The 72089-nt window shown below is 37.7% G+C and overlaps 1 protein-coding gene across 1 annotated transcript; it reads left to right on the top strand.

Moving 5' to 3' along the window:
• The first annotated feature begins 26153 nt into the window (after positions 1 to 26153).
• On the top strand, positions 26154 to 64643 carry LOC124460909. The gene is made up of 6 exons (XM_047012509.1): positions 26154 to 26937; positions 27750 to 29072; positions 29153 to 30277; positions 30329 to 31428; positions 57386 to 57520; positions 64515 to 64643. Exons 1-6 carry the CDS (start codon positions 26154 to 26156, stop codon positions 64641 to 64643), a joined length of 4596 nt encoding a protein of 1531 aa, XP_046868465.1.
• The last annotated feature ends 7446 nt before the right edge of the window (positions 64644 to 72089 follow it).

Genomic DNA, 72089 nt, shown 5'->3' with positions numbered 1-72089 from the left:
TTGCAACTCCTGTAGTGGTTTCGACGTGTTCGATCTTATGGTTCGTACAAAATTCCTTAAAATGCTTAGACGTAAATGCTGCACCTCTATCGCTGACGATACAACGTGGATTTCCAAAAATTGTGACCCAATCAGTCAAGTGTTTAACAACTTCTGAACTTGTAATTCTTCGAAGTTGGATCCAATGACCCTAAACGATCAACGTGTAGCGTTTTCAGTGAAACTTCTCCTTTATCAATGCAATGTAAAAAATCCTCTTGCTTGCCCAACTTTCTGTTGTGTGTTATGCACTGAACGCAGTTTGCGATGAACTGACCAACTTTTTTGTCCAAATGTGGAATATAATAATCTTGTTGAATGGCATGCTTTGTTTTTTGAACACCCATATGTCCAAAGTTGTGAGTATTCCTTATTATCTCCATTTCCATGCTTTTCGGGACTGTTAACAAATCTAATCCATCGACCTGCTTATATAAAAATTTTTTTTTAATTTTAAAATCGGCATACGGCTTGTGTTGTAAAATCTCGAATACTGCTGCGAACTTTTCATCATTACTTTGTGCTCTTAGCATCTGCGCGTGTACTTCTGTTGTAACAATCATTACTGGAAAGCGACTTAAGCTATCGACATGCTTCGTCCTATCGCCGGCACGATGTTCTATTTTACAGGAAAAATCTTCTAAGTGCATCAACCATTGTACGACTTGTCGGGGCATATCCTTCTTCGCCGCTGTCATTTTGAAAGCTGCATAGTCTGTAACCAGAACAAACACAATCCCCATCAAATAATGGCGCAACTTCTTCGTAGCTAGGTATGCTGCCTTGACCTCTAGAAAATAACTGTGTAACTTTTCCTCCTGATCGCTTGTTTTCTTGCTCCAGTAAAATACAGGGTGCCACTTATCATCGTGTTGCTGCAAGAGCGTAGCACCAAATCCGTCTTTTGATGCATCTACATGTAATTGCGTTTCAGCTGAGTGTTTGAAAATTTTCAAAACAGGTTCATTCATCAGACATTCTTTTAATTTTTCAATCGCTTTTACTTGAGGACTGTCCATTCTAAACTCTGCATCTTTTTTAAGCAACGTGGTTAGCGGTTTTGCTATTATTGCATAATCACGAATGAATTTTCTATAGTAGCCTGTTAGTCCTAAAATGCCTGAACACCTCTGATATTTTTCGGCAATTGGAAATTTTTGACTGCCTTGACTTTCTCTTTACCCGGACATACTACGCCATCTTCTATTTCGTGGCCCAGAAAATTGATTCTTCTTTTTAGAAACTGGCATTTCGACCATTTAATCTGTAAACCATATTTTCGTGCTTCTTCTAAAACAGTCTTAACATTATCCAAACATTCTTCTGCTGTAGATTCGAATACCACAATATCGTCAACATAAATTTCCATAATTCCTGCATTTATTAACTTCTGGAAAATGTACAAAACCCAAAAGGCGCTTTATTAAATGTATGCTGTATATTTACGACTTTCTTCTTCTATGTCAACGTGGAAAAATCCGTTCTTAAGATCCATGACTGTAAAGTATTTCGCTTGTTGCATTTTCTCTAACACATCTTTAACGATTGGAACTGGAAATCTATCTTTCAATACGAGCGTGTTTAATTTTCGATTATCTATGCACAGTCTGTGCGATCCATCTTGCTTTTTTGCTAGCACTACTCTACTTGCCACGTCTGAGTTGGACTGACGAACGATTCCTTGCTTTAGCCACTCTTCTACTTGGTCTTTTACAACTGTCTGTTCATTGGCCGATAGACGACTGGGGCTTTCTCTAAATACGATATTATTACAGTTTGGCAATATACTTAACATAATCGGGCAACTTAACGGGTTATCTTTCGGCTTATAGTCCTTAATTAATGCAGCGACTGTATCAGCATATTTTGGTTCTACATCAATTTCATTTACAGAGCTTACCACATTTAAAACGTTCAATTGGTTTTTCTCATCAGCGTGAAGGCTAAATGTACATCCGTTGGGATCCATCATCACCGTAAACTTTTTGACAAAGTCAAATTTTTGACAAATAAGTACATCAGCTTCTAATTTGGAGTTAGGGACGATCAGTATTTTGTGTTCTGTACTCAATCCATCCACCTTGACTGTAGTAGTAACCTCGCCTATAACCTCTGTAACAACATTTCCAAGACCAAACAATTTTTCGACGTGATTTTGCATCTGACGATCCAGAAAAAGTTCCTCGTATTTGTCTCGTCTCATGATAGTAACGTCTGCGCCGGTATCCACCAAACAAATAACTTTTTTGCCATCAATCGAAAATTCCTTTAATCGGCTGTCTTCATCGGACTTTCGTACTATATTTACTTGATGCTTCCTTTCAGGACAATCCTTTGATATATGGCCTATGCCGTTACACTTAAAGAATTTAGTACCCACATTGCAATCAGCTTTTTTATGATCTGTAGCTCCACAGTTGAAGCAATGAAACTGTTTACCTTTATAGTTTGAATCCGCTTGAACAACTGGCTTCGTATGGACAATCTGGCGACGTTTGTTTTGGGCGTTTCTGGTCATCGTTTCTACTAGATCGTAGCACTTTCTTAGCTGCTTAAAAGAAGTTGAACTGTATAATGGGTATTTCAAATCCTCCCGCACCTCCAGCCCGTCAACGATGTATGTAATAATCGATTCGTCCTCGATTTCACCAAGAGCAGCAATTTTACGCATCTGTAATACATAATCATGAAAATTTTCTGACTGTAACTTTTTGTGACTTCTCAACTGTTTATGAATCTCTGCGCTGCCTAATTTTTGGTCAAACTCGTCCATCAGAGCTATACACAATTCTTTATAATTCCCAATTACAATCGTTTCCAAAAATAACTTTGGAGTGCCCATCATTTTATTACGTGCGTTAGCATATTTTTGTTTCTCGTTCAGCTGATATGCCTCCGCATTTTCTTCAAAATTCTTGAGCCACTATCCAATTTGAATTGATGTCCCATCGAAGTCTGGCACCACCTTCGCAAAACTATCGACTGTTACGTTTGAAAATTTATCGTTACGTTACGAACCGCTGTCTTCAAATTTAACTGCCAACATTCTGATCAGCGTCTCCAACTCGCTGCTACGCACACTCGTGCATATGTTGTCTGCGTTTCCATCTTCACTCTTCGTTTCTTCGGCGCCAGTCTGCCGCCGCGATTCGTCTCCGTCGTTTCTGGAAGCACATGGGTATATATCTGTCTCTCTTGCGCTTACCACTTTTAAATCGGGTTGCTCCGTTATTTCAACATTCGATGTAAATGTGCTGTTTAAACTATCCATCTGAACTTGGTATTTATTGTTAGACTCTTTTTGATTTTTGGCACCTTTTTTCTTTCCAGAACGCAACATTTTTATCAACTTTATTCTGTCTCTTCTTTTCACTTTTTTCACCTTTTTCATCTTGTATTACAGTTCTGTTCTTTTCTTTCTTTTTCACCGGTTGAGCCCCTATGTAAGAATTATTGCGTGTATACAATAATTGTTGTTTATTAATAGTTAGATATATAGCAAAATAGTCAGTTGAAATTAGGATAAAAAGAACTTAGACTTAACAACTTTAGGTGACAACTTTTAGCAACTTTACGACTTTAACAACTTGAAATACAACTTAAGCAACTTTTGTACACTTTCGGCCTATACATCTGTTCTCTATCGTTCCTTCTCTCGTTCTCTCTTCTTAACGACTGATGATGCCACATTGTCGCACCGCATCCAGGGCTGCCATCTCTCAGCGCATATGTACCCATATGACACTACATCTATGTGTCCTCCATTTCACAAATTTAACAAAGACAATCAATATTGTGAGTCTTATCTAGAACAGTTATCGCAACATTTTAATGCATATTCGGTCAGTGCAGACGAAGAACAAAATGCATATTATCTTTCTTGGTGTGGCGTCAGATTGTTTGAGCTTCTTAAAAATCTCTTCGGGAGTAACAACTTAAACACTCATACAAATAAAGAGCTCACAGTCAAACTTACTGTACATTTCACAACTAAGCGTCATATTGTAGCAGCGCGCTACGAATTTTTTAACAAAAGAGATGGCACATGGTCAAACACACAAAGAGTGGGTAGCCGATTTGCGCGGGATCGCTCGTGAATGTCTGTTGAAAAAGTGCATACATATGCAAAAGTCACATGTAGACGTATGTATATATTTAAGTTCGATATTGAAAACGGGACTTTACCGAAAATGCTCTCTTTCCTATTTTATCGCTTGTGTGAGCATCAGTATACGTTTGAGTTTTTAGTTCAGTTCTGACTGCGAGTGCGTGTGGTTCCTCAAAATAAATTGATTGTGAAAACTAAATTCAAAGTGTCTTATTATTTTGAGACACTCTTTTGGGGTGGCGTGTGTGTGTTCATGTGTGCATGTATGTATTGGTGTACAAGTATATGCGTGCGGGCTTGCAGAGAAACCGCGTGGTTTGTCCATATTACTTAGAAATATCATATGTATGTATGTGTGTACGTACATACATCCATAAGTGATAAAACTATTTGTTTATGCTTAACGACTTGTTGGACAAAATGAATCTCATTGTTCATATATGAATTGATAATGTTATAAACAATCATAATTAAAATTTTATTTTTTCAGCATTGTGAAATTTTATTGATGTATGTACATTATGTATGTATGTACATCAAGTGTTTATGTAAGTTAAGCACTTCTATCACAACTCATACCATAACATAGAAGCCATAGACCCAAGTCCGTCAACACATGCCCATTAACCGCATGCCCATTGGCCGACCCTATTTCATCATCACATGCAATACCCATTGGTCAACCCCACTCAATCGTCACATGCCCATTTGTCGCATGATCGCCAATCTCAAGTAACAGTCCGATCGCTAGGATAAACAATAAGCCTGCACCCCATTTTCCCAGGCCCTAGAAGAATGGTGTCGGGTTCGGTGCATACGCAGAATCACGCCACAAATTTCGGCAATAAACAAAGAATGGTCCTGAACACTTGTGTAAACAAAGAATGGTCCCACGCACTTAAAGTGGACTATTGGACTCAGCCAACGCCGCCGCCTGCGACGACGTCGATTACCCAAGCCTTCATCCAACATAATCGAACCATAGCAAATCAGTCTTGAGCCTAAGTACAAACCAACCGGTAACTTCGCTTAAACTCTGCCGAATTCGCTCACCAAAGTCAGCATCTTTCAGTTATAATTAAAACATACTGTATTGTAATAAAAGTGACTTTATAAATAAAAATTCATTTTTTTAACCCGTGAGTGAAGGAAGTGTTTAATTGGCGCCCGAGTAGGGACCCTGCTAAATACAACGTGATCGTGAGTTAGTGAAAGATACCAGTGATTCGTGACCAAAAAACGCGTTAAGGCCTTTAGAGTCAGTGAAACAAAAACACTATATCGAACTATACCACGAATCAGACTGGGTCATTTTAATCGCTGCGAGTTCCTCTAAGACCAGTTCGGAGGAAAACTGAAAACCCAAAAGTGTTTGCCCAGGAGCGTTAGTACCTTCAACGTTGGAAAAGCGAGACCTCCTACAAACCGATCAGTAAAAAGCACCGAGGATGATAGCATTAACGTAAGTTAAGTGAAATAAATTTAAGCAAAAGTAAATCAAAATAAAAATTTTTATTGTGAAAACACAGTGGGTGAAAAAAATTGTGAATCAAGATCAAGAATCAACTCTTGTTAAAAAAGAAAAGTAGAAACTAAAAATTTTGTATTTTTATGTAAAATCCTTAATTAAATTTTTTCCCCACTCGAAAAGAAAAAGAAAATAATGAAAAGTTAAGAAAGAAAATAATAATAAGTAATATTGGAAAAAAAAGAGAAAATAATTTTGAAATTTTGAAAAAAATATTTTTATAAAAAATAACCACATAATATTGAAATTTTTGTATAATACCACAAGCCATTTCCATCCAAGATTAGCAGACATACCGCTATATTTTTATCAATACAAGATGAGCGGACATACCGCTATATTTTTATCAATATAAGCAAAAAATTTAATTTTCGCGGATTATATTTTTCGTATTCGCGATACCGTAACACCTTGAATTAATCCTAATTAAAAAAAAAAATCCATTTCCAAAATGACTAAAGACAACTGGGTTAAAGCCGCAGTCCTTCAGCAGGGTGGTATTCATGCAGCAGGTTCTGATGCTCCGACAGCATCCACCTCAAGTGCATCAACCGCAAATAGAATCGAGGCACTGTCAATTCAGGACTAGATGTAGCTATCCAGACAATTTTGTTGTCTCAGTTACAGGAAATAGTGAAACAATTAAATCATTCTCAGTCAGGACATATTCCCTTTAGGGACCAGACAGCTGGCGTTCAGGATGATTGGCATGAACTAGATAAAGTGCCAGACATCGTAAAGAATCTTGACAAATTCTCAGGTAGCCGTGAAGATTTCTCATCATGGTTTACTACCGCCACACAATTGATGGAATTGTATGCCCCCATTCAGGGAACACCCAAATACTATGCAATTCTTATGACCATTCGAGGAAAAATTACAGGCCATGCCAATACATTGTTGAAAGTCTATCGCACCGCATTACATTGGGGTGCAATCTCGCAGTGTTTGTTATCTGAGTACACGGACAAACGAGATTTAAGCACTTTAGACTATCAGCTGTTTACCATGACCCAGAAGGGCACCTCCATTCATGACTTCTACTTCGCAGTTCACCAACAGATGTCGCTAATACTAGACCAAATCGAAACGATGGGTTATACTCCCGAGACTATGGAAGCCATGGCTAAACAGGTCAGAGATAGGGCTCTAGATACCTTCATCAGAGGTCTGAACGGAGATCTCTCAGACAGAATGAGCTTAGCTCAACCCAAAGATCTGAGGCATGCATTGCAATTGTGCGATATGTTGGATAATAAGAGGGCTAGAAACATTATCGGCCATCGTGACACTCGTCTACCTGTAGGACCAAAACCCCCGCAGTATGCTAAAATTAACGTGCAACCTCAACGATCGTTCATACCAGCAATTCCACCCAAACCTTACAATAACAACCACTATTATAATCAGAGACCCATGCAAAACGTGTTCATTCCCCAAAATAGAGTCCCTCAATCTAATAACCCCGTATTTTTCAACGCACCACCGAGACCATTTGCCCCGAAACCTCAGCCGGCACCAACTCCAATGGATGTCGACGGCTCTATTTTAACCAAAAAAGTTAACTACATGAACAAACCGAATGTTAATTTACCACAACAATTTGCTCTCAAGAGAGTCAACCAGTCCACCGCAAATTTTCCCAATAAAGTGCAGAGGCAATTCCATATCGAAACCGGTTCGGTTGTCACAAGGTGACAACTCAGAGTTAGTCCCACAGAACAAAGAGGAAACCAGACCACAATCACAGGAGCCTCAACAACCACAAATCGAGGACACCGTTAATTTTTTAGGTTAAAGTGTTCCTCTTTGCCGTACTTTGTTGTCCGGGACAAAGACGGAACCTCATACAATTTTTTAATAGATACCGGCTCGAACAAGAACTATGTCCAATTAGAAATAGCAAAAAATATCAAAATGAATGAACACAAGTTTTACGCGAACACCGTAAGTGGTCGCATTTTAATAACCAGCCATATCCATTTGGGTTTATTTAACGAACCCAATAAACCAATAATGTTCTTCCTATTACCTAATCTGAATCCGTTCCATGGAATTCTAGGTAATGACTCACTAAGAGAGTTAAACGCTATCATTGATGTAGGGAAAGATCTACTATACGTCAACAACTCTCATGTTGTTAAAGTGAAGCAGATGCGAGCCCATCAGGTCCATACCCTCAAATCAGATGAGCTCACTAATCAGCAGAAATTAGGATTAAAGGCGCTCCAAGAGGAGTACAAATCGCTATTCGCGGACCCAAATAAAAAATTGACTTATGCTACTAATGTCCAAAGAGAAATCCGAACGACAACAGACACTCCAGTCTACACCAAGCATTACCCATATCCAGCCTCTCTAAGAGAAGTAGTAGAAGACCAGCTACAAGAATTATTACGAGATGGTATAATACGACCCTCACGGTCGCCCTATAATTCCCCTGTGTGGATAGTCCCTAAAAAGAGTGACAGCCTTGGGAATAAGCAATATAGGATGGTCATAGATTATAGAAAGCTCAATGCAGTTACAGTTTCGGATAGGTATCCTATCCTCGAAATCGGAGAAATGGTTGCGCAGTTGGGCAACACTAAGTATTTCTCTGTTCTTGATCTAAAGAGCGGATTTCATCAGATTTCCCTTAAGGAATCTGATATTGAAAAAACGGCATTCGCCGTGAATGGAGGGAAATACGAGTTCACGAGACTCCCCTTCGGCCTAAAGAATTCCCCATCAATATTCCAAAAAGCTCTCGATGATATTTTGAGAGATCTCATTGGAAAGATCTGTTACGTCTACATCGACGACATAATAATATTCAGTAAATCGGAGGAAGAGCATTTCCGACATCTAGCTTTGGTATTTTCTACCTTGTCCAAGGCAAATATGAAGGTCCAAGTAGATAAATGCAAATTCCTAAGACATAGCGTTGACTTCCTAGGCGTAGTAATTTCAAGGGAAGGAGTTAAAACCAATCCAGAGAAAATCCAAGCCATTAAAAAGTTCCCCATACCAAAAAACCTAAAACAACTAAGGTCCTTCCTGGGACTAGCTAGTTATTACAGAAGATTTATCAAAGATTTTGCTAAATTAGCTAGACCCTTGACTGCGTTATTGAGAGGAGAACATGGCAGAGCCAAGAAAAATGTCTCAAGCAAGATCGAAATCCGATTCGGTGAAGCCGAAACCGATGCCTTTGAGAAAGTGAAAAATGCATTAGTGTCACAAGACGTTATGCTAGCATACCCTGACTTTAAACAAGAGTTACATCTAACCACCGATGCCTCAAACATCGCACTAGGAGCTTCTCTAGAACAGAATGGGAGGCCCATTACATTTCTTTCCCGTGCGTTATCCAAAGCTGAGGAAAACTATGCCACAAATAAAAGAGAAATGCTAGCAATAGTATGGGCATTCGATAAGCTAAGAATGTATGTATACGGCAAATCCAAGGTGATCATTTACACCGACCACCAGACTCTCACTTATGCTCTCAGCCCAAAAAATAACAACATAAAGCTGAAGAAATGGAAAAGTTACCTGGAGGAATATAACTACGAGCTAAAATATAAACCGGGTAGCTCAAATGTCGTAGCAGACGCACTCTCTAGGAACCCTACTAACATAAATGCTAGTAGTACGTCAGCTACAGTCCACAGTGATGAAAGCTCAGGGCATGAACTCATCCCAGCAATGGAAGTCCCCATCAATGTCTTTAAAAACCAATTGTTTATCCTCACTGGTGATAACGAATCCACCACCTTCGAATTACCATTCCCCACATACCGCAGACACACAGTAGTGAGAAGTAATTATTCCGAAGACGATCTTGTAACTATTCTAAAAGAAAAAATGGATCCGAGAATAGTAAATGGTATTTTCACTTCCGAAAGTATCATAGGGAAAATTCAACAAATTTTTCCAGAGCATTTTAGGAATTACAAGGCAAGATTCACACAAACCCAAACTGTAGATGTCCACGATCAGACCCAAGAACAAGAAATCATAATTAAAGAACACCTTAGAGCACATAGAAATTCCATCGAAAATAAAAAGCAAATTTTATCTGAGTATTTTTTCCCAGGTATGAAGAAAAAAGTAGAAGCAATAGTAAACTCTTGCCAAACATGCAAACTCTCGAAGTATCAAAGACACCCTCCGAATCAAGAAATACAACCAACCCCTATTCCGACATATCCAGGCGAAATAATCCATATAGATTTATATTCCACCCAAAATAAGATAATTTTAACAGCCATAGACAAATTTTCTAAGTATGCGCAAGTTAAACTCGTAAACTCAAAAGCAGCAGAACATCTTAAAGTGCCCTTACGTGAGTTATTGATAGCCTTCGGTATGACGAAAACCGTGGTAATGGATAACGAAAAGGCTTTAAATTCTGCATCAATAAAATTTCTTTTAAATAATCAGTTAGGGATACAAGTCCACACTACCCCAACTTATACTTCATCCAGCAACGGCCAAATAGAAAGATTTCATTCCACATATACGGAAATAATGAGATGCTTGAAGTTAGAGCACCCCGAAATGGAATTTGAGGATTTAATATTCAAGGCTGTAGATGAATACAATAAAACAATCCACAGTACAACCAATAAAAAGCCAATAGAAGCATTTTTCGCAACAAATTTAATCCATACACCAGGAAAATTAGCACTCGAAAGGGAAAAGTTTTCAGAAAACATCTTAAAGAAACAAAACAAAGACCTAGGGTACCATAACAAAACAAAACCAGAGGGCCGGGGCTTCCACTTCCACCGCGTCAAAGTTTGTATACCCTTGCAACTTTTTTGGTAACTCTTTCCTTACCTATAGCCATCAAAATGGAAAAACGTTTTTTCTAAAAAGGCTTAAGTTTGCGAAAGAACGGCCTACAATCTTAGCATAGGATCAAAGTCACTGTTTTCCACCGATCGTTCCTATGGGAGCTATATGATATAGTCACCCGATCTTTATCAAATTCGGCACAGTCATTAACAGATATATTAAACTAACAAATGTTTAATTTGAAAGCAATCGCGTCAAAAGTAACGAAGTTATTGACAAAAGTCACTGTCGTGATCGAAAGATCGTTCCTATGGGAGCTATATGATATAGTCACCCGATCTTGATCAAATTTAGTATAGTAGTTAATATGTGTAATTAACTCACCAATATTAAATTTCACGACAATAGCTCAGAAAATAATGAAGTTATTGAGAAAAGTCACTGTTCGTGACTTTGCCATTTGTATGGGAGCTATATGATATAGTGGTCCGATCCGGCTGAATCCGAGATATACAACGCCTGCAGTATATACAAGCCTACATGCAAAATTCACATGCAAAAATCAGCTCTGTAGCTTCAACGGTCTAGGAGGAGTTTGCGTGGATCCAGACGGACGGACGGACGGACATGGCTATTTAAACTCGTCTCGTCATGCTGATCAAGAATATATATACTTTATATGGTCGGAGATGCTTCCTTCTATGCGTTGCACACTTCTGACCAAAATTAATATACCCTTTTTGCAAGGGTATAAAAACCCATAAAAATTTACGATCCAGGTGAAATCATCTACGTTAGGATTAATAAACGATTAGGTTCGAAACTAACGTCTAGATATAAAAAAGAAATAGTAGCCGAAGATCTTAATACCATACTTAAAACCAGGTCAGGCAGGATAGTTCATAAAAACCACTTGAGATATTGATAAACATCCTTTTCCGACAGATTGCCTATGTTACCACTTTGCTGGGGTCACACAACCATATTAGACTACACTAAGTCAAGAGTGGTCATGTTGGAAACTGGGTTAGCCGCGCGCCAGAATGGAACCTTTAAAATCGTCCATGTCATCGAACTAGAAAAATATCAAATGTCCATATCCGTTTTAAAAGAAGTCGTCAAAAATTCGACAAACCTAAGTCCGTATCAGCCTTTTTTGGCCTATGAGATAACGCGGATACAGAATGAACTGAGGAGGCTTCAGCCGATGCAGTTTAGAAACAAAAGATCGCTTGATATACTTGGCACGGCGTGGAAATGGTTAGCGGGCACACCTGATCACGAAGATCATATGATTGTGGTAAATAAGATCAATGAACAATTGGTAAACAAAAATCGGCAGGTCGTAATTAATAATCTAATAGAGAATAAGATAAACGATTTAATTAAAATAACTAATACCATATTAATTAGAGGTAAACCCGAATCTAACAATAAGTCAAGAGAAATTGAAATAACCAAATTTAAATTGAGTCTCCTAAGAGAAGAAATAACAAATATTATCTACGCAATCGATTGGGCCAAGGCCAATACAGTAAATTCACTAATATTATCTTCCACCGAAATAGATTTCATCGAAACAATTAAAGAAGAGAGTTTAACATTTATAAACATTGAAGAATTAATAGAGTTTGCTGAGGTCAGTGTAGCCTCAGATGGTAAATCACTCCTTTATATTGTTAGCCTTCCCAGAGTAATCAATGAAATTTGTAAACAAATCCTAGCAATACCAATTAAATATCAGAAATTTATAGAAGAAATAGACTATGAAAACATTATGAAATGTAACAAGAAATACTTCGGGTTAACCAATAAGAGTAATTGTAAAATTCATAATGGTAAGACAATTTGTAAACTGGAAGATCTGACTAATTTAGAAAACAGTAAATGTATAGGAGGCAACTTGCAAAGAAGGAATCCCCAATGTAAGGTCATCAAAAAAATCTCATTCGGAAATAATGCCCGGTACCTTGCTGCTGAACCAATTCCAAGGGGACATCAGCATCAATGGAGAAAACATCACCCTAGAAGGCACCTTCATAATCCCAGCGGAAAACGCGACAGTCATTATAGAAGACTCCTGGTATATTGTGAAGACACGCTTTGAAGCCGAGGTTCAACCACCGCTGTTACAATTACTATCAAATAAGCAGCAGAGAGGTGAAAAGCTATCGTTGGAAATGATCAAGGAGTTACACATCAATAATACTAATAATCTGGAGCGTATCCAAAGAAACAACTTGATTATGTCTTCATCAAACTGGATTATTCTAACTCTTCTAGCATCTGCGATGATAACATATTGCATCATAAAAAAATACTGCAGCCACGAAACAGGCAACCATGGTCCACCAATGGAAGTCTCAATCGGGCCTGTCCAATATGTTGTTGCGACCGAGGACGTCCGCACTTAAAGGGGGAGGAGTTAAGCACTTCTATCACAACTCATACCATAACATAGAAGCCATAGACCCAAGTCCGTCAACACATGCCCATTAACCGCATGCCCATTGGCCGACCCTATTTCATCATCACATGCAATACCCATTGGTCAACCCCACTCAATCGTCACATGCCCATTTGTCGCATGATCGCCAATCTCAAGTAACAGTCCGATCGCTAGGATAAACAATAAGCCTGCACCCCATTTTCCCAGGCCCTAGAAGAATGGTGTCGGGTTCGGTGCATACGCAGAATCACGCCACAAATTTCGGCAATAAACAAAGAATGGTCCTGAACACTTGTGTAAACAAAGAATGGTCCCACGCACTTAAAGTGGACTATTGGACTCAGCCAACGCCGCCGCCTGCGACGACGTCGATTACCCAAGCCTTCATCCAACATAATCGAACCATAGCAAATCAGTCTTGAGCCTAAGTACAAACCAACCGGTAACTTCGCTTAAACTCTGCCGAATTCGCTCACCAAAGTCAGCATCTTTCAGTTATAATTAAAACATACTGTATTGTAATAAAAGTGACTTTATAAATAAAAATTCATTTTTTTAACCCGTGAGTGAAGGAAGTGTTTAATTGGCGCCCGAGTAGGGACCCTGCTAAATACAACGTGATCGTGAGTTAGTGAAAGATACCAGTGATTCGTGACCAAAAAACGCGTTAAAGGCCTTTAGAGTCAGTGAAACAAAAACACTATATCGAACTATACCACGAATCAGACTGGGTCATTTTAATCGCTGCGAGTTCCTCTAAGACCAGTTCGGAGGAAAACTGAAAACCCAAAAGTGTTTGCCCAGGAGCGTTAGTACCTTCAACGTTGGAAAAGCGAGACCTCCTACAAACCGATCAGTAAAAAGCACCGAGGATGATAGCATTAACGTAAGTTAAGTGAAATAAATTTAAGCAAAAGTAAATCAAAATAAAAATTTTTATTGTGAAAACACAGTGGGTGAAAAAAATTGTGAATCAAGATCAAGAATCAACTCTTGTTAAAAAAGAAAAGTAGAAACTAAAAATTTTGTATTTTTATGTAAAATCCTTAATTAAATTTTTTCCCCACTCGAAAAAGAAAAAGAAAATAATGAAAAGTTAAGAAAGAAAATAATAATAAGTAATATTGGAAAAAAAAGAGAAAATAATTTTGAAATTTTGAAAAAAATATTTTTATAAAAAATAACCACATAATATTGAAATTTTTGTATAATACCACAAGCCATTTCCATCCAAGATTAGCAGACATACCGCTATATTTTTATCAATACAAGATGAGCGGACATACCGCTATATCTTTATCAATATAAGCAAAAAATTTAATTTTCGCGGATTATATTTTTCGTATTCGCGATACCGTAACACCTTGAATTAATCCTAATTAAAAAAAAAAATCCATTTCCAAAATGACTAAAGACAACTGGGTTAAAGCCGCAATCCTTCAGCAGGGTGGTATTCATGCAGCAGGTTCTGATGCTCCGACAGCATCCACCTCAAGTGCATCAACCGCAAATAGAATCGAGGCACTGTCAATTCAGGGACTAGATGTAGCTATCCAGACAATTTTGTTGTCTCAGTTACAGGAAATAGTGAAACAATTAAATCATTCTCAGTCAGGACATATTCCCTTTAGGGACCAGACAGCTGGCGTTCAGGATGATTGGCATGAACTAGATAAAGTGCCAGACATCGTAAAGAATCTTGACAAATTCTCAGGTAGCCGTGAAGATTTCTCATCATGGTTTACTACCGCCACACAATTGATGGAATTGTATGCCCCCATTCAGGGAACACCCAAATACTATGCAATTCTTATGACCATTCGAGGAAAAATTACAGGCCATGCCAATACATTGTTGAAAGTCTATCGCACCGCATTACATTGGGGTGCAATCTCGCAGTGTTTGTTATCTGAGTACACGGACAAACGAGATTTAAGCACTTTAGACTATCAGCTGTTTACCATGACCCAGAAGGGCACCTCCATTCATGACTTCTACTTCGCAGTTCACCAACAGATGTCGCTAATACTAGACCAAATCGAAACGATGGGTTATACTCCTGAGACTATGGAAGCCATGGCTAAACAGGTCAGAGATAGGGCTCTAGATACCTTCATCAGAGGTCTGAACGGAGATCTCTCAGACAGAATGAGCTTAGCTCAACCCAAAGATCTGAGGCATGCATTGCAATTGTGCGATATGTTGGATAATAAGAGGGCTAGAAACATTATCGGCCATCGTGACACTCGTCTACCTGTAGGACCAAAACCCCCGCAGTATGCTAAAATTAACGTGCAACCTCAACGATCGTTCATACCAGCAATTCCACCCAAACCTTACAATAACAACCACTATTATAATCAGAGACCCATGCAAAACGTGTTCATTCCCCAAAATAGAGTCCCTCAATCTAATAACCCCGTATTTTTCAACGCACCACCGAGACCATTTGCCCCGAAACCTCAGCCGGCACCAACTCCAATGGATGTCGACGGCTCTATTTTAACCAAAAAAGTTAACTACATGAACAAACCGAATGTTAATTTACCACAACAATTTGCTCTCAAGAGAGTCAACCAGTCCACCGCAAATTTTCCCAATAAAGTGCAGAGGCAATTCCATATCGAAACCGGTTCGGTTGTCACAAGGTGACAACTCAGAGTTAGTCCCACAGAACAAAGAGGAAACCAGACCACAATCACAGGAGCCTCAACAACCACAAATCGAGGACACCGTTAATTTTTTAGGTTAAAGTGTTCCTCTTTGCCGTACTTTGTTGTCCGGGACAAAGACGGAACCTCATACAATTTTTTAATAGATACCGGCTCGAACAAGAACTATGTCCAACCAGAAATAGCAAAAAATATCAAAATGAATGAACACAAGTTTTACGCGAACACCGTAAGTGGTCGCATTTTAATAACCAGCCATATCCATTTGGGTTTATTTAACGAACCCAATAAACCAATAATGTTCTTCCTATTACCTAATCTGAATCCGTTCCATGGAATTCTAGGTAATGACTCACTAAGAGAGTTAAACGCTATCATTGATGTAGGGAAAGATCTACTATACGTCAACAACTCTCATGTTGTTAAAGTGAAGCAGATGCGAGCCCATCAGGTCCATACCCTCAAATCAGATGAGCTCACTAATCAGCAGAAATTAGGATTAAAGGCGCTCCAAGAGGAGTACAAATCGCTATTCGCGGACCCAAATAAAAAATTGACTTATGCTACTAATGTCCAAAGAGAAATCCGAACGACAACAGACACTCCAGTCTACACCAAGCATTACCCATATCCAGCCTCTCTAAGAGAAGTAGTAGAAGACCAGCTACAAGAATTATTACGAGATGGTATAATACGACCCTCACGGTCGCCCTATAATTCCCCTGTGTGGATAGTCCCTAAAAAGAGTGACAGCCTTGGGAATAAGCAATATAGGATGGTCATAGATTATAGAAAGCTCAATGCAGTTACAGTTTCGGATAGGTATCCTATCCCCGAAATCGGAGAAATGGTTGCGCAGTTGGGCAACACTAAGTATTTCTCTGTTCTTGATCTAAAGAGCGGATTTCATCAGATTTCCCTTAAGGAATCTGATATTGAAAAAACGGCATTCGCCGTGAATGGAGGGAAATACGAGTTCACGAGACTCCCCTTCGGCCTAAAGAATTCCCCATCAATATTCCAAAGAGCTCTCGATGATATTTTGAGAGATCTCATTGGAAAGATCTGTTACGTCTACATCGACGACATAATAATATTCAGTAAATCGGAGGAAGAGCATTTCCGACATCTAGCTTTGGTATTTTCTACCTTGTCCAAGGCAAATATGAAGGTCCAAGTAGATAAATGCAAATTCCTAAGACATAGCGTTGACTTCCTAGGCGTAGTAATTTCAAGGGAAGGAGTTAAAACCAATCCAGAGAAAATCCAAGCCATTAAAAAGTTCCCCATACCAAAAAACCTAAAACAACTAAGGTCCTTCCTGGGACTAGCTAGTTATTACAGAAGATTTATCAAAGATTTTGCTAAATTAGCTAGACCCTTGACTGCGTTATTGAGAGGAGAACATGGCAGAGCCAAGAAAAATGTCTCAAGCAAGATCGAAATCCGATTCGGTGAAGCCGAAACCGATGCCTTTGAGAAAGTGAAAAATGCATTAGTGTCACAAGACGTTATGCTAGCATACCCTGACTTTAAACAAGAGTTACATCTAACCACCGATGCCTCAAACATCGCACTAGGAGCTTCTCTAGAACAGAATGGGAGGCCCATTACATTTCTTTCCCGTGCGTTATCCAAAGCTGAGGAAAACTATGCCACAAATAAAAGAGAAATGCTAGCAATAGTATGGGCATTCGATAAGCTAAGAATGTATGTATACGGCAAATCCAAGGTGATCATTTACACCGACCACCAGACTCTCACTTATGCTCTCAGCCCAAAAAATAACAACATAAAGCTGAAGAAATGGAAAAGTTACCTGGAGGAATATAACTACGAGCTAAAATATAAACCGGGTAGCTCAAATGTCGTAGCAGACGCACTCTCTAGGAACCCTACTAACATAAATGCTAGTAGTACGTCAGCTACAGTCCACAGTGATGAAAGCTCAGGGCATGAACTCATCCCAGCAATGGAAGTCCCCATCAATGTCTTTAAAAACCAATTGTTTATCCTCACTGGTGATAACGAATCCACCACCTTCGAATTACCATTCCCCACATACCGCAGACACACAGTAGTGAGAAGTAATTATTCCGAAGACGATCTTGTAACTATTCTAAAAGAAAAAATGGATCCGAGAATAGTAAATGGTATTTTCACTTCCGAAAGTATCATAGGGAAAATTCAACAAATTTTTCCAGAGCATTTTAGGAATTACAAGGCAAGATTCACACAAACCCAAACTGTAGATGTCCATGATCAGACCCAAGAACAAGAAATCATAATTAAAGAACACCTTAGAGCACATAGAAATTCCATCGAAAATAAAAAGCAAATTTTATCTGAGTATTTTTTCCCAGGTATGAAGAAAAAAGTAGAAGCAATAGTAAACTCTTGCCAAACATGCAAACTCTCGAAGTATCAAAGACACCCTCCGAATCAAGAAATACAACCAACCCCTATTCCGACATATCCAGGCGAAATAATCCATATAGATTTATATTCCACCCAAAATAAGATAATTTTAACAGCCATAGACAAATTTTCTAAGTATGCGCAAGTTAAACTCGTAAACTCAAAAGCAGCAGAACATCTTAAAGTGCCCTTACGTGAGTTATTGATAGCCTTCGGTATGACGAAAACCGTGGTAATGGATAACGAAAAGGCTTTAAATTCTGCATCAATAAAATTTCTTTTAAATAATCAGTTAGGGATACAAGTCCACACTACCCCAACTTATACTTCATCCAGCAACGGCCAAATAGAAAGATTTCATTCCACATATACGGAAATAATGAGATGCTTGAAGTTAGAGCACCCCGAAATGGAATTTGAGGATTTAATATTCAAGGCTGTAGATGAATACAATAAAACAATCCACAGTACAACCAATAAAAAGCCAATAGAAGCATTTTTCGCAACAAATTTAATCCATACACCAGGAAAATTAGCACTCGAAAGGGAAAAGTTTTCAGAAAACATCTTAAAGAAACAAAACAAAGACCTAGGGTACCATAACAAAACAAAACCAGAGGGCCGGGGCTTCCACTTCCACCGCGTCAAAGTTTGTATACCCTTGCAACTTTTTTGGTAACTCTTTCCTTACCTATAGCCATCAAAATGGAAAAACGTATTTTCTAAAAAGGCTTAAGTTTGCGAAAGAACGGCCTACAATCTTAGCATAGGATCAAAGTCACTGTTTTCCACCGATCGTTCCTATGGGAGCTATATGATATAGTCACCCGATCTTTATCAAATTCGGCACAGTCATTAACAGATATATTAAACTAACAAATGTTTAATTTGAAAGCAATCGCGTCAAAAGTAACGAAGTTATTGACAAAAGTCACTGTCGTGATCGAAAGATCGTTCCTATGGGAGCTATATGATATAGTCACCCGATCTTGATCAAATTTAGTATAGTAGTTAATATGTGTAATTAACTCACCAATATTAAATTTCACGACAATAGCTCAGAAAATAATGAAGTTATTGAGAAAAGTCACTGTTCGTGACTTTGCCATTTGTATGGGAGCTATATGATATAGTGGTCCGATCCGGCTGAATCCGAGATATACAACGCCTGCAGTATATACAAGCCTACATGCAAAATTCACATGCAAAAATCAGCTCTGTAGCTTCAACGGTCTAGGAGGAGTTTGCGTGGATCCAGACGGACGGACGGACGGACATGGCTATTTAAACTCGTCTCGTCATGCTGATCAAGAATATATATACTTTATATGGTCGGAGATGCTTCCTTCTATGCGTTGCACACTTCTGACCAAAATTAATATACCCTTTTTGCAAGGGTATAAAAACCCATAAAAATTTACGATCCAGGTGAAATCATCTACGTTAGGATTAATAAACGATTAGGTTCGAAACTAACGTCTAGATATAAAAAAGAAATAGTAGCCGAAGATCTTAATACCATAGTTAAAACCAGGTCAGGCAGGATAGTTCATAAAAACCACTTGAGATATTGATAAACATCCTTTTCCGACAGATTGCCTATGTTACCACTTTGCTGGGGTCACACAACCATATTAGACTACACTAAGTCAAGAGTGGTCATGTTGGAAACTGGGTTAGCCGCGCGCCAGAATGGAACCTTTAAAATCGTCCATGTCATCGAACTAGAAAAATATCAAATGTCCATATCCGTTTTAAAAGAAGTCGTCAAAAATTCGACAAACCTAAGTCCGTATCAGCCTTTTTTGGCCTATGAGATAACGCGGATACAGAATGAACTGAGGAGGCTTCAGCCGATGCAGTTTAGAAACAAAAGATCGCTTGATATACTTGGCACGGCGTGGAAATGGTTAGCGGGCACACCTGATCACGAAGATCATATGATTGTGGTAAATAAGATCAATGAACAATTGGTAAACAAAAATCGGCAGGTCGTAATTAATAATCTAATAGAGAATAAGATAAACGATTTAATTAAAATAACTAATACCATATTAATTAGAGGTAAACCCGAATCTAACAATAAGTCAAGAGAAATTGAAATAACCAAATTTAAATTGAGTCTCCTAAGAGAAGAAATAACAAATATTATCTACGCAATCGATTGGGCCAAGGCCAATACAGTAAATTCACTAATATTATCTTCCACCGAAATAGATTTCATCGAAACAATTAAAGAAGAGAGTTTAACATTTATAAACATTGAAGAATTAATAGAGTTTGCTGAGGTCAGTGTAGCCTCAGATGGTAAATCACTCCTTTATATTGTTAGCCTTCCCAGAGTAATCAATGAAATTTGTAAACAAATCCTAGCAATACCAATTAAATATCAGAAATTTATAGAAGAAATAGACTATGAAAACATCATGAAATGTAACAAGAAATACTTCGGGTTAACCAATAAGAGTAATTGTAAAATTCATAATGGTAAGACAATTTGTAAACTGGAAGATCTGACTAATTTAGAAAACAGTAAATGTATAGGAGGCAACTTGCAAAGAAGGAATCCCCAATGTAAGGTCATCAAAAAAATCTCATTCGGAAATAATGCCCGGTACCTTGCTGCTGAACCAATTCCAAGGGGACATCAGCATCAATGGAGAAAACATCACCCTAGAAGGCACCTTCATAATCCCAGCGGAAAACGCGACAGTCATTATAGAAGACTCCTGGTATATTGTGAAGACACGCTTTGAAGCCGAGGTTCAACCACCGCTGTTACAATTACTATCAAATAAGCAGCAGAGAGGTGAAAAGCTATCGTTGGAAATGATCAAGGAGTTACACATCAATAATACTAATAATCTGGAGCGTATCCAAAGAAACAACTTGATTATGTCTTCATCAAACTGGATTATTCTAACTCTTCTAGCATCTGCGATGATAACATATTGCATCATAAAAAAATACTGCAGCCACGAAACAGGCAACCATGGTCCACCAATGGAAGTCTCAATCGGGCCTGTCCAATATGTTGTTGCGACCGAGGACGTCCGCACTTAAAGGGGGAGGAGTTAAGCACTTCTATCACAACTCATACCATAACATAGAAGCCATAGACCCAAGTCCGTCAACACATGCCCATTAACCGCATGCCCATTGGCCGACCCTATTTCATCATCACATGCAATACCCATTGGTCAACCCCACTCAATCGTCACATGCCCATTTGTCGCATGATCGCCAATCTCAAGTAACAGTCCGATCGCTAGGATAAACAATAAGCCTGCACCCCATTTTCCCAGGCCCTAGAAGAATGGTGTCGGGTTCGGTGCATACGCAGAATCACGCCACAAATTTCGGCAATAAACAAAGAATGGTCCTGAACACTTGTGTAAACAAAGAATGGTCCCACGCACTTAAAGTGGACTATTGGACTCAGCCAACGCCGCCGCCTGCGACGACGTCGATTACCCAAGCCTTCATCCAACATAATCGAACCATAGCAAATCAGTTCAAGACTGAGGCCTAAGTACAATCAACCGGTAACTTCGCTTAAACTCCGCCGAATTCGCTCACCAAAGTCAGCATCTTTCAGTTATAATTAAAACATACTGTATTGTAATAAAAGTGACTTTATAAATAAAAATTCATTTTTTTAACCCGTGAGTGAAGGAAGTGTTTAATTTGTATGTGTGTGCGTGCATTGAATCCCGATTTTTAGTTTTCTCTTTTTCGCCTAAATGCGTGTGTACGTATGTGTGTGTATACGATATTGCAATTTGCTTAAGCGGTGTTTCTTTGCACAACAAGACTTTCAGACCAGGAAATTAAATTAAAAGGTGTCAGCAAGGACACAAGTGCTAAGGTGTTGCAGGCCATTGGAAATAAAGTTTTTAAATTCAACAAACACAAAAATAAACATAATAATCAATTTAAGAAGCCTTTTGAAAACAAGTTTAAATCACCTCTAAAATGTTTTCACTGTGGCAAATTGGGACATTTAAAGAAAGATTGTTTCATTTTGAAAAAGCAGGCAGGGAATCAGGCTAACGAAAATAATGGCAAAGAGAGACAAGCTCAAATAGCTACAACTACACAGTCAGATTGCGGTTTTGCATTCATGATAGGAAATACACAAAATAATGCAATTTCAAGTGAGGTAGATTTTATTCTTGACTCTGAGGCTTCAGACCATTTTCGGAGTATGAACACTTGGAGTATGAATATTGCCATTGAGATTGCAAAGCGCGGAGAATATATCAATGCTACCGCCAAAGGAGTGATCAACCTAGGCAGTAATGGAAACAAAATCTCACTGAAAGATGTGCTATATAGCAAGAAAATGCAGGAGGCTGGCCTAACAATTGAATTTAGCCCTGAAGGCATAAAAGTCACTAAAAACGGTAATTTGGTGCTTAAAGGAAAGAGTGAATATAATGTAAAAATTATAAAATTTCAATTAAATACAAAAGTATACACGTCAAATAATTCAAAAAGTGCAGAGTATCTCTTGTGGCATAAAAGATTGGGTCATATAAGTTTAGGAAAATTTTCAGAAATAAAACGAAATAACTTATTTGAAGACATCAATCTTTTAAGTCGTATTTTGTCAAACGGTGATGTATGTGAGGCTTGTATTAGTGGCAAACAATCTAGATTAAAATTTGAAAAAAGTAAAAATAAAAAACATATCCAGCGACCACTGTTTGTAGTCCATTCTGATGTCTGTGGTCCAATCACACCCACTACAATTGATAACAAAAACTATTATATTGTTTTTATTGACCAGTTCACACATTATTGTGTTACATACCTAATAACTTATAAGTCGGATGTATTTTCTGTTTTTAAAGATTTCATTGCAAAAAGTGAAGCTCACTTTAATTTGAAAATAGTGAATCTCTACATTGATAATGGCAGGAAATATCTATCTAATGAAATGCGTGAGTTTTGTGTTGAAAAAGGCATCAGTTATCATCTTACAGTTCCTCATACTCCACAATTGAATGGTGTTTCAGATCGGATGGATAGAACAATCACCGAGAAGGCTCGTTCCATAATTTGTTGTGCTAAACTTAGCAAACAATTTTGGGGTGAAGCTGTTTTAACAGCAACATATTTAATTAATAGGTCCCCAAGTAGAGACTTGAAAGATATAAAGAAAACACCTTATGAGATTTGGCATAATAAAAAGCCTGTTTTAAAATATCTCAGGATATTTGGCTCGACAGTATATGCTCTTAATAAAGTTAAAAAAAGGAAGTTTGACGATAAGTCAATTAAAACTATACTTGTCGGCTATGAGCCAAATGGGTATAAATTGAACTCGAGGAAGTTTATGATATCAAGGGATGTTGTGGTGGAAGTTAACATCATAGAAAATAGTGATGTTCATAAAGGAGACTCTAATGTTAAACTTGATAAAGGTGATTCAAGTAATGATTCTGTAATCACAGAGTTGGAAGAGTTGGTTTTTCCATTGCACTATGGGTGATTTTTCATAATGGGCGGCATAAAGTCATAAAATTTATGGTGAAATATTAAGAAAATGTTATTTTTTATTAATAGTAAACACTTCAGTTAGCTGAAAAACAATTTTTTTTTTATGGGGTGGCAACTCTCTTTTTGTGGCAGCCCTTCAAACCACCTGATCTGTTGAAGCTCGCAATTATATAAATTGGCGCGAAAAATTTCATGCTGTTGAAAGTGCTTAAATTATTATTGGTTTCGTTTAAATAAATAAGTGTAATATGGATAGCAAAGCTCAAGGTATTTAGAATCTTTTATTTACGCTAAATGTGTATAAATGTTCGTGGTGTTTTTAATGTCCAGTGTTATTGTTGATTGTATTTTTAGCGAAAATCTAACAATTTTAATTGTGTTCCGTGGAGTATTTCTTGAAAATTGCATATCAAAACATGCAACTAAAAATGGCAAGTTACTAACGGATGTGTCTAGTTTATTGTAGTAATAATTTTTTTTGCTCATTTTTGTTCCTTTAAAAAAAAAATGCACTTGAAGTTTCCTTTACGTTCAACAACAACACGCTTGTTGATATTTGGAACGACAACAATCGCAATGCTGATGCTGTCGCAGCGTACATAATGGAAGAAATAAATAAAGATAATTTGAACAAATCAAACATACAGCAAATTAAGGCAAAAGTGACTAATTTTGAATATTATAGAAAACGATACTTGCGCAAATACAATCGAAATCTTGAGCGATTCAAGTCAATTCACACAGAATGGTTTGCAAAATGTATGGAAATAAAAATTGAAGTGGAGGATACTGCTAAGCCATCACCATCGAAGATGGGTCGTCCAAAAGTAGGATATGCCAAGGCCGGGCCTAGACTACGAAGGCAAATGGCATCAGAAGTTGCCGTTCAAAATGACTGCTCTACTGCATTACTTTTGCATGCCGCCTCTGCGTCTGCCCGTAAAAGTAATAAAAATAAATTGGTTGGCGTATTGCGAAATGTAATGACTGAGGAAAATGTTGTAAATCCCGAAATAACAAATCAAGCGGGACCAGATCGCATTTCTAATATTGAAGCATTAGCTTTTTTATTGGAGAATAATTTAACAAAGCAGCAATATATCAGTTTTACACAACTCAACAAGGCGCACGGCTGCAATATATGTCCCGGGTACGACTTAATAAGATCTACAAAATTGCAATGCAGACCGTCAGGAATTAGTATTTCCGAAACTGTGGCAAAGGTTTCTCTGCAGGATTTGCTAAACCACACAGCTGAACGAATATTGACCTTACAAAATGATGTTTTAGAGAAAATGGAAAATGTAACGGACTGCACCCTTATTATTAGCTATGGGTTTGATGGATCGACGGGTCAAAGTTCATATAAACAAAAATTTGATTCAGATGAACCTGATTTCTTAGATCAATCGCTGTTCGTATCCACTGTTATACCAATACGTCTAATTGATTCTTTAAATCGCGTAATATGGTTCAATAGAAGCCCACAGTCAATAAGGTTTTGCAGGCCTTTAAAAATTGAATACGCGAAAGAGAGCTCCACAAAAAACTTATGCGAAAAAGAAAATTTAGATATGCAAGTAGCGAAATTGGAAAAGTTCAAATGGCAACCTAAAAATATTTCTGTGGATTTTAAAACATATATGTCATTAATTGATGGAAAGGTATTAAACGTCATAACTGGTACAAAATCCAATCAATGTTGCCCAATCTGTGCCGTAAATCCCAAAAAACTTATCGAAATCACAGATTTTAATTCTGAAACCTTTCAACCTCAGCCTGGCTCTTTAAAATACGGCGTAAGTCCATTACATGCATGGATTCGATTTATGGAATTCGTCTTGAATATATCGTACCGTGTTGCCGCCGAAATTCGCTAACTGCCCAGCAGACCCGACGCAGCCACCAATGGGTTAACCCATATCACTCATTCTCTTTCATTTTCATACTTATTCTTAAGCACCAGCCTACGTGCTGGGAAATTAACCGTTGCATCTTGCGCTTTAAGCTTACATGTTAGGTTCTATGCTTGTTACTAAGCGGCGGACAGAACAGTTTGGTTACAACCGCGAGTGAGGGCGATTAATTTATAGCGGCTCGCATAATAACGACTCGCATACGGCACACACACCATACACACCCCATTAGCATAAGAAATACACGTGGAAGAAATAAATGAAGTATCACGTGAAAAGTGGAGTGTTTTCTTGTGGGCCCGCTAAAACATCGAACCTTAGCGCCAAACTCAACAATTCTATAAATTAATCGCCCTCACCCGCGGTTGTATAGAATTAATTCTATAAATTAATGGCAGGAATTAATTCTATAAATTAATTCTATAAATTAATTCTATAAATTACGCCATAAAGGCAATGAATTAATTCTAAAAATTAATTCTACAGATTAATTACATGAATTAATCTTACAGTGGTAAACCACTAAATGAACCGGAAAAGTTAATTATTTAACTCAACTCGACGGGTCAACCCACGGTTCTACACGCCAATCATATAGAGGTTAACCTCGATGATTGCATAACCAATCACTAAATTGTGATACATAACCTCAACGGTCAACTGTTTACGACCTACATATGTAGGTCACATAACTAATCAACATCGCTTAAAAGTATAGACTCATTGGTAAACCATGGCAACAAAAGACTTATCAAGTGGAATATATCATTGCAAGAAATGCATGCAGGAAGACAATGACCGCATGGTGCAATGCAATCGATGCTGTTCCTGGTACCATTTCGACTGCGTTGGAGTAATAGACGAGAAATCTGAGAACAGCTGGAACTGCGACTGCGTCAACGTGTCATCGGAAGTCATCACAACCATATTGAGCAACGCCCTGCAGAACCTCGGAAATACCACACGAGCAGGCGAACCTCAGGCTACTTCGTCACCAGCAAAACCAACGGCGCCGCTACCAGAACCGGATCGGGACTTTGGACTATGCCCGCCAAAAATATTCCCGGACACAGCTAGGACGGCTGTTCCTATTTTTACTTCTGCCAAACAAAAAGCGATGGTCACACACTCAGCTGTGCGTGACACGTGGCATTACGATCACGAGGCACCGCAGCTGCCGTTCCTAACCTCAAACAACACGCGTGCTACGACACGCGAACAACCGCACCAAAGTGCTACGCCGATGGCTCCCTGGAATTTCACAAATACTCAAACCAGGGCTGCATCGTACTATCCAGAAAGTAAAGTGCGAATGGACATAGACCTAAACACAGCAATACCAAGCGCGGCACAACTTGCAGCCCGTCAAGCGATACCGAAAGAGCTTCCAACATTTGATGGCAATCCTCAGAACTGGCCTCTATTCTACAGTAGTTTTCAGACAAGTACGGAAATTGCTGGGTATACGAATGCAGAAAATCTTATGCGGCTGCAAGCTAGCCTAAAGGGAAAAGCACGTGAGTTAGTTCAATCCAAACTCCTGTTACCAGCAATGGTCCCTGAAATCATACAAACATTACGTATGTGTTTCGGTCGGCCAGAGCATATTTTGCACAACTTACTGGAAAAAACGCGGCAACTACCCGCAATAAAAGATAAGCTTGAACCACTTATCGAATACGCACTGTGTGTACGAAACATCTACTCAACGATGGAAGCATGTGGACTCACAGGTTACATGCAAAACCCAATGCTCGTACAAGAGCTACTAGAGAAACTCCCCACACAATTGAAGCTGCAGTGGGCAATGTTTCCCAAAGACACTAAGGTACCATCAATGGAATCTTTTAGCAAATGGATCTACGACATAGCTGAAGCAGCAAGCCAGGTAACATCGCCGCTTTACCATAAGAAGAGCGGAAGCCTAAATCATCACACAGAGGCACCTAAAGAGCAGGTCAAGGAAATTACGTGCGTCGTATGTAACGAACCTGGGCACAAAATACACATCAACGAAAGATGTCTTTTCTGAAAAATCACAAGCTCTGCCAACAATGCCTAAACCGTCATCACCAAAAGTGCCAACGTGAAAAGGTTTGCGGCATACGAGGCTGCCGAAGCAAACATCACCCATTGATCCATGAGATGCAGCCGATGCCAGAGGCTGCGAAATCCAGCAGCCCAAACAGACCAGCTATGGTCACCAACGTGCATACGCCGGAGGGCAAGCACACCCAACGATCCAGAGAGTCTGGCTCAACATATTTCCGTGTCATTCCAATACAAATCATCAATAAAACGAAAGTCACTAACACTTTTGCATTTCTAGATAAGGGATCGGCACTAACGCTCATCGACAACAAGGTCTTTAAGCAACTCGGCTTAAAAGGCGTTCCAGATCCACTGTGCCTAAAATGGACCAACGATACAACACGTGAAGAAAATGCATCGGAACGTGTCACGCTTACGGTTGCCAATCCACATAATGGCAATCAATTCTACTTGGAAGAGGTTCACAGTGTAGATACCCTGGATCTACCTGTACAGTCTATCGACATAAGGGCTCTCGCCAAAGAATTCCCCCACCTAGCGGGACTACCGATAGCATCATACACCAACGCACGCCCAAGCATCCTAATCGGCACAAATAACTGGAACCTCGCCGTACCCCTTAAAATCAAAGAGGGGGCATGGCACCAACCAATAGCGTCAAAGACGCGACTGGGATGGGCACTACAAAGCTCCACGCCATCAAGGGCCACTAGAGCTAATGTCAGCGTTCACATGTGTGGATGCCGAGACGCAGACGCCAAGCTGCATGAGATCATCAAACAAGCGTTCTCATTAGACGCTACCACAGCAAAACCGCTATCATCACCAGAAGAAACTCAAGCTCTAACCAGACTTGAATCTACTACCGCCTTGAAGAACGGCAGGTACGAGGTCGGTCTAATGTGGAAAGACCCTGAAGTTTTATTACCTGATAGCTACGCAAACGCACTAAAACGGCTTAAATGCCTACAAAAGCAATTTTCCCGACAACCACAGTTGAAGGAGCAAATCACCAAGCAAATCGAAAACCTCGTCGAAAAGGGCTATGCTCGCATGCTGACGCCGGAGGAAATAGCTGCACCAAACAGACGGACTTGGTATCTACCAACCTTCATAACTAAAAATCCAAATAAACCAGAGAAGGTCCGGCTTGTATGGGACGCAGCCGCCCAATCCGGCGGCAAGGCCCTGAATGACTACATCTGGAGTGGTCCAGATCTCCTAAACTCCCTGTTTGACCTCTTACTCTCATTCCGAGTGGGACGAGTGGCGATCTGTGGCGATATCGCTGAGATGTTCCACCAGATCCGAGTGAGACCAGCAGACACCCATGCGCAAAGGTTTCTGTGGTTCGACAGCAAATCCGAGAGGCAAGAGCCTAACGTCTATGTTATGGAAGCGCTTACTTTCGGAATCAATTGCGCACCCTGCATTGCACACTTTATTCGTGACAAAAATGCAGATCGATTCTGCCAACAGTACCCTCAAGCAGCACAAGCCATGAAGGACTACCACTACGTGGATGATTTTATATACAGCGGCGACAACTACGTGGAAGTCGGAAACATCGCAACTCAAGTCAGAGACATCCATGCAGCAGGTGGTTTCCACATACGCAATTGGTCTTCGAACTCAAAGGAGGTCCTACGAATACTAAAGAGCGATTCGCTACTTCCGAAGCTGTCGAAATTACCGCAACAGAAAAGGTACTCGGCTTATATTGGATGCCGAACTCCGACGTATTCACATTCATCTGCAAGTTCGCCAGGCTGAAGCGCAACGTTTTAGACAGCGACAAAACACCAACCAAACGCGAGCTCTTGCAAGTACTTATGTCAATGTACGACCCACTCGGCTTCATCTCATGCTTTACAATAGAGCTGAAAATTCTACTGCAAGAAGTCTGGAGAAGCGGCATTGGCTGGGATACTGGTTTGCCCGACGCATTGTTACCCAAATGGATACGATGGAAACGGATCCTTACAACAATCGCTGGATTGACCATCCCGAGATGTTATTTCAACAGCAGCGATCAAATCCATGATGTCCAGTTACACACGTTCGTTGACGCCAGCGAATTGGCATACGCAGCAGTCTGCTACCTTCGGATACGCCAGGGGGAAAGAACCTACCTCAGCTTCGTGGCCTCCAAGGCGAAAGTGGCACCGTTGAGCCCACTATCTATACCAAGGATGGAACTGCAGGCCGCAGTTATCGGAGCAAAGCTGAGTAACCGAATCCAACGCAATCCAAGATTGTCAATTAACTCGAGTTGTTATTGGTCCGACTCAAAGACTGTTCTCAAATGGCTTCGTATGGATCCACGAAAGTTTCAGCAATTCGTCATGCACCGCGTGGGCGAAATACTGGAATTCACAAACGTTAGCCAATGGAACTGGGTTCCAACCAACCTTAACCCTGCAGATCTTGCTACTAAAACAAACAACGCCAATAAATATAAAACTTGGCTACACGGTCCAGACTATTTGCTGCAGGATCAACACGAGTGGCCAAAATGCGATGATTTGGGGCCACCAAACAATGCTGAAGTCAGGCATAACATACTCTTCATCGACAATTCGCCGATGGAGCTAAAACTTAACGCGGAATATTTTTCCGACTGGCGCAGGCTATATCGAGCTTTAGCGCGCTTTATTCTCTACATTGAGAAACTGAAAGCGAAACAAAAGAAGGCATCGCCACCTACAGAGGTGTCTTACGAGATGATTCAGCAGGCACGCACACTCCTACTGCGGCATGCGCAGTCATCTGAATTCAACCCAGAAATTCGCAACTTAACGAGAGGTAAACCTTTAAAAACAAATTCTAAACTCATATGTTTGAATATCTTTCTAGATGAAAACCAGCTTCTACGTACCCGAGGGCGAGCAGAAAACCTAAACGGCCAAAACCAAATACTGCTCCCATATGGGCACCACATTACTCGGCTCATAGTGAACTGGTATCATCAGGAAATGCACCACACATCCCATGAGACGTGTATTAACAGGATTCGAGGCATGTTTTACATACCACGCCTACGAGTCTTATACAAAGGCATGCGGAAGTCTTGCCAACGCTGTAAAAATGATAGCGCCATGCCTGTTCCACCGCAAATGGCTCCCCTGCCCATCGCCAGGCTGGCTGCCTACCAACGTCCCTTCACTTACGTCGGTATCGACTACTTCGGGCCCTTCTTGGTTGCTGTAGGACGGCGAAGCGAAAAAAGATGGGGCGTTATTTTCACCTGCCTAACCATACGGGCAGTGCAAATAGAACTGGCGTGCTCTTTGGACACTGCATCGTGCATAATGTGCATCCGAAACTTCATCAATCGGCGCGGGACCCCGAGAGAAATTTACAGCGACAATGGCACTAACTTCAAAGCTGCCGAAAAGATTATCTGTGACAAAGCGCAGACGATCAACTTCAACGCCGTGCAACCGGCGTTCGATGACATCAAATGGAAATTTAATCCACCAGCCGCTCCTCATATGAGGGGAGCATGGGAGCGACTTGTTCGTTCCGTCAAGACTGTACTCTACGCAATCTGCCCAGCGAGAAAATTCACCAGCGAGGGCCTACAAAGCGCACTCTGGGAAGTGGAATTCATCCTAAATTCCAGACCGCTTACTTTTGTCTCTCTGGACTGCAAAGACGACGAGGCTATCACCCCTAACCATCTACTACTAGGATCAGCAAGCGGCTATAAACCAGTCTTCGAAACCACACATACCGTACAGCACATGTGGCAAGCTGTACAAGAATCCGCCGATCAATTCTGGCGACGATGGGTACGCGAATACGTTCCAGATTTAGCCAGGCGAGGAAAATGGTTTACGAAGAGACCACCAATAGCAGCTGGAGACGTCGTTGTAATATTGGACGAGACTCTGCCCCGAAATAGATGGCCAAAAGGTATAGTCGAGCAAACAATCCTGGCCAAAGACAACCAGGTGCGTCGAGTGGTCATCAGAACTGCCAACGGGACTCTTCAACGGCCCGTGGCTAAAGTAGCTGTATTAGACGTCGGCTGTTTTGGAGCAAAGCAACCCCCTGAAGAGAGCAGCTTTACTGGGGGGGAATGTTGCCGCCGAAATTCGCTAACTGCCCAGCAGACCCGACGCAGCCACCAATGGGTTAACCCATATCACTCATTCTCTTTCATTTTCATACTTATTCTTAAGCACCAGCCTACGTGCTGGGAAATTAACCGTTGCATCTTGCGCTTTAAGCTTACATGTTAGGTTCTATGCTTGTTACTAAGCGGCGGACAGAACAGTTTGGTTACAACCGCGAGTGAGGGCGATTAATTTATAGCGGCTCGCATAATAACGACTCGCATACGGCACACACACCATACACACCCCATTAGCATAAGAAATACACGTGGAAGAAATAAATGAAGTATCACGTGAAAAGTGGAGTGTTTTCTTGTGGGCCCGCTAAAACATCGAACCTTAGCGCCAAACTCAACATACCGTATGGATATAAAGACCTGGCATATCAAAGGCGATAATAAAAATAAAATGATGATAAGAAAGAAGGAAATTCAGCAAACAGTATGGAAGGTAATGGGTTTGCATATTAGCATACCAAAACAGAACGGAAGTGGTAACAGCAATGATGGTAACACGGCGAGACGAATCTTTGGAAATACAAAACTGTTTGCATCCATAACATTGTTTGATGAGGTCATTTTGAATAATTTTTACTATATATTAATAGCAATATCGTGTGAATTCTCGATCAGCCCAAAAAAGTACCGACAATTTTGTAAAGACACTTTTAATCTATATATGAAAACATATCCGTGGTACCCAATGTCTCCAACTGTACATAAAATATTAGTTCACGGAGCAGACATTATAAATTTGTGTATAGTTCCAGTTGGATGTTTGGGTGAAAATGCATCAGAAGCTCGTAACAAACATTATAAAATGGACCGACGTTCTCATGCCAGAAAAAATTCTAGATTAAGTAATATGGCTGACGTTTTTAATAGAGCCATGGACTCATCTGATCCATTAATATCAAGCTACTATATAAATAAGAGGCTGCAAAATTTGAAAAAGAAACCGCTTCCAATAGAAGTTATAAACCTTTTAGAGTGTCCAACATCAGAGCTGAGTTCATACAATTTTGGAAATGATGAAGACACCGAATCAGACAACGAAAGCGATGACAAACATGAGAATTCTTTTGTTTTGGATGAAGAAGATTATTAACTTTTTGATTTTTTGGAATATTGTTAAAACATGGTAAAATATTATTTTTTCTATTTTTATGCTTTGCTTTATAATAAAAATTGAAATTTTTGTACAGGTGCCGGGGTTATAAAGGTGCGGAAAATAAAGGCGTGGTCAAATTGACTAAAAAAAAAATCCGAAATCAAACTAGAATATTAGTAACACTTAAAAAAAAAAATTAAGCGCCTAGCTCTATGTGTGGACTTTATGCCGCCAAAATCAACTAATCGCCTATAGTGCATTGGTGGAAAATGATGAATCTGTTCAAAAAGGATCAGATGTGCAACATAAAGAAAATTCTACATGTCTCGAGAATGCCGATTCAGTTATTGAAACTGGTGATAAATTGAAAGAAGTTGCAATTGAAAAGAAAATTAGACGCAGTGAAAAAATTAAAGATAAACCCAAATTGTCATATCGATTTTTAGGAAAATGTCTTATTAATGCTCAAATATGTTTGAATGACGTTCCGAATACTTAAGACGAAGAATCTTAAAAATTAAAGATAAACCCAAATTATCATATCGATTTTTAGAAAAATGTCTTATGAATCCTCTAATACGTTTGAATGACGTTCCGATTACTTAAGACGAAATTAAATTTCGTGAAGACAGAGTTTAATGGGAAAAAGCCGTTGAAGATGAACTTAACTCTCATTTTCAAAACAATACTTGGTGTTTAGTGCAAAGGCCTGACGGGAAAAACATAGTTGATTGCAAATGGGTGTTTAGTATAAAACAAGATGAGTTTGGCAATTTAAAAAGTTATAAAGCAAGACTTGTAGCAAGAGGTTTTACACATTAGCACCAGTTGCACGAATTTCAAGTTTTAGATTTCTTTTAGCACTCTCAAATCAATATAACCTACAAATTCACCACATGGATGTAAAAACTGCTTTTTTAAACGGAACTCTAAAAGATGAAATTTACATGACGATTCCAAAAGGCTTAGTCCATGGAGTTGAGGATAAAGTATGTAAACTCAATAAAGCAATTTATGGCCTTAAGCAAGCTGCAAAATGTTGGTTTGAAGTTTTTGAATCAGTATTCAAGGAGGCTAGTTTTGAAAATTTAGGAGCTGAGTATTGTATATATATTTTAGATAAAGGAGATATTTCTAAAAATATTTATGTCGATATGTCGATGATGTAATAATTGCTACAAATGAATCTTGTACAATGTCTAAATTTAAATCTTAACTACAAAATAAATATTAAATGACTGACTTACAGGAAATTCGTTTCTTTATTGGTATAAAAATTAACAGGAAGAAAGATCAGTTATGTCTCAGTCAGTCAGCATATATGTGGGAATGGGTCGAGAGACGAGAAGCGGCCGATTGTACTGAACCAGTTCAGAGGTGCATAATTTAAAGTTTATCAACGATATCGATGACAAACCATCGATATCAATTGAGAAAAGAGTTTTATGGCGTCAAGTTGTGTCGACCGGTTGTGTTCCTCGTGGCTGCTCGAATAAGAAGAGTGTAGTTATGTGGTAATTAAGTGATAAATGTATAAAGAAATAATGTTGAATAAAACTGATTGATTGTGAGTAAAAACGGCCTAGAAATTCGGGAGGAAAAAGTGGGATTGCATTAACGAGTCCCACAAATTGGTGTCAGAAGTGGGATTGCACTAACAGTCCCACAAATTGGTGTCAGAAGTGAGATATGTATGTACATACATTTACATAGTGCATCGAACTTACGTGCAGTTAAAAGATGTTGTTAAATAAAGAACACTAATAATTAAAACAAATCGTTCGAAGCGAAAAATTCATTAAAATTGAGTCGCCAAGGACAGAAAGTTCGAAAAAAAAAATGTGTGTTTGATTTAACCTTAATGTACAAAGAGCGGTAAAAGAAAAACCACCCCAATTGATGAATGCTTGTATGTTAGAGAGAGACAGCGAAACGTCCAAGTTCAAGTGAGAGTGAAAAGTGTGGAGGTGCGAACAGTATAGAAACTGAAAACGCAAAGAGATTGACGATTGTTGGAATTTTGCACAAATTTACGTGGCAATGAGGCTGGTATAGCGTAATTTTGGTAAATGTGTTGGAGTATCGTCGTGGGAACTATTCACTGAGATGGTAGATTTATGTGGCAAATGGCCTGGAACATAGAATCTATGTGGTGAGCAGCTGTACCTAGAGTGGGAAATTCTTGAGAATTGGCGGCAAGAGAAGCTACAACAATTGGCGGCAAGAGCGAGAAAGCATTAGACCAGAGGTAGGCGCCCATAGCCCGTGCGGGCACTTTTGCTCGGCAATTGCTCGTGTGGCCGTCTGTGTGCATGCCGATGTGAGCACGAAGTACAAGTTGAGTGCATAAAAAAACAGCTAGTGTCGCACAGACTTTTGACGAAAGCAGTACTATGTCGCTTTGTTACGCAGCTACACGCAAAAAAATTAATGCTTCACTTTCGTACATGGCAACTTTAAAAATATTTTGCCATTATTTATATTTTGTCCCTATAGGGTAAAAAGTATATGCGAACATGCATAATGTAATATAAATGTAAGATATACATTTATATATAATATGCACATATATGTATAGTATGAAAAATATATACATATAATAGCCGATACAAAATATGCATTCATTTTTATGACATTAAGGTAAAAGGAATCCAAGACTCATGACTGTACTTTGTTTTTTAAGGCGATTCGGTAAAAAAGGGTTGTGGGAAAATTCCGCAGTTTCACTTGCAGTTTAATTTTTTTATTCGTTTCTTCACATACGATTCGCGCAAGTTATGCCATTAGCAACACTTCCCATAACAGCCGACCCAAGAGGTCTACACTCCACATTAATGTAAACATAAACAATACCATTCCATTAAACATAGAGTGTCACAAGATAAGTGACAGTTTCCCTAAACATAGAGTGTCACAAGATAAGTGACAGTTTCCCTAAACATAGAGTGTCACAAGAAAAGTGACCAGAAGAAAACATTATAAACACTTAGATGTAAGCCAAACCAGAATATGATTTGATTCAATAAAGCAGTCTTGATTTAACACTCAACCAGAACAGACTCAATCTTAATTGGCGCAGTCGGTACTCGAGTTCACAGCTAAAATATTGTGGAAACTTTGAACGCAATCAAAGATAACGAAACAATATAATGCTGTGGAAAACAAAACATTTAGTGACAAAATAAAATATATATATTGTGGAAACTTTGGAGAAAATCTAAGCCAACGAAACAATATAATATTATAAAAACATTTTGTAACAAATAACGAAAAAATATAATATTGTAAAAACACTTTGTGCAAACAAACAGAATTATTGTGGAAACTTAAAAAAAAAAAAAAGTTAACGAAACAATAAAACATACACCATTAAAATGGCACAAATTAACGAAATACAACAATGCATTCAAATGCTAACATCAAAAATAATATCCAATCAAGAGATGCATTCTAATCCAACAACAAGGGAGAGAAACAGCATCGAGAAGGAAACAAGGTACTTGCCGGTGTTCACTGGACAGGAGGGAACGTTACATGGTTTCATTTCGGCAGTCAACCAAATCATGGAGGAGTATGATGATAACGACCAGGTCTTCACTGTTATATTCAACACCAAAATTCAAGGTCAGGCTAGAACTATGCTTAATATTAACCCCCCTACATCTTGGGCTGATTGCAAAACTCGTCTTCGACATCATTATCGCCCAAGAACGGATCAAATGGGTCTAACCAGAAAAATTAATAACTTAAGGGTAACTACCGTTCGAGATCTTGATTTTAAAGTAAGAGCAATTGTTGAGGAAATTACTGATTTTTCGGTCTTTGAAAACAATAGCAGATTAGTTGACATATTAAGTGGTCTCTTAATTCAAAGAGTAAAAGAATTATCTTGGGTCCAATGGCCATTGCCTTAATGAATAAAACAACATTAACAGATATAAGAATTGAACTTGCAAATTATATTGGTCTGAATTATGGAAATTTAAATAAAAAACTATTATTAACCAAAAATGACAATGACCATAGTACATATAACAAACAGACAACTAATAAAAATACAAACCGAAATACTGAACAGAGTCAAAATGTAAAACAGTCTCAAAATCCCAATAGACAACAGAGTCAAAATACGAGACAGGATCAAAATCCGAATAGACAACAGAGTCAGAACGTAAGACAAAATCAAAATTATCAGCAACCACAAAATAATCAGCAACCACCAGCAGAAGCAATGAGTGTAGATAATATAAATGAGGAAGTAGTAAACAGCACAGATAATCAAGAGTTTTTTACCAACTAGCCTCGGATGAAAAAAAAATTTTTATAAAAGGAACAATAGAGGAAGATACTTATATTATTTTAGTAGATACAGGATCAACCATAAGCATTTTAAACACAACTAATGTACATAATTCCAAATACAAAATAATTGAAAAATATTCAAAAACCATACATACAATAAAGGGAAAAATAGAAAGTGACAGTTACTTAGTGAAAACAAAAGTGCCAAGGGAGTTTAAATATATAAATTATGCAAGAACAAAATGGGTGGCTATGCCCCTGGAAAAATCATATGATTTTCTATTGGGTATGGACTTCATTCAAAGGAATTTTGCAAATATTGATTTTCAAAACAAAATTATTAAACTTACCAATGGGGTCGAAATTCCATTCCTTTCCAAACAATCAGAAGATTTTTGCGTAATGGAAGTAAGTGAAATTGATGATCTTAAGTTAAAAGAACTCAATACTGAGGAAGAACAAATAATAAGAAATCTTTCAAAAAAGTACGAAAAGTTATGTTTCAAAGAAGGGGATCACTTAACCAATACTAACACTATAGTTCATAGCATAAAAACTACTACAGACCAACCTATTAATTCAAAACTCTATCGGGTCTCCCCAAAATATGAAGAAGAAATAAAGAAACAAATAATTTATATGGAAAACAATGGAATTATAAGAAAAAGCAAAAGCAAATATAGTTCTCCAATATGTGTCATACCTAAAAAAAGAGATAGCTCTGGAATACAAAAGTATCGTATTTGTGTAGACTATAGGCGTTTAAACCAAGTAACCGTTCCAGATAAGTACCCAATACCTATCATGGACGCTGTATTAGACAAACTCGGTAAAGCCCAATATTTTACTACATTAGATTTAGCAAAAGGCTATCACCAAATTTTAATGGCAGAAGAAGATATAGAGAAAACAGCATTCATTTCACCAATGGGTTTATATGAATATGTTAGAATGCCTTTTGGGTTAAAAATGCCCCAGCCACATTTAAACGTTTAATGAATGAAATACTGAGGGATTATATAAACAAAAGTTGTGTTGTATACATGGACGATATTTTGATATTTTCAACAACACTTGAGGAACATAAGATTGCTCTAGAAAACATTTTCAAAATACTTAGAAATCATAACTTAAAAATTCAACCAGACAAATGTTCCTTCATGAAACAATATACTGAATATTTAGGACACATTCTCACAAAGGAAGGGATTAAACCCAATCCACATAAAATAGAAGCAATAAAAGCAATGCAGCTACCTAAAACAGAAAAGCAATTGAAAGGATTTCTTGGTATGACAGGATTTTACAGAAAATTTATTAAGGACTATTCCAAAATAGCTTACCCAATGATCAGATATTTACAAAAAGGCACACAAATTAATACAAATGACCCACAGTTTATAGATGCCTTTGAAAACCTTAAAACACTTATAAGCTCACATCGAATCTTAAAATATCCAGAGTTTGATAAACCATTTACCATTACAACAGATGCCAGTGACTTCGCAATAGGTGCACCAGTTGCATTCCTTTCAAGAACTCTAAACAAACACGAAAAAAACTACAGTACAATTGATAAAGAATTTTTATCCATTATACATGCAGTAAACTATTTTAGACACTATGTGATAGGTAATAAATTCCAAATTATAACAGATCATGCTCCGATAAAATATCTAAACGCAAAATACAAAGGGAAAGAAATGACAGCAAGACACCAAAGATGGATTTTAAAATTACAAGAATTCGATTATGACATAATATATTTGAAAGGAAAAGACAATAAAGTGGCAGATTTTTTAAGTAGACAGGAAACAGCTCAACTAATAAACAAGGATAAAACAAATGAGTCAAACTTTGAACTATCAGATACACAGCATTCAGCAGAGGAAGGAGGATTTACAAATTTCTATATAAAAGACGATATTGTAAACAAATATAAAACTCAGATAATAGTAACTTATACAACAACGGACAATATTAATATTCAGCATGGTAGAAAAATAATAGAAGTAAGCCCAGCAGAAACAGAAATTGAAATCGAAATCAAAATGCAAAATAATATAAATAAAGGAACAGTAGGAATTTTTTCAGAAGTTCCAGACTCAGAATATTATAAGATACAATGTATCTTAATGAACATTTTTTCACACTGTAATAATATAAAATTTTTTAAATGTACTAAGAGAGCTCAGGAAATTTCAAGCGAGGAAGAGTTACACAAACAAATAGCTATTTACCACACCAAAGATTCATTACATAGCGGAATAAATGAAGCTTTTAATTCGTTAAAGAACAAAATATATTTTCCAAAGCTAAGAGACCATATTCAGTTGATAATTTCAAATTGTAAAAAATGTAAGGAAATTAAATATGACAGAAAACCAATCAAACCTAAGTTTCAATTCACAGAAACACCGGATGTCAAAAATCAAATTATACATTTGGACATATTTCATATAAAACACAAATCGTTTGTTACAATCATAGACAAGCTCACAAAATTCGCAGTCGCTTATAATATAACAGATAGAAACTGGAAAACTAAAATGGAAATTATGATTGAACACTTTGCCAAATTCAATAAGCCACATAAAATAATAATGGATAATGAATTTAGATCAGAACAGATAAAACAATACTTAAACCAAGAACAAATAGAAATCCATTATACAAAGCCAAATTCACATACAGGAAATGCAGACATAGAAAGACTACATTCTACTCTCATTGAAATAATAGCAGGAATAGATGATGATTTATCAATTTCATCCAAAATGCAATTAGCAATAACAGCTTATAATAACCGTTATCACTCTACAATAAAATGTACACCAAATTATGCAAAAAACATAGAAGATGAGGAAAAACTAAAAAACACTATTATCAAACACAAAGAAAAAATTTTAAGCAAACAAAATAAAACAAGAGAAGATTATGAGGAGGAAAGACAGGAAGGACCAATTAAAAACTATAAACGAGTTAGGCATAAGGATGAACCTTATTTTAGAATTACAACATTAAATAATATTCATCCATGTAATATAAAAAGACCGTCAAAGCAGGAAAAAATTAATTTCCAACAAAATACAGATTGACATCTTTGAAACAAAAATTTTTTTTCTCTTATCCTCAGATTTTCATAATTTTTTATGTTATAATGTGTGTTTAAGGCAGATTACAAATTGAACCAATTCAATCAAATGCAGGATATGCACCTATACAAACTTATTCCACGGAAATAGTTAATGAAACAGTAATTATACTACACATTATTAATATCGACCCTTTAAATAATATAATAAATCAAATGGAGACAAACATTAAAAATTTTAACATCACAGGAAAAAAGGAGCTATTAGCCGAAATAAATCTAATTAGAGCTAAAATAAAATCCATAACCCCAAACAACAGAATAAAAAGAGGAATGTTAAATATTGTAGGAACAACATACAAATGGCTTTTTGGAATTATGGACGATGAAGATAGAACAGATATTTTAGACCACCTTAACAATATTGACCAAAACAACCATAATATTATACAAGACATGAACCAACAAATTGTTATAAATACACATTTTAATAAAACAATACACAATTTAGCAGAAACAATTAAACAAGACAGAACAATAATCAAGGACATACTTACAAGCATGGACAATCAAAATCAAGAAATAGAAATGAAAATACTTCATAATGACCAAATGGGAAAATTAAAAAATATAGAATTCAAAATAAATTATATTCAGGAAAACATAGCATCAGCAAAAAATAATATAATCGTACCAGAAATTTTATCAGAAGAGGAAATAAATAAATTTGACATTGATTTTTATAAATTAAAGCTAATCCGTATGGGCATTTTAAAATATAAGAATAATTGCATCATAATCACAATTAAAATCCCAAAATCATTTATAACCATAGATGTTAAGTTAATTATTCCTATACCAAATATAGATTATATACAAATAGACCAAGAAAATCAGTTAATTTCAGAAATAAATAATAAAACATTTACATATGAACCCAACAAAATTTTAAAAGAATTAAAATTAAGTAAAAGTTGTACCATTAATAATAATTGCAAATTTACATTCAACAATATAACGAGTATCGAAGAAATTGACGATGATACAATTATAATCAAAAATGCCAAGAATACAAAAATATATCAAAATTGCGATAAAAGAAATATTATACTTAAGGGAAGTAACTTAATTCAATTCGGTAACTGTAAAATTCAAATTCTAAATGAAATATTTTTTAACGAAAAAACAGAATTTCACGAAAAATTTTTTTATCCAACAGAACTATTGAATCAAACCTATAAAAACACAATAAACTTTGATCATGTAACAATAGATAATTTTGACAATTTAAAAGAAATCACAGAACTTAAATACGAAAAGAAAATGACAAATGGCATATTTTTAACACTTTTTATTATTATTATTATATGTTTATCCATTTATATACATATATACTGTAAAAAGAAAAATATAAACATTAATGTAAACAGAATTCAGGAGAATTCATACTCTCAGAGGGGAGGAGTTATGCCATTAGCAACACTTCCCATAACAGCCGACCCAAGAGGTCTACACTCCACATTAATGTAAACATAAACAATACCATTCCATTAAACATAGAGTGTCACAAGATAAGTGACAGTTTCCCTAAACATAGAGTGTCACAAGATAAGTGACAGTTTCCCTAAACATAGAGTGTCACAAGAAAAGTGACCAGAAGAAAACATTATAAACACTTAGATGTAAGCCAAACCAGAATATGATTTGATTCAATAAAGCAGTCTTGATTTAACACTCAACCAGAACAGACTCAATCTTAATTCGCACCACTGCATTAGACCACGGGTAGGCAGAGCCAGCTCAAACTGTCAATGTATGCGTGCGCTTGCTTGTGTTGGTAAACTGCTTTACACTGCGCGAATCGAATGTGAAGAAACGAATAAAAAATTTAAACTGCAAGTGAAAAAGAATAATTCCGACCTAATTGTTGTTCAGAAACTCAACTATTTCCTTTACTTCTATATTGTTTGGATAACTTTTTATACGAAGGAGATCTTCTAAATGGCTATCAGTAAGACTATTTCGAATTGAATCTTTAATTAATTTCATTGTCGAAAATGTGGATTCACAAATGTATGTTGTGGTAAACATGGAAGATAATTTTAACATTGCCTTTTATCTTACATTTATATTACATTATGCATGTTCGCTTACATTATAATATACTTTTTACCCTATAGGGACAAAATATAAATAATGGCAAAATATTTTTAAAGTTGCCATGTAAAGAAGTGAAGCATAAATTTGCGTGTAGCTGCGTAACAAAGCGACATAGTACTGCTTTCGTCAAAAGTCTGTGCGACACTAGCTGTTTTTTTATGCACTCAACTTGTACTTCGTGCTCACATCGGCATGCACACAGACGGCCACACGAGCAATTGCCGAGCAAAAGTGCCCGCACGGGCTATGGGCGCCTACCTCTGCATTAGACGCACAAGTTTGGCGGCGTCAGTGGAAAAATTTGTACAAGAGCGAGGCATCGGCATTGGCGACACGAGCGAGACATCGGCATTGGCGTCACGAGCAATACAGCGTTAGAGAGAGCATTCGTGAAAGATCGGCATATCAGCAGAATTGGCGCGAATAAACGGCGTTGGTGAGTCAACACGAGCGAGCGAGAAGGCAACATAGTGGTGAGCCAGATGTTTATGTTAATAAACATTATGTTTGCAGAACGAAAAATGTTATAATTTAAATTGAGTTGATGCAATCATTAAATTAAATCAATATAAATTTATGTCAAAATTATAACTAAAGTAAATAAATTTGGAATTCAAAAGTGAAGTAAATAAATTTGGAATTAAAAGAAAAGTAAATGTTGAAAGAGAAATAATTATATTTTGTAATTGCTAAAAGAAGAGAAAATTAAATTACTAACAATAGAGTTAGATTATACTTTTGTAAAATATATTGAAATTTCAACTGTAACGAGTAAGCTACGACGAATACAAAATGAATAGAGACGAAGTATTAAGTTTAAATGTAAATGAGCTCAAAGCAAAGTTGGCCAGTTTGAATTTGGCAATAACTGGTAGAAAGCAATCGTTGCAAGATCGTCTTTTCGAACATTTCGGTTTGGTGGCTGACGAAGTCGAGGTTGCATCCGAAAGTGATGATGCGGGATCATTTCAGTCTACGGCACCAACTGTAGTTAGAAATAATTTTACTTTGCGCGACATTGAGGATTCTCTTTCTTCGTTCAATGGGTCAGGTCAACCGTCTATAGAAAATTGGTTACGGGATTTTGAAGATAATGCAGAAGCAGTTCAATGGAACTCTTTACAGAAATTTATCTATGCGAAGCAATTATTAAAAGGTACAGCAAAAGTTTTTGTGCGTGGTGAGCGAGGAGTGACTGATTGGATATCATTAAAAAGAATTTTGTTAAGCGAGTTCGGCTCAGAAGTATCAGCAATTGAAGTACATAAATTGTTGCGAAATAGACGTAAACGCCCAAATGAAGATTTTCGTGAGTACCTTTATAGTCTGAGGGAAATAGGCAGTTCCATAAATTTAGATGAAGCTAGTCTTATAGAATATTTCATAGAAGGAATACCTGATTCAAAAGCTAACAAAAGTAACTTGTATCAGGCAAAGACAGTCATTAAGCTGAAGGAACAGATTACAATTTACGAAAAGGTTTACTTTGGTCACCCTCAAGTGGTAAATAGAAACAGAAATCATAATGAGAAGGATGATAAAAAAGCGGAAATATCTAAACAACCGAGAAAATGCTATAAGTGTGGCGAAGTATCTCATTTGATGAGTGAGTGTCCGAAGATAAAGTGCTTTAAATGCGATCAGATAGGGCATAAAGCATCAGTATGCCCGACACGTAAATTAGATACTAAAAAGGAATACAGTAGGGCTAATACAATGTCAAGAGAAATCAATGTAAAAGGAAAAGCTATTTTCAAAACAATATCATGTGGAAACGTTGAGCTGTCTGCACTCATAGATACAGGATGTGATCTATGTTTAATAAGAGATGATATTATCAGAAAACTTCACGGTATAGAATTAAACGATGAACGTAACCGTTTATTGGGAGTGTGTAAAAGTGAGTTAAATACTATAGGTAGTTTTAAAGCGCAGGTGACTATTGATGGTCTTCAATGGCCCTTAACGTTCCACGTTTATAGAAAAGAGGATATTGACTACGAAGTAGTGATTGGAAACAACATTTTAGAATTAGCTAATTTGGTTATCACAAAAGGAAATGCTACTTTTAAGCCTAGAGAAGAAGAAGTGATGCCAAACACAGAAGCGAAAGAAACTGTACACAATGAAGAAGTGAAAACTCCGAAGGGTATGTTACAGGAATTTGAGAGTTTGTGTTTATTAGCTGAAGAAGAAAAGAGTGAAATAGATTTGTGCCATTTAACTAAATCGGACGTCAAAGAAGTTAAGCAGCTTATTCACAGTTATGTACCACAGTCGTCAAAGAAGAGTCCAGTCGAAATGAAAATATTATTAAGTGACGAATGCCCAGTATACGAACGGCCGAGGCGTTTATCTTTCGTTGATAAAGGTATCGTGGACTCAACAGTAGAAAAATGGTTAGCCGAGGGTATCATTCAACCAAGTACATCAGAATATGCGTCTGCTATAGTTCTTGTTACAAAAAAGGATGGAGGAAAAAGACTTTGTTGTGATTATAGACGTTTGAATGCTAAGATTGTAAGAGTTTCGCGTTGGACTTTATTTCTTCGAGAATTCAAGTATGAAATTGAAAATAGAAGTGGCAGTAAAATGAAGCATGTAGATGCTCTAAGTCGTATGTCCTGTTCAATGTTAGAGGATTCAATGCATCACAGACTTAAAATAGCTCAAGCTAGTGATGATTGGATTAGCGCAGTGACAGCTGTTTTAGAGCATCAGACTTATGAAGATTTCTTTATAAAAAACGGTGTTTTGTACAAGGATCCCATTAAGAATTTAATTGTAGTCCCATCACTTATGGAAGAGGAATTAATTAAGATTGCACATAGAAAGGGTAATTTTTCGGCCAAAAGAACTCAAGAGGAAGTTGAGAGAAAGTTTTACATACCGAAGTTATTCCAAAAGGCCTCTGAGATTGTAAAAAATTGTATCGAATGCATTGTTTCGGAAGGTAAAGCAGGCAAGAAAGAAGGTTTCTTAGCTTCAATAAATAAAGAAGATAAACCTTTAGGGACTTATCATGTTGATCATGTAGGACCTATGGATTCGACAGCGAAGAGTTATAACTATCTATTGGTAGTTGTCGACGCGTTTTCGAAATTTGTGTGGCTCTATCCAACAAAAAATACGGCATCACAAGCGGTAGTAGATAGACGCATCAGTTTTTGGAAATGCAGGGCGTATTATATCAGATAGAGGTGCAGCATTTGTTTCTCACCAGTTCGGAGATTATTGTAAAGAGCAAAACATTCAGCATTTAATGATAGCTACCGGAGTACCTAGGGGAAATGGTCAAGTTGAACGTATCCATAAGATAATTATTCCTATGCTAACAAAACTTTGTTATAAAAAACCGACTATGTGGTATAGGTACGTTGAAAGAGTGCAGCAAGCAATCAATAGTACCCCTCCTAGAAGCACAAAAGTGTCGCCATTTAAATTATTAACCGGGGTTGAGATGAGGACTAATAGTTTCCCTGAGTTACAAGAACTTTTGGAAGAGGAAGCCATAGAAGAGCTAGAAATTGAACGCACTAATGTTCGTCAGGAAGCTCAGCATAATATTGAGAGAATCCAAGAGGAGAATCGTAAAAGTTATAACAAAAAACGCAAAAAGGTAGTTGAGTATAAAATCAATGATTTGATAGCAATTAAGCGAACGCAATATGGTTCAGGATTAAAACTTAAGGCTAAATATTTTGGACCATATAGGGTGGTGAAAGTTAAGTCTCATGGACGATATGACGTAGAAAAGGTAGGAGATCACGAAGGTCCTGGGAAAACCTCAACTGTCGCAGAGTATATGAAGTCGTGGAATGGTCAAGTGAATTCATCAGACGATTCAACATTCGAGGCGAATGATAAGTCAGTCCGGCCGAATGTGGGAATGGGTCGAGAGACGAGAAGCGGTCGATTGTACTGAACCAGTTCAGAGGTGCATAATTTAAAGTTTATCAACGATATCGATGACAAACCATCGATATCAATTGAGAAAAGAGTTTTATGGCGTCAAGTTGTGTCGACCGGTTGTGTTCCTCGTGGCTGCTCGAATAAGAAGAGTGTAGTTATGTGGTAATTAAGTGATAAATGTATAAAGAAATAATGTTGAATAAAACTGATTGATTGTGAGTAAAAACGGCCTAGAAATTCGGGAGGAAAAAGTGGGATTGCATTAACGAGTCCCACATATATTAGCAATGTTTTAAGAAAATTTAACATGGAAGTCGATATACAAATAACAACAATAAGGAACTCTGGCAATGTCTTTAACGTGTCGTATGGTACCTGAAAGGCTCTATTAATTTGAAATTGACATTTCATAAAAATATAAATATTAATAGTATTCTGATGGGATATGTTGATTCTGATTGGGCTGGAAACGAGACTGACAGAAAAAGCACTACTGGATTCGTATTTAAAATGTTTGAAAATTGTTTAATTCATGGAGTACCATGAAACAAAATTCCGTTGCTGCTTCGTCAACTGAAGCGGAATACATGGCTCTATTGGAAGGTGTCAGAGAAGCATTATGGCTTAAGTTATTAATAAATGAAGTTAAACTAGAATTAAATGGTCCAATAGATATATTTGAAGACAACCAAGGTTGTATTAGTATTGCCAATAATCCTACTTGCCACAAGAGAACAAAGCACATAGATATTAAATATCATTTTAGTAGAGAACAAATTCAGAAGAAACTAATTTGTATTTAGTATATTCCAACAGATTCTCAATTGGCCGATATAATGATGAAACCGTTACCAGCAGCACGATTCATCACCTTGAGAAACCAACTAGGGTTGACAGAATATGAGACAATTTATTCATAACAAGCCTAATTAAACTAAAAGAAGGACAATTTTATTTCTTCTTACATTTTAAGCTTAATCTAAAACTTTTTGAAACTGAAAAAATAAAATCAATTTTGATATTAATTTTATATTACCATTTAAACTTAATCTAAAACTTTTTGAACCATTTAACCTTAACCATTTAACCTTAACCATTTAAACTTAATCTAAAACTTTTTGAAACTGAAAATTGAATTATGATATTAATTTCATATTACTTACTTATTTTAAAATGCTTATGAAAATGAAAAGCTGAATTATTATATTAATTTCTTTATGTTTTTTGTTAAATGAAAATGAATCACGTTAACTATTTATTTTAATTGATCTGGATTAAGTTTTACTGGGTTTCCTTAATCCCATGAGCGAATGCTGGATCAAATTGTTATCCGCAGAAATAAAAAAAATAAAAAAAAGTGCGTCTAACGGTTAGACACGATAGAAGTGAAACCTTCCGTAACACAAACTGAGAGAGAATGAGACGAAAGCAGCATTAGGAGCGGGATAATTATGGGTTCATTATAATATTGCTATAAAGGTCATGTTTTATTTTCTTCATGTTATTATTATTCATCCTCAATGTTTTCAATTTCAACAAATGATACGAGTGGCTTATGATAGCTAAAATATGATACAAATGCTTTGGTTTCGATGTTGTCAACATATCTTTGAAATACCGCGTCAATTGTTGTTTTTCATCGTGTTGTTGATTCAGTGCGATTGTTACACATTTTTTAACTGAATGTTGTATTGAGAAAGTCAATTAAAGGAACCGCTGTGTCCAATGCAAAATTTACGTTAAAATCGCCACTTAAAATCATTGGAACTTTATCGTAATATTTTCTAAGTATCCGCGATACTTCTGGTGTATACTTTATTAAATTTTTATGCTATTTATTGATTGATTCGGTGAAATATAAATTGCCACAATTAAAACTGTTTTTCCATTTCTCAATCTGGTTTCGCATGCACATATTTCTCCCACTTTAGAGAGCTGAACAGACAGTGATTCTAGTTGCTGTGCATTCATTCATTATATATTTTGTGATACATTTTTATTTACTTTTTATACCCTTGCAGAGGGTATTGTAAAATTGGTCAGATGTTCGTAACGCACAGAAGGAGGCGTTTACGACCTGAGAAGCTGAGTTGATATAGCCATGTCCATCTGTCCGTCCGTCTGTGCGTATGCGTTTTACTCAGCCGTCTTAAGAGCTATCGGGATGAAATCTTTTTTTGGGGTTTTTTATTACCCGGGTAAGATAAAGTATGAAAATCTTTAGGATCGGACCACTATATCATATAGGTCTAGAAGAAAACATTTTGCGGACATGGCTATATCAACTCAGCTTCTCATGCTGATCAAGAATTTATATACTTTATGGGGACGGCAATTTAGAAAGTGTCGACGTGGCTCTGTTATTAGTGTGCTCGCTTGGCGATCGGGCGGCCGATCGGGGTTCGACTCCCAGCTTGGTCGAAGTTTTTTTTATAATGCTTTTTATTCATAATGCTTTTTATATATTTGCATCTCATTCTCTCGCAGCGAGCACACTAACTACAGAACTCGACGGCAATTTACAAAGTGTCGACGTGGCTCTGTTGTTAGGCGGCCGGGGTTCGACTCCCAGCTTGGTCGAAGTTTTTCATAATGCTTTTTATTTATAATGCTTTTTATATATTTGCATCTCATTCTCTCGCAGGCTAAATACTATAAGATCTATATGTGTCTCTGTTTAGTGTCGCTTTTTCGTTTCATCGAGTCTGAAATCACTCCCAACGATTCTAAAGAAGTTTTCGCTTCAAAAATATATATATATAAAAAAAAAAAAAAAAAACCAATCGCACAAGCTCGTCAGTGAATATATTCATATTTTTAAAATTTGTCAATGTAACTTTTGAGGTGGCGTGTTGAAAAAGTACATACATATGTACAAGCAAAAGTCACATGTACACGTATGTATATATTTAAGTTCGATATTGAAAACGGGACTTTACCGAAAATGCTCTCTTTTCTATTTTATCGCTTGTGTGAGCATCAGTATACGTTTGAGTTTTTAGTTCAGTTATGACTGCGAGTGCGTGAAGTTCTGCAAAATAAATTGATTGTGAAAACTAAATTCAAAGTGTCTTATTATTTTGCATTTGTGTTGAGTATATATATATATAACAATAGAGACTTTATTTTTCCATAATGTCAATTTGTGTGTTCTGCACAAGGTTGTTTGTCCAACTACGTAGATAAAATGATCCGGGATCAGATCATCGTACATACCCCGTATGATGCAGTACGGGCAGCTGCTCTTCAAAAGCACCAGCCGACTCTTGAAGATGCGCTCATGGTTGCGGAGACCCATGAGACAACGACAAAAACCGTTGCAACCCTTAAAGACAAGAAAGAGAGTCAAGTTCGACTTAACGCGATCCATACATTCAAAATGTATCAGAATAAACCAAACAAAGAGAAACAGTGCAAAAACTCGTGGAAGTCGTGTTCTGTGTGTGGAACGTCTCACACTAGAGAGAGATGCAAGAATCGTGACGTCGCGACGTATGTTACAAATGTCGTAGAAAAGGCTATATATCTGTCGTGTGTATGTCAAAGCAAGACAAAAATAATTCGCAGACACAAAAAAGAGAAGAAGCAAATTTAATAGAAGAAGTGAACACTATAACAGGTCAAGTTAAAAACGGAAATCGTAAAAAGCTAATTGGTGTCAACATATTGAATCATGTTATTACTTTTCAAATGGACTTAGGGTCAACAGCTTCAGTGATAAATTTTGAAACATATTTATTACTGAATAAACCGAAATTGCAAGAATGTTCCAGAGAATTTTTCGCATATACACACATTCCAATACCAATACTAAGCGAATTGCACACTGTCGCAAAGTGTGGAGAAAAAGTCGAAAATATTGTAATCATTGTTACTAGTAAAAGAGACGAAGCCAATCTTTTCGGAACAGATTTATTTAAAAAATTTGGATTCGACATTGTCCAAATATTAACGATCTTTGCTGCAAATATAAGTCAGTGTTCGAGCCTGCCATGGGTACCATAAAAAATTTCAAAGTTAGCGTATTTTTCAAATCTACAGCAACACCCAAATTTTGCAAAAGCCGTCAAATTCCAGTTGCTCAATTGGAACACTTCAAAGCCGAAGCAAATCGTCTCACGGAAGCCAATATCTGGAAACCGATCCAATTTAGCAACTGGACATACCCCATTGTGTTAGCACCTAAGCCAGGTGGAGCCATTCGGATTTGTGGTGACTTTAAGCAAGCAGTTAACGCACAAATCGACATAGAGCAGTATCCATTACCAACAAAAGAGTCCCTATTTCACATAATTCATCATGGTAAGCAATTCAGCAAAATAGACCTAAAAGACGCCTATCTTCAGATGGAACCAAGCAATTCATGGTCGTCAACACGCCATTGGACCTATTTCAATATCAGAGCCTTCCGTATGGAATTGCCAGCGCACCGGCAATCTTCCAGAGATACCTTGAGCAACTTCTAAAGCAGAGCCCTGCACTCATATCCCCCGGGGGACGAACACGTTCGGCACCTCGTATGCGTGTAACCGAACGGCTGCCGAAGTCCTCACACAGAGGATGAGAGTTGATTTAGTTTCCCTCAGCATTTCGAAGCAAGCAGATCTATGTCGCTTTGTTGAGAAAACACACATAAAACCAGAGGGCCGGGGCTAACTTCGACCGCGTCAAAGTTGTATACCCTTGCAACTTTTATGGTAACTCTTTCCTTACCTATAGCCATCAAAGTGGAAAAACGTTCAAGCTAAAAAGGCTAATGTTTGCGAAAGAACGGCCAACAATCTTAGCATACGAAAAAACTAAGATATTGATAAAAATCACTGTTTTCGACCTATCGCTCATATGGGAGCTATATGATATAGTAACCCGATCTTTATCAAATTCGGCACAGTCATTAACAGATACATTAAACTAAGAAATATTAATTTGAAAGCAATCGCGTCAAAAGTAACGAAGTTATTGACAAAAGTCACTGTTTTCGAAAGATCGTTCCTATGGGAGCTATATGATATAGTCACCCGATCTTGATCAAATATTGCACAGTCGTTTAAATGTGTAATTAACTCAACAATATTAAATTTCATGACAATAGCTCAAAAACGAAGTTATTAAGAAAAGTCACTGTTCGTGACTTTGCCATTTGTATGGGAGCTATATATCATATGATATAGTGATCCGATCCGGCTGAATCCGAGATATACAACGCCTGCAATATATACAAGCCTACATGCAAAATTTCAGCTCTGTAGCTCCAACGGTCTAGGAGAAGTTTGCGTTGATCCAGACGGACGGACGGACGGACGGACATGGCTATTTGATCTCGTCTCGTCGTGCTGATCAAGAATATATATACTTTACATGGTCGGAGATGCTTCCTTCTATGCGTTGCACACTTCTGACCAAATTTTTTTTTTTTTTTTTTTTTTTCTTTTTTTTATTATAATTAGATAACAATTTGAAATGTTATGTCTAATATAGTTTAGAGCGTACTAGCTGCTATGGCCTTCGACGCCTATTTTTTTTTATAGTTTCTGTTTGCTAGCCTATTTTAAATTTGTTTTATAATTCTAGCTTGTTTTACAAATTTGTAAATGATATTAATGTTGCTTTCGTTGACTGTTTTTAGGAAAATTGTTGGTTGTTGTTGATTAAATATCATTCTTCTGATTCTTGCCAAGTCTTGGCAGTGATCTAAGATGTGTCTGGTGGTGAGTCTGTCACCGCAAGTGCATCGTTTGGGAGGTTCGTTGGAAAGGAGATGTTCGTGAGTCATTGCGGTGTGTCCGATTCGGAGGCGTATGAAGGACGACCATCTATGTTTGGGCGTGTTTGCTGGATATATAGCTGTTAATCCTGTCGCGTTGAAGTGTGTATATTGGTGGTCAAAGGTTGTCCAGTCTGCATCTTTTTTATTTTTTATAAGTTGCGATATGTACTGCTTGTAGTCTTTTTCAGCGGGGGGTGTGCATAAAAAGTGTGGGGATCGAGTTGCTGCATCTGCTGCTGCGTCAGCATTTTCGTTTCCTATTATTCCTTGATGGCTGGGGACCCAAAAAAGGATAATGATTTTCTTGGTGCAAATACTCCTAATTTCTTTTATAAGGTGGTTATGGCAGTTTAGATTTTTTACTGCAGAAATCGCTGTTAGGCTGTCGAAGAAAATTACGAATTTCCCTTTATTGTTTAGGGCGAATATACAAGCATTTAGGATAGCTAGGGCCTCGGCGGTGAATATGGTATAGTATTCGGGCAGTAAACCTCCTGAGATTAGGGATTTTTTTTGTCGACTACAAAAGCAGTCCCGGCTACGGATTTGGTGGCATCCGTAAACAACCAGCTCCAGTCGCTTAGTTTCTCGCTTTCTTCCAGGAATAGTTTTCTGTATATAACGCTTTGTGTAATTTCTTTTTTGTGCGTTTGCAGCGGTGGATTAATAGATAATTCTGAAGTAACCATGGCGGAGCAGGGGCTTTTCCGTTTGAGTAAATCGGTAGTTCAATTTTTATTTCTTTTAGTATAATGGCGCACCGACGTATGGTGGATAGGACTTTGTATTTCCTTTTGGCCTTGCTTGCGTTTACCCAATTTTTGTTTAGCAGTACGTTTGATGTTGTGCATAGTTTTGGAATAAGTTTTGCGGTGGTTTCGTACAATCTGTCTTTAATCGATGGAAGTCCTGCCTCCGCTAGGATACATTTGATCGGCGATGTAGGAAATGCATTGATACTTCGTCGGACAGCGCAATGGTAAGGAACTTGAACTTGTCTTAAGTTCGCGTTCGCACTCCATCCATAGATTGGAAGACCGTAATCCAACTTGGAGAGAATTATTGCTCTGGTAATATTAATTAGGACGTTTACGTGTATGTAGGAGAATTTTGAACAAAGAAATATAATTGTGTTTAGTCTAGCTTCTAAATTATTTCTTAAAGCTGTACAGTGTTGCCTAAACTTTAATTTTCTATCAAATATTATTCCAAATATTCTTAATTGTTCTACAGTTTCTATATTTATGTTATTAAACGATAAGTTGTGAGCTGGGCAGTGATGTTTACGACAAATGTGAAGTACTTTGCATTTTTCTATTAACAGCAAGGCATCTGAAGAGTTCCCCCAGTTCTTGATATCTTGTAGGACTTTTAGAAATGTGTTTGTTACAGTGTTTGCGTCTTTTAGTTTCGTGTAGATTATTGCATCGTCAGCATACATAGATATATGTAGATTTTTATGTTGTAGTACAATTGAGTTTAGTTTATCAAATGCTATTATGAACAGAATTACTGAAAGTGGGGAACCTTGTGAGATGCCGTTAAATAGCCGATGTGGTTTTGATAGAGTGTTGTTTACTCGCACTCGGAATGACCGGTGGGCCATAAAGGCCTTTACTACACTAAAGATCCTAGGTCCAACCCTCCAGAGCATTAGTTGGTGTAGAATTGTGTGTACCCCTACGCGATCAAATGCTTTTTCGAAATCAGTCGCTAGAATCGTGACGTGATTACGCGAGGAAAGAGCATCTGACACGAAATGATGTATTTGTAACAAGGCGTCCACGGTCCCGTGTTTCCGCTTAAAAGCCGATTGGTTGTGTGAAATTAGATTGCTACTGGTTATGAACCACATCAGTCGGCGGGCTAAAATTTTTTCGAATAATTTGCTCATACATGGTAGAAGAGATATTGGTCTAAAGCTGTTTATGTCGTGGTTGGGCTTATGTGGTTTGGGGATGGGAACAACCACCGCTCTGGTCCACACATGTGGGTATTTTCCTTGAATTAAAATTTGTTTGTAGAGTCCAACTACCTTATGTTTTGTATCAGTTGTCAGGTTTTTCAGCATAGGGTAGGATATACGATCAAAACCTGGTGTTTTGCCTTTTGTCTGTGTTAGTGCTGCTTCAAATTCGAGAAAGGTTATATCGGCTTCAAGATGTTTTGCTGTTGGTGCAACATTGTCTGGCTGGTAGTTAATGGCAAGAAGTGCGGTTTTATTGGAAATATACTCTGACGAAAAGTTTTGATCTTTTGAGTGAGTAGTAGGACTCATGTTGCGTCTAAATATTATCCATTGGGATTGTTTATTCTCGCGGAGTTGGTTTAGTGTCGTACTCCACCAAGCTACGTTCTTTTTCTGTGGTATTCCTTTGGTTTGTGGTATGGCTATATTTGCTGCTGGGTGAATCGCTTTGGTTAATTTGGAAACACCTTGGTGAATGTTGCAATATCTAAAGTTTTTTATATTAGTTGATAGCTCTTTTTGAAATTTCGTCCAGTTAGCAATGTCTGTTTTATATTTAGGAATATGTGTGACTTTCTCGGTTTTAAATTGTGTAATTATGGTAGTGGTAATCGGGAAATGATCGCTTCCATGTAAATAATTGTCGATTTTCCAGTGGCATCGGTTGACGATTGACGATTAGACTGTTGTAAGATCAACGCAAGTGAAGGAGTTGTGTGTTGAGAAGTGCGTAGCTGAGCCGTCGTTAAGCAGAACAAGATCAGCTCTTTCGATGAGCTTTTCGATTCTTTTTCCTCGGGAGTTGGTTGTTGAGGATCCCCATAGTGTACTACGTGAATTAAAGTCCCCGCATAGCAATATAGGAGTATTAAAATTGGATATTGGGAGAAGTAGGTCATTTACTGTAAAGTCTTGGTTTGGCAGTATGTAGGTGTTAATTATCGTAATTTTTGTGTTTAAATTTAGTTGAAGTGCATCTCCTAAAACGTTAGATGCCAGTGGCATATGTTCATGTGGAATGTGACGTTTGATTAAGAAGCCAACACCTTGTTTGTTTGTTGTTATAGAGTGAAGATTTTTAAAATAGCCATTGTATGTCTTAGGAACTATAACATTACTTTGATTGTGTGGAATGTGAGACTCTTGAATACATATAATATCTGGGTCCGTGTCTTTGATAAGTAAGATGAGTTGTTAATAATTATTTACATATCCATTCATATTCCATTGTAGTATTTTAAGGGTCATTGAAATAGGAAAGGGAAAAGAAGTTATATGTATGCGGAAAGAGAGACAAAAGGGAGAGACTTAACTAAGAGTCAAATCTTCCATAGAGTCGTCTGATTCACTGGTATTTGGATCACTGGAAGTTGTAATTGTTGGAGAAGGCAAGTTAAAAGCCGGAGATGTGATTATTGTATTGTTTTTACTTGTGGTCGGTTGTGTTTCTTTTTTGGTGTATTCGCTTTGGTTTTTGTGAACGTCAGTTCGTTGTTGGAGTGTGGGGGAGGGGGAGTAATACCGTATGACCCAATAGCTGACAGGTTTTGCAGCGCATCGGACTTGGAATATATTCGCGTACTTTTACAGTGTTCCAAGAAATTGCAAGTTTGTTAGGGAGTGTGTACAAGTCGAAGGTTAACAAGACAACACCTGAGGGTTTCGGTGTGCCGTCAGTCATTCGATTGAATTTGTATACTGAGGTTACGTGCTGAGATTTTAATTCTTGTACGATTTCATTTTCTGATACATTGTTGAGGAAGGGTACATAAATGGTACCTTTGATGCTGTTTAGTGATTCGTGCAGTTTACAGGTAATTTTGCATATACCGGGAAGTTCGTTTGCTTTCAAGAACTTTTCGGCCACCTCTTTGTTTTTGACAAGCATGAGAAGGTTTCCGTCGCGTAAGGTAGATATGGAGATAATGTCTTTGCTGATTAGTTGAATTGCTCTATGTACTGCAAAGCAGGAGTATTCTGATATGGGTTTGAGTGCGTCTTTAGCTGCTAAGATGATGTATTTAGGATTTTGTGCTGTGACTTCTGGCAGATCTGGAAACTCGATTGGTGTTTTTTGAAATTGTCTTTTCTTTTTAGTTTTTGGGCTATCACTTAGTAAGGAAAATATGTTTTCCCTACCTATGGGTGGTCCTGGGGCCATGGTTTTGCTGTTTTTTCTTTTATTCGCAAATGAAAAAGATTCAGCTCACTACTTGATGGTCGAATAGAAACAGGACAAAAAAGAAAGTGGGATGTAAACGAGTGATAGTTTGATCGCGACGAGCTTATCACCGATGACGTCTGTTCTCGCGGAGTTCTAGACGATGACTGTGACCAAAATTAATATACCCTTTTTGCAAGGGCATAAAAATTGATCGCTGCTTTGTTTTCTCTATCTTTCTCTTGCATAAGATTATTTGGGAAATCAATCCACCGGTTGATCCACCGGTTGATCCACCGGTTGATCGTTTTGAATAACGATAAAATCCTCAAACAAGTCCTGCACAACGTTTCAGTAGGATGGCCAGAAAAGTTAGAAAGTGGCAACGAAGATTTATTGCCATACTTTAATCGTAAGTTTGCTTTAACAATTAATGATCACTTACTATGTTTACCGTCAGATGCAAATCGGATGGTGATTCCAACCAGTCTGCGTCCAAAAGTCCTTAAACTATTACATGAAGGACATTGGGGCATTGTTCGCGTGAAGCAAATTGCAAGGAAACATGTTTGGTGGTCTGCCATTGATGAAGACATACAAAATCTAGCTCAGTCATGCAACATCTGCAAAAGAAACAATCCAGCGCCATTACGACAATACCAGAGTTGGCCTACAGCAATCACATCGACTTCGCTGGCCCAATATTCGATGCCATGTGGATGATTTGTGTAGACGCATACTCGCAGTTCACGTTTACTGTTCAAATAATATCGGCAACAACCGCGAACACAATCTCAGCTTTGGCTTCAATGTTTGCAATCGAAGGATATCCTAAGACTATGGTCAGCGATAATAGACCGCAGCTTACGTCTGAAGCATTCAAAGAGTTTTGCATACTCCATGGAATCAAGCATATAACAACAGCACCATTTCACCCAGCCTATTTGTACAATCTTTTAAAATTTCTGTCAAGAAAAATATTCAGGAAGGTTTGCTTGTACGAACAGCAGTAACGAAATATCTTGCTTCTTACAGATTCACCCCTTATGCACAGGGTAAATCTCCTGCTGAGTTAATTCACGGTCAAGAGCTGACAAAATACAGCACAAATCAAAAGGTATTTACCCGAAATTTCTCGAGGGGAGAAAAGTGGATTGAAGGCACTATCGATCGACCAATTGGACGAATGCTGTACGTCGTACTTACAGCGCCATTTCAACCAAATCAAACCACGAATGTCATACAACACGTCCCAAGAAAACCCGACAAAGTATTGGTTTGTTCCTAAAATACCACAACCAGCTTCTTGTTCAACAGAATTACAAGAAGACCAGCCAGAAACGCACCACGATCTTCCGAATACCCTTCAGGAGACTGTTCCTGATCCTGGTGAAAATGCAGCAACGTCGAATGAAGCTCCAAATCGAAACCAATCTTCGCGATGACGTTCTGGTATACCGGTGGTATACCGATAGAGTGTTCGCTTGGCGATCGGAATGTCTCTGGTTCGATTCCCATTTCAGAACCGACCAATATGGTTTTTTTTTCTATTTTTTAATAAATAAATAAATAAAAAATAAATAAATAATAAATGAATAAAAAAGAAAAATAAACAAAAAATAAAGAAACAAAAAATCCACAAAAAAAAAACGAAATTATAAAATAGAAAAAAAACCATATTTAAGCCGACGATTTCGACTTGGGAATCGAACCAGAGACATTCCGATCGCCAAGCGAACACTCTATCGGCACAGCCACCGAGATACATATGTAGATGATGCCAATATTTCCTAATATTCTTTCCACAGGGGCATATCCCATTCGCATTGTCGCTGTTTTGACGAAAATTACAAATTTTGGTCGAGCGAGCTATTGAAATGCGATGTTGTACAACTTCACGTCACACACACACTACGAAGCCCGAGCATGTACCGACGAGTGTACACATACATAGAAAGAACGAAATCACAAGCGACATAGGCCTGCCTTCGTCGTTCTGTAGTCTGTGCTAGACTAAATTATTTTCGTAGCTGCTTGGCCCTCTCCCCACTTTACGCTCTCATTGAGAGTACGAGCGTTCGGGTTTTCCCGAAGTTCTCTGGGGTTCCATGACTAGGCTAGCGTTTGCAATCAAAAAATCATGAGTTTGTCCCATCTATGTGTTCTATGGTTAGTGATCTTAGTTTAGATTGGCCATAGTATTAATTTTTAAATGTCACAATTCATGTCAAGGAGACATTAAAAAGCTGAGTCAATATAGTCATTAATAAGCTGCATAAATGCTAGAAAAATCAATTCGAGTTAACAATATTCAAAACCAAATAAATGAATTTAATGACTTTGAAAATCGACTTCTAGTGAATGAGTGTGATGAAGTAAAACTCAGTCGCACAACATTCAAACGAAACAAAACGAATTGAATGAGTTAGAAAGTAAAACAATGAATTGCTATGATTCGAATGCATTTAAATCCCAATTCTGATTATTTGAGTATATTTTTGAACTACATGTGTTTACTATATGACTAAACTGGTGTGGTCGGTGGCTCAGTGGGACCAACTCAGATTGCAATACTGTTGTTATTGGGTTCCAACTAGTCATATGCTTGGTTTCATTCACATAAAACTAAAATGTAGTACACTCGAATAGAATTGAAGTGAGTGAGTGAGAGGCTCATAGTGGGTGAGTGTGTATGACTATTGTATTGTTTCATTACTCATACTAAGCGGATTGAGTGAGAATGAAACGAAATGAGTAATTAGGCAAAAGTGAAAGCATTCGGATAACTCGAGTATCCGCCGTTACATTTTGTGAATTTCTTTTCTTTAAAAAATGGAAGGAGAAAAAAATATCCCAAACGAGAATGTACATATGTATGTAATTCCAAGAGTATTTTGATGTTTTTTTTTCATTTTTTTGGCCAAAAATACATTATATGTACTGTAATTAATAACTCATTTTTTATAGTTAGTTAAGAGTCTCTGTTTTTATGTCCTGTTCATAAATGTTTTTTGTGTGACCTATTCAGCTTTAATATAGTCTAATTAAAATATACCAACAGGTTGTTAAGTGCGCGACACGCTCGAGAGAAAATATTGGACAGGACAAAAGGGAGAAGCTGCAAAATGGAATGTATAGCTTATTAGAAAAGAGGGGTCGAAGCGAAGTGTGACAATTTTTCTCAAAAATAAAAAATGAAATTGGAGAGGAAATAGTTGACCTTGTTCACAGGTTCGCGGGTAGTACGTCAAATTTAACCAAGCATAAATGCTACTTGATTAATTGTTGCGAAACGCAAAAAGCTTCCTCGATTGATGTAAAATCAGAAACTAAGCAGGAGGGCGTTGTTGTTGCTAATGGTTATTCAGAGCTGCCGCCCATTAAAAATTATAGCTGATACCGGTCTCTAGAAATTTGCATAATTTCTAATTAATGTTGGTGCCACTTATGGTTCCAATGTTGACGTAAATAAATTGTTACCATATCCAACTACAATTTCTCAAAATATAGCGACCATCTATAAGTCTCACTTTGGACCAATAAAAGAGGAAATTGTTAAACATAAAGCTTTTGGATATGCCATCACTAGCGACATATGGAGAGATAACTTTTTGAATGCATCCTATTTGTCCTACACTGTGCATTATGTTAAGCAGGGAGTACTCGTTAATCGGCTAATGGCGATGAAGTCATTGAAAGAAATGTGTTGTCGAGTAAATAACTTTGATTCAAAATGAAGTAAGTAAGTCGTCTCGCCGACTTAGGTATACCATACACCAGTAAAGCAAATATTTCAACTTTATTAAACAAATGCATTTTCACATGCTTCTTACAAGCATATCTTAGTATCTCGCTCACTCAATCATACGAGCACCCTAGCGCCCCCACCAGTCAACGGCCAACTCCGGCCTTATGGAAAAACGTTTATATGCATAACTCGACTGTTTTTTGTCCGATTTTGATCAAATTAACAAAAATACGGGAGATAATCAAGTTTTTCAAATTACGGGGGCGGAAAAGGGCGTGGAAAAATTTTTATGCATACAAATTGTGTGCATTTACTAAGCGAATATACATACCAAATATGGTGTCTCTAGCTGGAATAGTTTTTTTTTTTTTTGATCACTCTACATACTACACGAGTCTACATACCAAATTTGGTGGCTCTAGCTCTTACAGTCTCCGAGATCTAGGTGTTCATACGGACAGACGGACGGACGGACGGACAGACGGACATGGCTAGATCGACTCGGTTGTTGATCCTGATCAAGAATATATATACTTTGTGGGGTCGGAGATGCTTCCTTCTGCCTGTTACATACATTTTGGCGACTTTAATATACCATTTCACCCTATGGGTGTATGGTATAAATAGAGGAAATGTTAAAAAGTTTTGAATGCAATCTCATAGTGGACAATCCTATAATCGTCACTGATCGTGGGTCAAATATGATTAAAGCTTTTCTCGATGTGAAAAAAATCCAAGGCGTTAATCATCTCCTAAACAACGCTGTTGAGAAAGGTATTAATGCCGTACCTGAGCTGGTCTATATGGTCAGTAGTTGCGAGAACCTGGTGAAATTCTTGAAAAATCCCGCTAAAATCAGTAATTGAAGTGTCAACAAGCTTAATAAATAAAAACCAGATAAATAGAATTAAAGGTATAGACCTCAACCACTTAGGATCTGTCGTTCGAGTTTTAGAAGTTTTTGAAACTGTTTCAAAAACTGGAGGCAGCCAAGCGTCCAACTATTCATTTAATAATTCCGAATTTGAATACATTTAAAAAACCTGTCTGTCCGATGTCAATAATCTTGAAACTATTCAAGCTCTTAAGTCCGCATTGCATTCCCCAATTTAATCCACAATCAATTTATTGATCAATTTATCGCAAAATAGCCCTATTTTTATTTCCACCCACAAATAAGTTGTTACAATTTTTCCCGTTCGAAAAGGAAACCGTAATAAGTGAATCCAAAAAATATATGGGAGGTTTTGTAAAACATAATGTCTGCAACACTACAGAAATAATAGCAAACGACGAATTTGCAGATTAGAGGTTCAACAAATTGACCAAAATAAAGACCAGGTGGAGCAGGAAATACAAGGATATTCAAACATTAATGAGCCATACAGCACCAATTTTGATGCACTGGCTTGGTGGGACATGCATCAAAATATTTTTCCTTTGTTGCACAAAACAAGTTTTAAAATTTTTTGTATACCGGCAAGTAGCGCGGCTTCCGAAAAAAATTTTCAAACAAAAGAACTTTGATAACCGAAAGAGGCTATTTAATTACTACAAATTCAGAAAATATGAATAACGTAATGTTTTTGCATTCAAACTTAAATTAAATGCATATGCATGTATAGCTAAAAAACAGTAATAGATGAAATAAATATTTTAATGTAATCTACGTAATTGCTTTCTTTTTTGTTTTTTCTGTGCGGGCAATGAAAAAAGAAACAAAAACCACTGTATACAGTGGCGGTAAACAATTTGAGTCATACATTTTTGACTTTAAATTCTGATTTCATGCGATTTTTATTTAATGTTGGTGTGAAGTTTTTTTTGTGTTTATTTATAGCGTTTGTCATGTATTGAGATAATGTTCTGTTAATTTTGTGGGCGTATCTCTAACGGTTTTTTTTTATGAATTCTGATATTTAGTCCCAAAATTTTGACACATTTTCAAAATTTTTAAAACTGATTGTATGCCTTAGGACCTATATATATATATATATATATGTATATACTAGAAAACCCGGCAAACGTTGTTTTGCCATATAAATAATTTTCTACTTATTTCTAGTGTATATAAAAAATAGCTAGGCACAACATTATTTTTAAATTATTATAATTTATCCCTTAAAACAATATCAATCTCTTAATGCTATAGCGTGAACAATATTTTTTGTTAGTCCATCTTTAGCTAACACTGCACATTGGGTAAAATTCCCAAAATTTTGGCATAAATTAAAAAAAATTTTTTTGGAAAATCTGATTTTTTTTATTTGTTTCTAATTAAAAACATTCCAATAAGTGTAAAAATATATTTATAAAATTTTTAGGGAGTGCCCTTAATGTTTTACGCTTATTCAAAGTCAGCTGTTTTAGGGTTGCATTGGTTATCGAAAAAAACGCGGGAAAGCTTCTTTGACTTTCAAAGTAAACAAAACAAAAGTATTTGCATTTGTGAAACAGTTTTATCATGGAAAAAATCCACGAAGGTATGTAAAATGAGATGTTTGTGTAGATTTTGTAGTTTTTGTTATTTATTGTCCAATTGTCCAATGTGTTGCTTTGTGTATTTGTAGATCAAAACTAAAACTTGTTTGTGTGTTTCGTCAGGCCTAACTTTTGAAGCAAGAAAAGGTTGGAAAATGTATAAATAACAGGTTGTACACTAATCTTCGACTAATCCAATACTGAAAAGACAATACTGCTCATATTTGCCCCTTTTCGAAATAATCGACATGTTGCAGTTACACACGAGTTCTGCCATTCCATTTTGTTGGAAGTGTGGAACAGCAACAGTCGCGAAGAAAACGCTGTTCAAAACTATATTGTGCAGCAAATAGGTCAGGAAAATCTATCGGTGGATCAACAAAATGTAATTAAGCTTAAAGTGAAACAATTCGTCAAATTCATCAAATTTAATTTGCCAAAATGCAATCGGATGGTGGAACGCTTTAAAACAAAGCACACACGTTGGCTGGAGTCAAGTATCAAAGTTACTTCGAGTGATAGAACACTTGAAAGAGCAGGTCAAAAGCATTTAAACTATAACGATGCAGGTCCTCGTTTAAAACGGAAATTAGCATCTGAACTTGCTTCACAGAACGACAAATCGACTCCTCTTTTAATACATGCCGCATTGCTTTCGTCAAAAAAATTAAAAGAGACAGATACATCCTTTGTTCTGAAAAAAGCCATAAGCAACGAGAATTTAAGTGAGATTAAAAAAAAACTGGAGAAACGTGACCCATTGCCACTAAGTGTTGATGAAGCATTAGCTTTTCTGATTGAAAACGGATTGACTAAACAGCAATACCTGAGCATCAAGGCCCTTAACAAACAGCAAGGATGTGACATTTATCCACCTTACGCAAAAGTGAGAGAAAGTAAGCTGAAATGTAAACCTGAAGAAATCATGTACTCCGAAACTAAAGTGGAAGTCCCGTTTCAAAATTTATTAAACCACACAGTGGATCGTATTCTAGAGATGCAGCAAGACGTTCTTGAAATATCCAATTCTTCACGTTGTACATTGATGTTAAGCTACGGCTTCGATGGTTCTACTGGACAAGGCATTTACAAACAGAAATTTCAGGAAAATGACCTTATCGGATTAGACCATTCACTATTTGTTACAACGATGATCCCATTACAATTGGTTGATGAGTTCAATCAAGTCATTTGGCGTAATTCTACTCCACAATCTGTAAGATTGTTGCCATTAAAACTTCAGTTTATTAAGGAAACAACCGAACTCATACTACAAGAAAAATCTAATTTGGATGAACAGATAAAAAATCTTCAAAGTCATTTGTATATTTTCAAAGAAAAAAGAATCCTCGTTGATTATAAACCCCACATGCCGTTAATTGACGGAAAAGTTTTAAACGTGTTAACTGGTACGAATTCATGCCAAGTATGCCCATTATGTGGAGCAAAGCCAAGTCAAGTGCTAAAGACCTTTGACTTCAAATCAGGAATATTTGCTGTTAATTCCAAAAGTCTGCAATATGGAATTAGCCCTCTACATGCATGGATTAGATTTCTGGAGTTGGTATTGAAAATATCATACAGACTAGAAATAAAAAAATGGCGTGTTAAGGGATCTGAAAAGGAACAAATAAGTCAACGAAAACAGTACATCCAAAAAAGGCTTTGGAATGAAATGGGTCTTAGAATGGAAGTGGGAATACAAATGATGGCAATACAGCACGAAGAGCTTTTGAAAATGTTAATACTTTCTCAAGCATTTTAAGTTTTGATAAGGCAATTCTTAAAAACTTTTATACAATATTAATTGCTATCTCTTGCGAGTATAAAGTGAACTCCAGAAAGTTTAAGGATCTATGTGAGAAGACATTTAACATGTATTTAGGCAAATATTTTTGGTATCCAATGCCTCCAACTATACACAAAATTTTGGTGCATGGTCATCAAATAATGGACACCTGTATACTTCCGGTTGGAGTTTTCGGAGAAAACGCTTCTGAAGCTCGAAATAAAATTTATAAAAACGATCGAAAATCACATGCTAGAAAGTGCAGCCGGTTGGAAAATATAAGTAATGTATTCAACAGAGTACTTGACTCATCTGACCCACTTATTTCAAGCCTTAATTTAAAAGCACGAGCTAAAGCAAATAGGAAGAAGAAAATACCCGCAGAAGTTCTTGAACTTTTAGAGGAACATTCTTACGAATCTTTTAAGACACTTGGAAAGAATGCTGTTTCAACAGAAAGCCAAGAAGAGGAATATGATTCTCAGGATGATGAAGACACTGAAGTCAATTGTATTGAGTTGGAAGAAGAAGAATCAGAAGAAGAAGATGATGAATAAGTTGAAGCATTTGCCCAGGTAAGAAAAGCAAATTGAAAAAATATTTGATTGACCTATGCTAATCTATTTTGTTTTTTCTAGCAATCTAAATGAATCAAAACTAGCCTTAATGTAGACATCTAAGTACATAAATATATTTAATGTTTAATAAAATATATATAATATATATATATAGGTTATAATATAATTAACATAGCATATACACAACGAATATGTAAGCAACAATATTAATTTTAATATTAAAATATTAAAAATATTAAATATTAAGATTGACCTCGAGCCGGCTAAGTTCGATTTATATATAATATATAAGTTATGAGTTTCCATTTCCCTTATAGGGGAATTCTTACCATTTCCTTCCTTAGATACAAGGATTGGACTTGGGAAACTCGGGATTCTTACAGTGAGACAAAACACAACACTTGATTTAAAACGTTATAAGATTTTATTTAGTTGTAATTGACATGAGTAGTTCTACGTCTAAACTAAGACTGCTGGCTCTGTCGAGCATGGTCCTTTAAATATACCCCGAGATGCCCAAAGGGCGCTGGCTGCGGCGTCGTGCCGCTGGCAGCGGCGTTGGGATCGAGTCAGAAGTGGGTCGCCGCTTCCGGTGAATTCTGCTTACCGGTAATATTCAAAGAATGGCTAAAAAGTGCTTATGCTAGAAAAGGGAAGTGAAGTACCTAGTGTGACCAACGGGGGTCGTCTTGGGTCACATATTTTGCTAGGGTCGCATAAACACTAGGAAACATAAGTTGCTTACTTGGCTAAGTGTGTTTACAGGAAATAAAAGACGTAGGTAGCTTAGTTGACTAAAAGATATGGGCCGCGATGCACGCGTGCTGTGGGTGGTCTGTTTGTGTTCCTAACATGTGTGAAAGGTGTGTGTATAGTGTTGGTGTTCCTAACGTGTGTGGAAGGTGTGTGTATGGTCAAGGGATGGTGTCACTTAGAGGGTATTTTGCCCGATGCTCGTTCAGGCGCTTCTGGTAAAATGTGTTGATCGAGTCCCGCTGTGATGGGAGAAGCCGGGGTGCGGGGCATGGTCTGATAATTGAAGGACAAGGTGTCCCAGGGGTGCTGGTTGTATGAGAGGAGGTCTCGTGTGAGGATGAGTGTGCTAACTCCTCCCCCCTCAAAAATTGACGTCCCGGAGATCCATTGTATCTGTGGCCGGTGACTCTGGGGGAGGGTGGTGTTTCTGGTTTTTGGAGTGTCTTCTTCAGAATCCAACCTATGAAGATAGCGAGAAATATGAAGATGGCGCAGCCGGCCGTGATGGTGGTCCCCTTCGTTAGAGTGTTGAGGCGTCGTAAATTGTTTATGTGCAAGTTGTGAATGTATTCCACATTAAGTCGATGTCCTTCGTTTACGACTTCAGACAAAGTGGAGGGTATTGCCACCATCCTTGTAACCGTCTGGCTTCTGAAGGTTTTGTTGCCGATTGTTACTGACTCATTCGAGAATTGAATGACAAAGGTCCCGTTTAGGTTTGATTCTACAACGCCGTTTGTCATCTTTCCTCTAAAGTTGGTCGTAAATATGGTGCCATCTTCCAGTAACTCAATGGGGCTTGCCGTGTTGGTTATTGAATGGCATTTTGCGGTTCCTCCCTTTATTAGCCTTGGCAGGCAAGATTCTTCATCTAGGTGAGTGAGATCCGATTCCTTACAAATGGTGATATTTCCCATGGTCTGGCAGCTCCTGGATATAATGTACGTGTCTCGTGGTCCTACCAGGATTTTTCCCGAGGGAATGTCAAGTTGCTGATTATTTGTTATGGTTGGCCTGATGATCTGCACCGAGTACTCCTGTTGTAGTACCCGTGGCATCGCTATGTTGTAAAGGAGTAGGCCTCTATGATGTTGTTGTAAGGCAGGCTTGGTGTGGTGTTGATGATGTCCTGCAGCTCGTCTATGTCCAATAAGTTCGAGTTATCACGCCCACTTTAGCGAGTTGGCATGCTCGCACAATTTCGTCCAGCTTCCGTTCAAGTAACAAGATTTTGTTCAGTAGGATGGATAGCTCGGAGTCTTTATCCTTGCTTATTGTGTTCAGTGCTCCTGCAAGTTCGTTTATTTTGTTGAATGCCTCTTGGATGCCGGATAGGAATTGGTTATTTATGGTGAATTGTTGGTTATTCTCTCTAATCAGAGAGTCCTGGGATTGTAGAATCTGGTCCCAGTCAGCTGCATCCGGTGATCCCGCTACCCATTTCCAAGCTGAGCCTAACCATTTGATTGAACGTCTAGTCCTCTTGTTGGAGACCGTGAGCTCCTCGATTTTTGTTTTTAGATCTTTGATTTTGAGAGTGGCCAACGTCTTCAGGTCACAAGAAGGGTACCGGTCAAGGGCTAATGACAAGTTCTCAGCAAGGCCCGCGAATGAATCGAGAGGGATTACATGTACCAGATTTGAGTGTCCTTCAATCCTCCATCCCTTTCCTTGTTGCAGCGTCACAATTGGGGACTCATATTTAAAAACCTTGTAGCTCTCCACCGATGAGAGACACAAAATGAGGGGGCTTGTATTGTATTGTATCGGAAGTAGAAGGGTGTTTTTAGTGTGATATTAATTTTAACTTAGCTTCTTGTTGCTTAAGTGCTATGTGTATAAGTGTGTTTTTACTTAATGTGTGACTTGTGTAGCTTTTTCCGTGTTATAATATTACTCGGAACATAATTATTCTTATTCTTTTCCTTTTTGCTTGCTTTTGTGATTTTTGTTACTTAATGACTGCATTTTCCCTTATTTCTGTTAAGTTTCGATTTTCTCAAACTTGATTCACTTCTATTACATTTTCCTTTAAGCTGTCTATCATGCTACCTCTTGCTTTAAACCAAATAGCATTATACTTGGATATTCATTGGTGCATCTGTTTCTTGTGTTATTCATTGTAAACTGTATGCCATTGCTTACATTGGGTCCTAGGACTTCATTGACTCTCTCAACTTGTCCATTAGCCTGTGGTGATGCTGTCGCTACTTTTATATGATTAACATTACATTCCTTAATAAAATCATCGAACTCTTTTGAGGTGAAGCAACTGCCTCTATATGATATTATATTCTTGGGTCTACTATATACTTTGAAGTATTCTTCCAGTGCTTCGATTGCTTCACTTGATTTCGTACTCTTTGTGGCAAATAACCGCACAAATTTAGTACAGGTTAATAATTTCGTTGCTTTCCAATTTATTTAGGTTATTTATTTAGTTAGGTTGATTTATAAGTATTAGACATCTACCGCTTTAGCATTGCGTGTAGTGCCCTTTTGAGTTCTTTTTGATACTGCTTTCGCACACGTGGGTGCGGATTTCAAGCTTATCGAGCTCAAGCTGCTATCAGCTGCAATATACAAGCTTTGTGGGACCAAAGCCTCGAGTGATAACTGTAGAGCTGGATATCACCTGCGATCTGCGCAAGCTTTGGAGTCTTAAAGCTTCATATGGTAACTTACATGCATCTATTACGACTAATATGTGTTTCATTTTGCTATCTTTACTATGTATCGGTCCATAGTGATCTATATGTAAATATTGAAACGGGTTATCTCCTTTGTGTATGGAGTGAAGAAATCCTTCTGTTTTCCTGATTTGTTTGAAAACGCTATACATTTTTTACAAGCTTATCAATTTCCTTTCTCATGCTGGGAAACCAATAATTTTTACCTATCAAGTCGGCTTACTTTGTCTATTCCTACATGCCCCATTTCATCATGATACTTAAATATTACTTTTTCTTCCATCTGTAAAATGCTGCGTTGGCATTCAAATTGGGAACGTAGGTTTTTAAATTGAGTATTCCGGCTTGACCGGTTGACTCGACTCGGGATCTAGGTTCGCTATGGGTCACAGGGGTGACTACTGGTGCGTATTCACCATGGTGACGTACGCGGCATCTCCTGCGGCTGCCAATTGCTCAAGTTTTCGTTGTCACTCATTTCAGTTTTTTTTACAGCAACTGTTTTCAATTTTTAAATAGTTCTATATTCCCTATTGTAGGACGCGATACTTGTTTTTTATGAGTGGGTGACTCCTAAAGTGTGTATGTGTATACCTGGATTTGAATCTCACCCGTTGTGTAGCAAATTTTACAATTCGTGATACTCACAATATTATCTGCAAGAATGAAAAAATACACATTAGGATACCATATGCTAGAGAGCCATCAATCTAGTAGCTCATTTATGCTGTCACTATTCCTCAAACTCTTGGAAGGGGTAACAATTTTCGGTTTTCGCGTTATTTATGCTGAGCGTGCATAATTGAAAATGCGCTTGTGCATGTATTTCATATTTCTCCCTTCACCCCTTTTATGCGTTGATTCTGTCCTGCATTGTTGTTTTTTAGGAATTTTTGTTTCTTTTACCTCAACCGTCTGACTAAGCATATTCTCGTCTTCAAAGACCATAGTGGTCAGTGCTGGTGTAAGGTTTAATTTAGTATCAGCCAAGAATATGAAGCGATCGGACGGAAATTTCGACCCAACTGTGCAAACGGGAATAATTTATTGCGATTCCTCTTCTGATGACGAGAGCATGGTGGAGGAAATCATAGTTGCGGATTTGAGTTCTGAATTGTTCCCTCGGGTCATCAGAGGAGGGTCCCCCAGTTTTGATCAGAGTTACAATTTATGGGAGGATGACTTTGCCAGCTCAGGAATTACTGTGCCTGTTCCGGATGAAGATGAGGAAACAATCCCCTCTCCGTTCCCGAAGCCGATTAACGTTCCTGAGTTGATCATTCAGTTCAGTTTAATATTTTCAGTTGGGGTACTAGTTTTTGGGTTTTCAACCATTCGTATACTTTTACTTTTAGCAGTTCCTTTCTCAGAAGGAAGGTTTGGCCTTTCAGTCAAGAATGATCTTTTTCCGCCCTCTCTGCAGGAGGACTTGGTTTTTCAACCAGTCATTCAGCCAATCAAACGACTCTTTCCGCCCTCTCTGAAGGAGGACTTGGTCTTTCAACCAGTTATTCGTTTATCAAGAATGAACTCTTTCCGCCCTCTCTGAAGGAGGACTTGGTCTTTCAACCAGTCATTCAAGGAATGAACTTTTTCCGCCCTCTCTGAAGGAGGACTTGGTCTTTCAACCAGTCATTCGCTAATCAAAACGACTCTTTCCGCCCTCTCTGAAGGAGGACTTGGTCTTTCAACCAGTTATTCGTTTATCAAGAATGAACTCTTTCCGCCCTCTCTGAAGGAGGACTTGGCACGCGTTGGACTCAAATATCACCATCACCAGGTGAAGCATTTCCTGTTGGCCAAGGGGCCTAGATTATAATTTTTCGTGTTTTGTTCTTTCTTTATTTGGCATAGGTCAGGTTTGTGCCTGAGCAATTAATTATTTTACTTTACTACGCGTCTTGCTGACATGGCTTGCATTCAACTGTGGAGCTCTTCCTACTATTGTCTAGACCCGTAATGTTTCTAGATTCCCCCCGAAGGGTGGTTAGCGCTATCATGGCTTCTAGAAAAATTACGGGTCCCTGCTCGGGCGCCAGTTATGAGTTTCCATTTCCCTTATAGGGGAATTCTTACCATTTCCTTCCTTAGATACAAGGATTGGACTTGGGAAACTCGGGATTCTTACAGTGAGACACAACACAACACTCGATTTACAACGTTATAAGATTTTATTTAGTTGTAATTGACATGAGTAGTTCTACGTCTAAACTAAGACTGCTGGCTCTGTCGAGCATGGTCCTTTAAATATACCCCGAGATGCCCAAAGGGCGCTGGCTGCGGCGTCGTGCCGCAGTCGTGGCGTTGGGATCGTGTCAGAAGTGGGTCGCCGCTTCCGGTGAATTCTGCTTACCGGTAATATTCAAAGAATGGCTAAAAAGTGCTTATGCTAGAAAAGGGAAGTGAAGTACCTAGTGTGACCAACGGGGGTCGTCTTGGGTCACATATTTTGCTAGGGTCGCATAAACACTAGGAAACATAAGTTGCTTACTTGGCTAAGTGTGTTTACAGGAAATAAAAGACGTAGGTAGCTTAGTTGACTAAAAGATATGGGCCGCGATGCACGCGTGCTGTGGGTGGTCTGTTTGTGTTCCTAACATGTGTGAAAGGTGTGTGTATAGTGTTGGTGTTCCTAACGTGTGTGGAAGGTGTGTGTATGGTCAAGGGATGGTGTCACTTAGAGGGTATTTTGCCCGATGCTCGTTCAGGCGCTTCTAGTAAAATGTGTTGATCGAGTCCCGCTGTGATGGGAGAAGCCGGGGTGCGGGGCATGGTCTGATAATTCAAGGACAAGGTGTCCCAGGGGTGCTGGTTGTATGAGAGGAGGTCTCGTGTGAGGATGAGTGTGCTAACTTATATATGTCATTGTTCGTGACCTTGCCATTTGAGCGTTTTGGGAGCTATATGGTATAGTGGTACAAGCCTACATGCAAAATTTCAACCCTGAAGCTCTAACGGTCTAGGAGTTCGCGTTGATCCAGGCGGACGGAAGGCCTAAACATGAAGTACCAAAGATCTTGGTGTTTTTCATTATATTGTATTAAGTAATGTTCCAATTTTATGTTTTTTGATAGAAATAGTGAAAAAAAGTTCACACGTACCAAATATTTGTAAGAGAAGTTGAGTTTGTGTGTATAGTGAACTTGCTACGATTATAAGAGATTACTCTTAATAACATTTCCAAAAAAATGTTAACTGTGTAGTTTTTTGGGCTGTTGTTAATTATTTATGAAAAACTTAAAAATTAGTGCACAAATATTCCAGAATATGTACATATATTTATGAATATAAAGATAAGTTTAGTTTATTTGTAATAAAAATCAAAGAAACAATTTTTTTGCATCGATAAGCAAAGATTAATATTACATTTTCGGCATATAACCTGCGTCTCGGAAGGGCATCCTGTATTTTTACAAGTCTTCTTGCCGTTGATTTGTAACAAATATTCAGGAAAATTTCATCAGGCGGTAAAAAAATCCTTTTTTCCGTAACATTTTTCTGAGAATTTGCGAGAGGACTTCCAGGTGCTTTGACATCGTTTTTTGATGTACAAAGCACTTTTGCAACTTGTGTTCGAAAATTAGCAGTTGATATTCGGGATCTTTGGGGTCCGGCTTGTTAATTTTGTGAAACAATATATGAGCATTTACTATTGCAACATCAAGCAAATGTGTGAATACTCGATTTGTATACTCTAAAGTTTTCCAAGAAATTTTGTATCGTCCTATGAGTCCATCTATGTGATCTACGCCACCCATATGCATGTTGTATTCATTTATTGAATTGGGACAATCAATATCAACAAATTTTTTTTCTGAGCGCACAAATCGTGTGACAGTGGTTTTCGAAGGCACTTCATTTTGAAATGGCTTAACGCCAACATAGGTGGATGCAAGGCGGACTGATTTATTGTCCTTCCATACCGTTAATGAAATGTCAACTTTTGCTGCTGAGCCACAAAATTCTGTAGAGTACCCAC

This window comes from Drosophila willistoni, unplaced genomic scaffold (genome assembly GCF_018902025.1).
Source record: "Drosophila willistoni isolate 14030-0811.24 unplaced genomic scaffold, UCI_dwil_1.1 Seg151, whole genome shotgun sequence".
Lineage (NCBI taxonomy): Eukaryota > Metazoa > Arthropoda > Insecta > Diptera > Drosophilidae > Drosophila > Drosophila willistoni.
Note: the sequence above shows the minus strand (reverse complement) of the source record. Positions and strands in the feature narration are given on the sequence as shown.

Bases quoted from the DNA above. Each gene is read 5' to 3' on its own strand.
- LOC124460909 (XM_047012509.1), top strand. From the start codon at position 26,154: ATGGCAACAAAAGACTTATCAAGTGGAATATATCATTGCAAGAAATGC. The intron at 26,938-27,749 runs GTGAGTTAGTTC...TTGCATTTCTAG, and splicing joins TAGCCTAAAGGGAAAAGCAC to ATAAGGGATCGGCACTAACG. The intron at 31,429-57,385 runs GTGCGTCGAGTG...CTTGTTCAACAG, and splicing joins TCCTGGCCAAAGACAACCAG to AATTACAAGAAGACCAGCCA.